We start from the raw sequence: 60,948 nt of genomic DNA on the forward strand, positions 1-60,948 counted from the left end.
TTTTGGCCTTCCTTGGTAAAGAGGTTTATGTGTACATGGGTAAAGAGGGTGCTTGAAGAACAGGGCAGTGGGTGTGCTTGAGTAACTGTTTATTTTTCTACAGTTTTTGGACGCAATCGGTTTCTTCTTTTACAAACCATTTCCCCAGCCTTGAATAAAGCCCGTTCTCACAGCACAGATGAGGCTGGGGTGCACACAAAATGCTTGGCTACGTGATACAGATTTGGGTGCACAGTTTTGTGGGTGGTCCAGTATGTGAGGGGATCCTCAGTTCTTTCCAGGGGAGGATCAGCAAGGTACCGGTTCACTTCCACCATTGCGTTAGCTGTGGCACTTTGCATTTGCCTGGCTCTGTTAGCATCCTGATCCAACAGTGTCCACAGGTCAACTCCTAAAAAATATTGAAGATCATCATCACCAGAAATGTCAGTCATTCCTTATTCATAATCAAAGAAGAAATACCTGTGGAAGCTGCTGCTGCTGCTGAGCATTGTGTATGTTGATAAGATTTGTGCATTCTGATATCAGACGCTCTTTGACACCAGCTGCCACTCTTGGACTGGTGAATCCAAATGTTTTGAAGCGTGGATCCAACAGTGTAGCGACTGCCAGTGAACTCTCTTTTTCCTTATCATGCAATCTCTCTCCCAAGCATCTGATAAGGTGCCAGGTGTTGTGCCACGGGGGTGGTGAGTTGTGGATGGAGTTGTTCGGTTGTATGTTGCAGCACACGGTAGAGGGGGGATGTCCTTGATGTGGACACTCTCTTCTCTTCAGTTGCCACCTGGAATGCAGCCAGCAGCTGAAACAACAGGGATATAGATATTGTCTAAATGCACAAACTGTGTGGGGACCTTGATTTCAATGTTCAGTTTCAGTTGCAACGACTGTGCAATAAACTACATAGTCTGCATTCAGTGATCAATTTAGATTTTCTAATACATACCTTGATGCATTCTCCTGTGTTTTCAAATTGCTGGCTGCTCAGAGAAGTCACGTCTGTGTTGAGTGATGCTAAAGCTGCTGCCACTGCATCTCTTTCCTCATAGAGGTGTTGAAACATGTCCAGGGTGCTGTTCCAGCGTGTGTCCACCTCCAATTTAAGTTCCTTTGCATTGTGGCCCAGTTGCTGCTGCATTTGGCTGTCTCTCTTTTGCACTTGTGCTTGTCCTAAAAAGAGTCACGATCCTCCTGCTCAGGGCTCTAATTTCATCAAGGCCAGGAGTTGCTTCAATGGAGTTCTTGATGACTAGATTTAGGCAGTGCACAATGCATTTACGTTGCCTCAAGTTCAAAGTGTCTGCTTCTGAGGAGTGCAGACGTGTTTCTGACTGCTCCTACTGTCTCTTGGCTTGCTTTTTTGTTTCTCTCGTCTCGTCTTTGTGATTTTCTTTCCTGAGCACCCTGCTCTGCTACTCTTGGGATATTTTTTTTTGAGATGGAGCTTATTAACTGGTCACTCAGTGTGTTAGAGCCATTTATAACAGAACTATTGTATTGGCTAAGAACAAGTGTCTCCACAGCGCTGGCCTCTGATTGGCTGTAAGAATAGCTTGCGTGTGCTTATTTGAGTTTTTAGTTGAAGCTGTGGAGCCAGGAGAGCACACTAGTTTTTGACCGTGCTTGTTTGGGTTTATGTTTTTGTGTATTTGTTCAACGGAGAAGATCTTCAGTAAAAGATAAAAACCAGAACAAATTGAGAACGGAGTTTTTATTGAAGCACGCGTCGACTACACTCATGGACTCTACGGCAGAAGTGGGCATTTTCGAAATAACAGACGGAGCCACACTACACAGTGCATTGGACAAAATTTTCCCACAAAGAAAAGAATCACCGGGAGAACCACTCTGCCCTGAGGGGACATTCGCTGCAGGGTATGTCCGAGATGCTTGGGACTCCTGGCGTCTGGTATGCCTGGAAGCGCTGTCCCTGGAAGACGTGGAGGATCTATTTATCTATTGGACATTGATAGCAGGGATACTATTGACTGGCCTGGGTATTGCCCTGATCTATCAGAGAATTGGAAAAACCGCTGCTGGCAGATCGGCACTACCGCTAAGCGTGGAGATAAAACAGCACCACAGGTTCATGGGTACTCGGCTGACGGAATTCCATCAGAAGATAGCTCGGATCGAAGGACTGATCAGTGACATCTCAGCCCGATCTGAGGAGGAACAGAGACGAAGTGATAACATCGGAAGACAGTCCGAACACCTGTTGAGATTGGTGAAGGGACTGTCTGTCAAGCTTGAGGAGATGTTGAAGCTACTCCATGCATCTGCAGGGGATGATGAGCACCAATACCAGTCCGATTGACTACTGATCCAGATAAATTCAACGCGGATCGATAAAATTGCTTCTTGCATATTGGCTGTATTGTTTCTGTCCCTCGCCCCCCCCCCCCCCTCTCCCGGCCTAGAAGAATAGCTCTGCAGCTGTGCTCCTATCAAATTCCTATGCAGCTCGTATCTCCCTTCAAGGACAACTGATGAACTGACCTGTAAACATCCTGGCAGTCTAGGTCATACAAATCGCAAACACTTCTCATAGACTGATGCACACACACTCCCCTCCCTACCCGCCCCCCATCTACCGTCTGCCTCTGCACCTTATCTTTGTAACCCCCCCTCCCCTCCCTATGTGTCCATGAAAAAATTCCAGCATGTTTCCACGTGTACTGTGTACAAAAGTCAAAATGTATGATGTGACTGTGTGTCAAATGTATGTATTGCAACTTGCAAATTAACTTTCAGGAAAGCGTGTGGCGGCGCAAACATTTTGCTGCGGCCCGGAGGCTATACTCCTTAACGAAATTTCGCCTGTACTTCTGTGCAAGTGACAATAAAGTTCCTATCCTATCCTATCCTATCCTATCCTAAAGTGTTGGCTGCAGCATTCAAATTGCTTGCAGAATCAGTCACAGTGCATCGTACCCTGTTTACTAGGCCCTGCTCTGCCATCAGTGATGTAGTTTCGGCAGCAATGTGGGCTGCTGTGTGGGTTTTTAGAAATGGCTTGGCCCCCAGAAGAAGAGTGGACAGCTGTCATTTTTATTGACAAAATGGCAGGTGACAGCTAGATATGTGTCCATGTTGATTGAGGTCCACATATCTGATGTGAGGCTCACAGTCTCAACACCCTGGATCTCAGCTTTGGCCTTCTCCCTTTCCTCCTCATACTTGGCGACTACCATGTCCTTCAGAGCCTTCCTTGTTGGTAGAGTGTAGGTGGGGTCCAGCTTTGCCACAAACTCTTTAAAACCTACATCCTCCAAAAGAGAGAATGGTAACACTTTAAAATAACTATCATTTATAAGACATTTATAAGCTATTAGTAGATATTGAACTAGTCATGAATAAACCATTTACATATGGTGCGCCCCTGTAAAAGGGGGAATAATAGGAACGACACAGAAGCGATTTCTATAATATTGTAATGAATTTTCCACAAACATCTTTTTAACATGTTTACAGAAGTGTGAAAAATAACACCATATTGTCTTTTTCCCCCTTAACAACCACACTTAATTTCACACAGAAAAACACCGACATATAATGCGGACAAAAGGTTGCTGCCGCGATTGTGCCACTGTCCGCGCTAACACTGCTAGCAGGCTAACACAACAACAATTTACATACAAAATATACATAAAACGTTACACAGTCGTACACATTACTGCCTACCTATTCCTCACAACGTATGTACATCCTTATACATGCTAAAACCTACACTCTTACCTGTAAAAGGGCAGAATCATAGGAATGACACAGATGCGATGTAGTTTTTATCGAGTTCCGTGATGTAATGAGCGCGAGCTGCGCGCCCCCCTCTACTGGCCGAGCAAGACTCTAACAATCGAACACAGAGCAATGGATTACAATAATCCCGATCTGCAAATCAAAGTATATTTTTAACTCTTTCCAAGCCTGTTTTTAATAAAACAATGAATTAACAAAATTTTAACAGGAAATTAAAATGAAATAGGTTTGTTATCATCATGAATTAACCTATTTTCTATCACAGATGGAGATGAATTAAAGCGTTTTTATCATCATTGCATTCATAATAGATTTCTAGCCATTGCTTTCATACCATTCTTATGACCATTACAGATGCAGCTCCTAAACCTTCAGCAGAAGAACCAGATCCCAGCTCAGGTCACTGCTGAAGACATGATCAATGTTGGCTGAGAGAGCGCTGAGTTACTGAGACTCAAACAGACAGTCCACCACTACACCTTTAACTCTGCACATGTCACACCAACCTGTCTGTAGGGAAATAAAGTGCAAGAGTAAAGATGAAGCTTCTGTTGTGTTTCTGTTTGACCACTTTAGGAGTTTGAACTGGAGGATTTTGATGAGGAGGTTTCCAAACCTCTTCTGATGCTGGTGAGACTAGAATCCCAACAACACTTCAAATAGTTTGGAGTGAATTGTTATATGAGGCTGATTTTAATGTCTAAACATGTAAAAACTGCTCTTTAATGTCTTGTTTCAGGTGTGGACAGTGAACGTCATCAATAAAATGAGGGATGCTTAGGTTGAAGCCTGAATGCTCCTCATGTCCCCAGAGGCCTTAGCTCCTAATTTTCAGTGAGTCACATTTGACACACGTTTTATTAACAGTTGATCTACAGTGGTTTTAATATCTCTGATATATTCTGAAATGTTGTTGTAAATTTCATTGACTGTAACCCACAGACAGGCAGCAGGAGGCACCCAGCACCAAAATGGTCTGTCCACAGGAGTTGGTGATGGAGGTGGATCCCAGAGTCCTGCAGGGATTCTGGGTGCTTCCACCTTGTCCCCTTTTAAAAAGACCTTCCCAGGCTCTCAGCAAACTTTCTTTATCCTTTAAATAAACTTAATTGACTAACCACCTACCTGTTTGTGTGGTCTTCCTTGTTTTGTTGTGAATTTGGAGCCAGTTCATGACAATCTCATGTTTTCTCTGAGGGGTTTGGTTTCCTCAGTTAAACCCAGCACAGAGGCTCTGATGGTGGACTATGGTTGAGAGAAACTGGTCTTACTCTGACTGAGGGACCAGATTGTTAAATTAAAAACCAACACAGAGTCACAGAGGACTGAGAGCCTGTGTTGAAACTTTCAAACAGCACAGTGTCAGGTGTTTTACCTGTCACAGGTGAAGCAGCTGCTGTGACATCAACAACAAATGCTTGACAAAGAGGATATTTGTGTTTCCCAACTTTAAGGCTTCAACAACACACTCACACAACCTAACATGTCTTGAAATGCAGTTCCCAACATTTCTGAATTTTCAGTAACAGTGTCATTATTCTGTGAAGTTCCACATTAATAACTGTTCTTGAAGAACTTGTATTTGGAGGTTTTAGTGAGGGAAATGTCTCATTGTGGACTGAGGGGAACAATCATTTCTACCAGCAGCGAGCAGACAAACACTCATCAAGTCCTTCATCCCTACAGCTCTGAAGAATCCATCAGTACCATGACTCACGACTGTTACTCACCTAAAAATGACATTTTCACTGTGCGTCTCTGAGCTCAGTATTCAGCGGCTGAATATTGTTGGGTCAGGTTTTGTGCAATGTAAGAATCCATCTATGCTTCACCCCTCCTCACCCTTCTGTGCTTCACCCATCTGTGTGTACTTCAGTGAGGTAAATTCCATTGGTGGTTTCCCTTGCAGCAGTTGTTGTTGCCTTGTGTGCCTCTGCCTGCTATTGCTGCATCACAAGGGATAATCACTCATGCTTTGCATGCATGTGTTGGGAGCTTTAGAGGCACTGGAAAGTTTTTTTAAAAACCCAATGGAAAGAAGCCCAGATTCCATTAAAAAACAAAGTGTGGTTAGAGTGTGGTTGTTAGGAGGGTGTTGTGGTACACGTGAGAAAAAACTCCATTAGACATTAGGCCTGCAAAATACCAGGAAAAAAAAAATAGATGCACACCAATCAAATGGAGGGAATTAGAAAGGGATACGTCCAGTTACGTACAGACCTTTCCTTGAACCTGGTCAACAGTCTGCCACTGGTCATGTGTAAAGGCCACGTGCTGTACTTTTTTGATACAAGATGGGAAGGACTACATTTTAGACATGAGTAGAATAATGCAAAAAATAACTAATGAAAGGAAAAAGGGATGTGGTCAGACATGTCCCTTGGTCTGTAACACACCTACAATTTACAATATAAAAAGTGATGCACAGATGGTAAAAGTCATCAGTCATTTTCTGCAGGGCGGCTCAAGCTTTTGAATTCTGTATTGAAGAATAAAGCTCTATGGATTCAACTTCTCTGGTCTCCAGTGCTTAAGATGTGCCTCTTTGAAAAGAAGAGTTGAACACTTGAATGAAGAGTAAAAGAGTAAGGTGTGGGGACTCGGCCAGACTTGGACTCAGCTTCAACTGGCCTATAGCTGGGTCTACAGCCTGGCCTGAAAAATCCACATCAAAAGGAAACAGCAAAGGACTGAGCTTTATCCACCTGCCCACATCAAACATTATCATTAACAGGAGTCTTAACACTGGAAGCAATAGCAGAAAATGTTTGGTTTGCACTGGCAGTAACATCACACACCTCTTATACAGATTGGAAATGATCAGTAAACCATGAGATCAAGCTGAGATCTCAAAGTACAAACTATAAACACAAACCATAATGTCTGGTAGACAAGTAGAGCAACCAAAAGAAGTGATCTGGACTTTCCTGTAGTTTCCTCTTGTCCTTGTAACAGCAGTAGCTCCTCCCTTCTTTGTCAATAATTGTGCAGAAATATCTGAGTGCTTCTTTCTTCCTAAATCATGAGCAAGTCCTGTCCAGTCCAACTGTTTCTGCTCCTGTTTGACTTCTGAACTTGTCTCTGACTGTGTGTCCACTTACTGCAGCCTGTGACATCAGACTGTAGAATGTTGATACATCAAAGGCATCAAAGGACAAACACACACACACAGCCATATGCAGATAGATAGATAGATAGATAGATAGATAGATAGATAGATAGATAGACGGACACCATCAACATGAGCAGAGATGGAAACATCAAAGGCATCAAAGGACAAACACACTCACACACACATGCTGGTACTTATGTTGACCATCTCTCAAACGCTAATGGTCCAAGATCTCAGGAGATTGCTGAAAAGCAATGAATTGCCGACATGCTACCATACATACGCCATCGTAAAGCCCCGCCCACAGGTGAGAGCACAAACTGCATCAGCCAATCATCATTCCACTCACTTTCCTCTGACCCTTCTCTGAAATTCACAGTGGGTGAACTTTGAATTTCCTGAATTATTTTACTGATTGTGAGAATGATTTCAGCACCCAACAATACAAAATCACATTAGTTCATCAGAGTTCTCACTCTTTGTACTAAATTCTGTCCCTTTTTTACATTACCAATTCATTAAACGTATGACATTGCCAAAATCTCATGTAACAACCCAGAATCATACACAAAAGAAAATAGTGGACCAAAACTGTCCAGTAACCTTGTGAGGAAATATAGCTCAACAGGTTGTAAGAGTGAGTGGAACATCAAAGACTGTGAATACAAAGCCAAGGTAATGCCATATGTTCTTTATGACCATGCACTCCATGTTATCATACATTATTACTATTTATTCTAGTTATCACTAGTTATTCCAAACATAGTAATTTTATGCTTTATGTACTACAGTCAAGCCCAAAATTATTCATAACCCTGGCAAATTTTGACTTGAAGTTACTTTTAAATGTAAATCAAAGCTGAGAAATATTTTTTTTCCACAATGATGCCTCTTGTACATCTTCTGGGAGACGCCTGTGTCATTTCCAATCAAGAAAACACTTGCTGGTTGAATAAAAGTAACTTTAAGTCAAAATTTGCCAGGGGTATGAATAATTTCGGGCTTGACTGTAAATGGACACTTGGTATATTTTCTCTGTCTACAACCAAGCATATGACTTTTATTGATACATACTCTGTAATACAGGTTGTCATACTCATCCACTTAACATTAATGGGAAACAACATGTTTCTTTCATAAACCACATATGGTGAAACTCACTCATACTCTCACATACCAAAGACTGCCTGACTTAACTTTAACCTACCTTAACAATGCAGCCCTGAGAAGAAAAATGTCACATTGTACATTGATGCTTTGTGCATAAAAATATGTGATTAAAAGAGTGTCTGCTCTGTCTACAAACATGTGGACACACTCCTAACACAACTCAGCCAACCTATTGTCTATGCAGTTTGAATACTTGCCAGACAAAATACACATCTCTACATGTAAATTCACTCACACAGACACTTCACCTTTACACAAGATAACCACCTACCTGTAACTTTCACTTATTCAAATACATTCTCAACAGACCCTGACCTGACCCATTTCCTCTCACATTCTCTACTCTGACCAAACTCTGCATTTTCACACACTAAAAACAAACACCATGAAGGGGAGGAGCCACTGCTGTTACAAGGACAAGAGGAAACTACAGGAAAGTCCAGATCACCTCCAAGGTTTTCAGTAAGTCAGTACATGTTAGTAGTTCATGTCAGTGTTTAGAAGTTAATTTTTTGAAATGTTTTGTCCAAATGATATGTTTGTGAAATTAGAACAAGTAATCATACCCATGACTGTGAGATATTCTCATGGTTGCTCAGCTTCTTAACTTTGTTTTGGTGTGATGCACTGTAGTTTGTGTTAAAGGAAAGGATTTCTAGGAAGTCTGTACTGTCTGCAACAAGATCCTTTCTAAAGAAATTCTAATGGAAATGATGGAGCATAAAATCCACAGTCCCTGTCCTGTGGAAAAGTTGACTTCCAGAGTTGAAAAGAAGCAAACATGAGGCTTCAACAGTCTGAGTAGATCAAGTTTCTATCTTCCAGGTATTTTTAGTCCAAAATTCCCCTCTTTGTGTTTCTACACCTAAAGCTGTGGTGGAGAGATGGAAACACAGAGAGGAAATTCTGCACTAAAAGACAAACATTTGAAGATACTCTGCCACTTTAGACTCTCAGCTCTGATTCTTGTTTTCTGCTCCATGCAGCTCATCTACAGGACTGTATTAAGTCCTAGTTGTTGAAGGATCTTAATGATTAAGCAGTGAAACTATTTCATATGAGGAAATGGTACATTCATTTTTTGAAATGTTTCCTTTCTTCTGTTTCCTTGTCTTTTGATGATGGTCACTAAGCTCCAAATCTTGTAGCTGTTCAGAATTCAGCCTCAGTCAGTGTGAGAGAGCTGATATGTTTAAAGCTTCATAGACTGAAAAGGTTCTGAGAAGTTCTCTTGAAAAATGGATCCTAAATTTAACTTTGAGGAATTTAATTGTGTGCCTGCTCCAAATGCTATGCTAGGTCTATGTGGAGCAGCTTGTGTGATACATTATGTTTCTGTTTGTTTTCTATGAGACTGTGAATATTATTAGCTGACTGGATGAATAGAACACAAGAGAGATTTGTTTGTTCAGATAGATGAGACCTTAATGTGTCGACTAACCCTTATTTAAAGATGCACACACTTTGTTCTGCAAGTAGTTATAGTTTGTTATGTCAGAGCAGCATCACACAGTGTGTGTGTGTGTGTGTGTGTCCGTGAGGTGTTTATGGAACTGACAAAATCATCTTCACATCTTGAAAAGAAGGATGAAGGAAAAGTTCTCACTGCAGCAGCTGTAGAATTTTATTATTATGAGCACAATTACACCACAAGAGCCAGTTTGACTCTGTCATTTCCAGGCTCTGTGTTTCCAGTTCACTATTAAACACAATGATGTACTTTATTTCTTCATGATGACTCTTGAAAGTCTTTGAAGAGAGAAGAGAAAATTTCTTCTGTCATTTTTCCCTTTTTTTCTCACAAAACTCGTTTTAAAGATTTTCAAGATTCGAAGAAAAACACATTTTCTTTGTGGTCGGAGAAAATGATGAACTGTTCCATCATTTATCCAGAAGTTTCTATAGTAATGTGATCATTATTCTGTGACTGTGACAGGAGGAGTTCAGTGAATTGATGTGACTCGTCTGTGCTCTTTCACTGCTCATTTTAATGAAGTATATATTCCCTCTCTGTATTATGATATTGGATTGTAACTCAGCTTTACCACAACACTGTCATTGTACACCTGTATGTTTTGTTCACCGTGTTGATCCATCTGTCTTCCTGTATTCATTCTCTCACTCCCTCGCTCACTACAACCACATAAACTAAATACACTAAACTGTAGTAAATCCATTATGTGTGAAACATAATATGGCTCCGGTGTTTCCTAGTGGAAAACGCCAGGACATGAAATGAAAAGAGTGAAACGATCCTTTGCCTTGAAATCCAAAGAGGAAAGCGACGGCGGGGATCCACACGGTGTGTATCCAGAGGTAAAGCATGGTGTCCTTTAATCAGCTGCAAAAGCTCCGCGCTCTTCCCGACGAAGCTCCGTGTCCAGCGGTTCATTTCCAGAAGAGAAAGCGCTGCAGATGAAGCCGAGCGGAGGAAGAAATCCCAGTGTGAACGCTGCTGATGAACACAAGAGCTGGAGACTCTGTCTCTGCTTCTTCTGCTGCTTTCACACGGACATTAGCGACCCCTACCGGAACTGTTATCCAGAGAGGAAGAGACTGTGTCTGTGTCTCTGAGTCCTCTGTCTCTTAGCCAGCAGTTTGTCTCTGTGTTATTCTGTCTCTGCACTGTTAAACATTCATACTCAGGTAGACAGTCACAGTGGACACTGTCTAATGTCCAGAGGAAGAAAAAAAAAAGTTCTTTTATAACATATTAAAGCTGTGTGATGTTCACTGACACTGACCATGTGTAGTTTAAATACATGCGTGCAAGTTTATTTTCCTTAAGACAGAAGATGACCTGATTAATGCAGGAAACAACATGAGTCAGACTCAAGTATCTGCCTTTATAATTCTAAATGAGCTGAGGACAAAAGGTGAAGACGACAGCTCATATGGAAAATTGGCACATTAAGAAAAAATATATTTTTTGTGTGAATAACATTAGTTCATATTTTCCACTTTTGATATATGATGGTATTATAAAAATATATCTGTCTTTTCAGTCTAAAATCCTTCTAGTGTATCTACAGGAGCTGATTAGTCCCATATATACAGTGGTGTTCCAGTATATGTCAGAGGTCAAAGTGAAGACAGTCTAGTTGGTCTCATTGGATAAAGCCAGTTATCTGTGTGCAAACAAGCGTGACAGCAGATTTATTCCACTTAGTTCTGTCAGAGCCACTGAAGCTGTTTCTTTACTTTTTATTCTTCCCTCCAGCTGCAGTGAGAACATCTACAGAAGAAACATTATTATTATTATTTACTGTCCAACACAGTAAAGTGTAAATGATGGACATTTACTCAACACAACTTTTTATTTCCACTGTCACAGGATAGAAAGAACAAAGAACTTCACTAAGAGCCTTGTTTCATAATTCATTTCCAGCCCACAGTGTTTCTGTCCTCCAGCAAACCTTTGGATGTCAGTGTGTCAAGCTGATGTTGGTGAATCTGAGGCTGTGTTGACTGAGAGAAGAAGCTGTGAGATCTTTTAGACCCTGAGGACTCACTCTGGACTGATTTGATAGATGCTCCACAAATAAAAGTGCTTCTCCACTCAACTAACTACTACTCCTCATAGGGACTGTCTGCAGGAACTGAAGCTGCTTTTGGTCAAAGAGATATTCATGTGTTCACTGTTCACTCAGGACCATTCAGCTGGGTTGGTGAATTCAGCACCAAGGACAGCAGCAGCTGAACTGTACACAACTACTAACAGATAGAAGGAGTGTGAACAACATTCATGTTAATGTATCTGCTGAAATCCTGTTGGAAGTAGCATAAAGTGTCCTCCAGGCTGATGGCAGTAACCTGCTGCAATTAGCCAATAATGAGCCCATTAGCCTCTATAATGAAGTTCACACATATTATTATTTGCAACACAGGATGAAGACAACAAAAGTTTAAAAAAAGAATCATAACCTCTCAGTCAGCACCATGGAAAGAGGCAGAGACGACTGCTGTTCTCTCCACAGTACAAAACAATTATCATTGTTTACACTTTTTTATTTTTCTCATATCTCTCATATCTCTATTTTACTTCAAATTGATGAAATCACAGTTGCACAGTCATCTCTCTATCATCTCTTATTTTCCATCCTACACTTTTTTTCCCAGATCCCAACTCCAGTTCTCCTGCTCTGCAGAGGCAGGAGTTCAGCTGCTTGCTGAAGATGCTTTGACTCCACTAGTGGTTTATAATGGGGTCAAAGGGCAGTGACCCTTCAATATCAGTTTGTTAAATCATCAGACAGATGAAAAAAGGCTCCAGCTTTGCTGCTGTCAGGTGGTGAAATGCTTCAAGGTAACTCAGCCTTCCCACAAAATTGGTTTCACGTTGCAGAGAGATTCTTATTAAACCAATGTTAAAAAAATCAACACATAATATTGACACCAGCAGCCCTTTGATAAACAGCTATTATGTCCAATGGAGCCTCCATATTCAATCTGTTCTTCACCAGAAAGAAGATAATTCTGATCATGGTATAATTCTTCATCATTCTTTCATCATCTTTTGTCCCAGCAACATAGGTGCAAAGTAGATGTCATTCATTTATCATTCTGCTCTCAGGTGTATAACCACAGATGGTTATTATACAAACAATCAGTTGGCCTCATTCATTGATCCTCTCTGAGGGAGCTACTGCTTTGTTTTTCCTCCACACACCCTCCACAGTGTATTCCTCTCAAATCAGGAAATGTAAACTGTGTAACTAAGAAGCAGCTGTGAGTGAGGTTACCAGTCCACTGTACATGATGACAATAAAAAAGAAATAACGCTACTGAATGAACTTATTTCTTCAATATGACAGATGATGCTTGAAAAATATACAGTTGTAAGAAGCAAAGGAAACAAGAAAAGCTTTTACAAAAACAAGGTTCATGCTGCATTTTCACTTTGCACTCATCAAACACACATTCACAGATGACTACATGAATACATGACTTTATGTGTGTACAGGTCTAGTGGTTTTTTTTTTTGTATTCTTTGACAGAGGCACAGGTACTGACATAGGTCTGAGATGCTAAGAGAGAGAGAGGTTAGGGCGAGGGAATGCATGATGCCAGAGAGTGTCCTCACAAAGATATAAGTACCAGTATGTGTGTGTGTGTGTGTTTGTCCTTTGATGCCTTCAATGTATCAACATTCTACAGCCTGATGTCACAGGCTGCAGTAAGTGGACACACAGCCAGAGACAAGTTGAGAAGTCAAACAGGAGCAGAAACAGTTGGACTGGACAGGACTTGCTCATGATTTAGGAAGAAAGAAGCACTCAGATATTTCTGCACAATTATTGACAAGGAAGGGAGGAGCTACTGCTGTTACAAGGACAAGAGGAAACTACAGGAAAGTCCAGATCACCTCCAAGGTTTTCACTAAGTCAGTACATGTTAGTAGTTCATGTCAGTGTTTAGTTCATTTAGTGAAATGTTTTGTTCAGATGATATGTTTGTTAACTTGATGAGATATTTAAGCACACAAGATCATGATGTTCAGACACACACACACACATCTCTCCTCTCTACTTTTACTACTCTGGGTTTCAGTTACATGGGAAGTGGAGTCCAGAATATGAGGCTGATGCTCTGATTTAACAGGAATCCACTATGGCTGCTGAATGAATTTGCTATGGTCACTTGTTATTTTAATGAAATGCTCGACTGATAACTGAGGAAATATATGATACATGAGTCTCTCTGATGAATGTTGACATCAGTAATTGGTAAGAAATATTTTCAGCAGTCAGTGTGTGTCTGTTTAAGTATTTGTGTCTAACACATGTTACGGCCCTGTGTTGGCCTTTCAGGGAGCTGTGTTGCTGCTGTTCTCTTTTGCTTTGTGTGTGCAGGTGATTGCTGGGCGGAGCTGAACTTGCACTCATGCAGCACACCTGAGTTGGCAAGATTGGAGAAGGCTTATAAGCTCCCAGCAGGCTTGCCTCGCTCCCTCTCCTCCTGGCCATTTTAGACAGCAGTTGTGCTCTTTTGTTTGCTGCAGCCATGACTGGGCATTTTGTCCTGGACATGGCTGGCCTGCTAACTGTTGGTATCAACTACCTATTCTTCCTAAATAAAAATGGTGAATTGTTGAGATTGTGTGTGGCCTCCCCACTTTGTCACTTTTGTGAGCCAGTTGTGACACACATGACGGTCAAAAAAAAAAGAGAGAGAGAGAGAGAGAGAGACTGCAGGTGAGGCAGAGGTGGAGGGTGAGACATAATGAGAAATTACAAAGGTTTGTTTTTGAAAATGTGTTAAAAAAAACTGGTCTACTTTCTGAAGTCACTGTATGTGAACAAACCATATTTGAGAATGATGAGCTGAGGTTATTATTCCACATGTAAAGACTTTAATGTCATGAACTTTCTTGTCTCAGAAAATTTGAAATGAACCAAACTAAATGCTTCATTTGGTTCTGAGCTGCTTTTACTCTTTTGGATTAATGTTCATTAGAAGGCAAATGAAGTGTGGCAGGGAGATTAGAAGAAGCCCCTCCTCCAGGCATCACCACCTCCTAATAATCTGACCAAATGCTAAAGTATCTCATTAATAAAGTGTTTACACTGATAATTAGAGCTGACACAATTAGTCCGTCCATGGATTAGTCCAAGTGAGAGCCAACAGAGGATTGGTTCTAGCTGAACTCAGGCACAGGGAAAGATCTCAGGAGAGCTCGTCAGACTGCACACTGCTGGCTCATAGTTGGACACAATTAATCAGTTAATTCAATTTACAGGTTATTTCTCAAGAGAACGTGTTTTCACAAAATACAAAAACTTGCTTCCAACTTGACATGAACTGCGTTGGATTGTCCAGGTGTACCTAATAAAGTGAGCACTGAGTGTAGTTCTCATGAATGTGCAGTGAAGTGTATGAAATCCACTGTTCCAGCAGTGAGCAGCAGCTGGTAGCTGTTCAAACGTGCTGAGTAGACCTGCGTCAGACATGTGTCTGATGTGTTTGAAGGAGTTTTTTTGAGTCTCCACAGACAAGTGAAACACATTTCTGTGAAGACGTGTTAGTGTGCTACACCTTAATCTTTGTTTCCATGACAAAATCATCAACAACCAACTAAATCCAAAAACAACCATTCATAACACAAACCATAGAAAATGTTCCAGCTTCCTCACACATGTACAATGATGACCTTGATGAATAGTTTCTCAGAAACAATATCCAGCACTACAGTTTGTTACGAAGCTTGTTCCATTAGGTAGAATCGGGTTCAAACACTTCATGAACCTACAGATGACTCTGTCTCATCAGGAGTATGAGACGTATTCACCCATCTGATCATATGATACTGGAGTGTGTCTGTGCTGGGACCTGCTGAAGATTCATGTTCAGAGGTCTGACTTGCAGCCACCAGCAGCATTTTGGGACACATTGGAACAGAACTCCTTAATCTGTCCTCTCCACTGGACAGACGGGGCAATGAGCACGAGATGATACAACATCATTTTACCAGTTAACAATAGTTACACAACCACCCTCTGACCCACAACATACATGTCAGGGTCAGTGGATATAGTTAATCCACTATGAGCACAGCTGTACCCACACATACCTGAGGAACAGTGAGCCACAGGATCAAAAGGGAAGTGGCTGCCACATGTATTCACTGTATATGAGCAGGGGCTGATTCATAGCACTGTCTCCTCTTAGCTGCAGAAATCAGACTGGTCCTACATCCAGTCCTCCATGGAAAACCACTTCTCTCTACTCCACAATGCTCACAGCATCTTTGTTACTCCAAAACATGGCTAGGATTACAGCAGAGTGTGTTCCAGCAGAGGATCCAAACACTACATTACCTTACCACCAACCTTAGATCCCTTCATACAGTGTATTTGTAATTTAGTCAATAAAATTATAGCATTCGAGTTATGCTTAAATAATAAAAATAATAACAATAAAAAAAAAAACAAAAACACAGAGACAGGAAGAAAAAGTGACTTTATAACCTTTTCACTGAACAGGAGTCTTCTGCCCTCCAGTGGTCACTGTCAGTAACTACAACTCTGCACACAGCACTGACAATGATACTGATGTTCACACTGACATTATTCCACATTTACGGACTTATTTTAGCTCTAATGTTCATCAGTCTGATAATGACTCTCTGTCTGTGAACACACATATTATTACACTGCTATAAATACTGATGTCTGACTGATGGACAAATAATCAGAGAGTTTACTGCCCTCCAGTGGTCACACTGACAAGTGTCCAACAGGACTCACGCTGATTATTAGGATCAATATGTACCAATCAGTATTGATGACATCAGCAGGAAGATGAGGACTGGTCATAGTTTGAATAATGTTCCATGTATTATTCCATCCATGTTTTCAGTACAAGCAGATACACTGTAAAAAATGTGACAACTAAAAGGATCACTGTAAAATGATAAATAGGAGATGAACTGTAAAAAATTCTAACATTGATTATCAGGAAATACGCTGTAAAAGAATTTAATGGAGGCTGTGCACTGTGTAAAATGGCAACAAAGGTGACAAAGGATATATCCAATAAAAAATGATGGTCATAGATGAGCTCTGGACTAACTTACAACCAGGGGATGCACTGTAAAATATTTACATCAATTCAATTCGATTTTATTTATAATAGTTCCTTCCACAATCAAAACTGTCTCAAAGCGCTTTACAGAGACCCAGAGTCTGACCCCAGAGCAAGCACTTAAGGCGACAGTGGCAAGAAAAAACTCCCTTTTAACAGGAAGAAACCTTGAGCAGAACCTGGCTCAGATGGGGGACCCTCCTGCTGATGGCCGGGCTGGGTGAAAGGAGGAAAAGGAGGAAGATAGGACAGCTAGGAATGGAGGAGAGGAGGAGAAGGACATGCAGCATATAAAACATGATACAAACAGGGTTGGCAGTGAACAATGTTAGAGGCCCAGCATTCAGATTACAGAACAGTTAGTGGATACTGTGTGCTCAGCAGATTACAGTTATGATAGAAAACAGAGCAGAAGCAAAAAGCTGTCATGTTTGGTAATTATTTACATTACGTCTGTATAAAATATTAATCCAAGATTTATGTGTTGCAGGGTGGAACTCTTATCTTCATATTTACTGCTTGTTAATTGTTTAGTTTGCTCAGCTTCTCATTTATTTATAACTAAGTAGTGTGGTCCAAAATAAAGAGTACAGGCATTGTAATGTTGTAGTTTCACCACAAGAGGGAGTTGGTGATTTGGAGTCGCTCCTGGTCAGCGGACGTCGACACGTGATTGTGTTGCTCCAATGACGCATAGACAGGAGCACAGATGACACGACGGTTGCTGAAAGTTTACTTTCACTTTCACCAGAGTTTGTGGCGCAGATGATTTTCTCTGTCTGAAGGTAAATGTCCGCACTTTTTATGTTTTACTCGTCAACACTTCCTGTTACCAGGATTATCTGATGTACGGATTTAGATGTTGTGTTTGGTTTTTTTTATGCTGCGTTGTGGTGTTTAGTTGTATAGACTCTGAGTTGTCACTGTAAAGTCGGGATGAGGCAGGAGGAGGGCCGTTATTATCCGCCCTGCTGTGTGGATATTCACAGTAGAAGCGGTGGAGTCAGAGTAGAAGCAGAGTGAGCTGATGGTCAGTAGCTGAACACGGAGCCTTTGTTAGTCTGTGGCTCCACTTACTGCTGACTGAAGGCAGCTTTTCCTGCCTGAATCAGCCTGTGGAGGAGGCGGACCTGAGCCGCTGCTCTCCCGCAGTCTGAGCCGCTAAATGCGGTCTGAGCTCGGCCGGACAGCGGCTGGAGAACAGCTCTGACTTTCTCTGTCATTAGATGAACTCTACGGGACTGAGCTCAGAGGGACTGACAGGGTTTTTCAGCCTCTATGTGATTTTCAGAGAGACAGTTAACACTCCATCCACAGAGTCAGAGGCCTCCTGGTCCTATCAGCACAAACTCTACCTGATGAATTAGATGATAAAGACCCAAATCCATAAATACTCACAATAAAGCATCTCAGTGGCTCTGATAGGTGATTATATCTCTGTGGCTGGTCACAGTACAAACAGAAAAACTGTCTGTCAGGACATATTTGCTGTTTTTATTGATGTCTATCTGTGTCTGTGCTCAACTGATTTCAGTCCAGGGTGTCCGCGGGGTCTTAAAAAGTCTTAAAAAGTCTAAAATTAGACATTTTAAATTTTAGGCCTAAAAAAGTCTAAAATACAGGCTATTTTGCACTCAAAGTCTAAAATTGAGTTTGAGTAATTTAAGACCAAACGTTTCAATGCGAAATATCGATACAGGATTAATGTTTTAAAAAAGTATTATTTTACGTACATTACCACGCCGTTCTTTTTTTTCTCTAATGGTGGCGGTTATGGTCTGTGTAGTCCTGAGTACATGTTGATGTTGGCGGAACGCACGATAAAAACTACAAATTACAGACTACGTGAAACGGAAATGTACTGTCGTCACAGGATGATCAAGCATTGTTCTTCGCGGGCTGTGTAGAGTGCGAGAAAGGCGGGATTGGAGAAATCACACAAATATGGGAAAGTGTAAATTTAAATCAAATGCTCTTAGGAGGGCTGCTAAAGACAAACTTGCCCAGATTAAGGCTCTTGAGGACCAAATTGCAATCAAAAGTGCAGCGCTCCGAAATATGTAATTAATCTTCTTTGTAATCTTTTTGGAATCTTTTCTTTCTGCTTTTGCCTCGTTAGTGGCCCTCAGTTCAATATGGGATTTTGAAATTGGCCCTCATCCTCCATAATCTGATGTAAATGATGAAAATTATGGCTGTATATATATTCGTTTCATTTACAATAAATGTCAATTGACTGCAATCTGGGCTTGTTCTTTTTTTTTTTTTTTTTTAATACTCCGTGAAGGTCTTAAATTTCACCCACGATGGTCTAAAAAAGGTCTAAAAAAGTCTAAAATTTCACTTGTTCAAACCTGCAGACACCCTGTCAGTCCATCTGTGTGTCAGTGAATGGAAATGGTCGTCTCTGAATTGTGTGTGAAAGATATGAAAGAGGAAAGAAGAGCCAATCAGTGGAGAAGCGGCTGATATTTCTACAGGACAAATGATGGAGACATTTCTGAGACATTTAAAAACTTTTACCACTATGTCTCCTGTCCAATCAGGGGGGAAAAGACACTGCAACTGTGCCATGGGTTGATACAGGGGGCCTATCAATCTCTTCCTCTCCCTCCTTTGGGCTCCTCTGATCACAGCTGTGTGCATTTGCTGCCCACATATAAAACTTTTTTAAAGAGGGAGAAGAAAAAGATCAGGACAAAAGTCTGGACAGATGAGATGAGTGCTCTGCCTCCAGGGATGTTTTAACTGCACGGACTGGGATGTTTTCACACAGTCCTGTGGGGATGATTTGGACTCATTGGTGGACATAACATGCTCGTACATGGTCTTTTGCAGGGACATGATCATTCCCTGTAAGCGTGTTCAAATATTTCCCAACAACAAACCATGATTTACCAAATCAGTCAAAGCAGGATTACAAACCAGAACTGGAAAACAAGATGGCAGCAAACAAACTTGGTTCAGCATGAAAACTACTGCAGGCCTTCAGAGCACAGAGCTCAGTACTCGTGTCTTTTTACAATCTAAAAAGCGTCTGGAGTCTAGACACTCAGCAGACTGTAGCAATGGGGAGAATGTGTGTTATGGTAGAGAATAATGTGTGGAAGCTACATGAGAAACTCTACAACTCACGACAACTAATGTTACTGTGAGACCCAATACGTTAGCTGCAGCTGTCTGTTCCTATGAAAAACACTGATTATTAAAGTGAAGATGCTGTAGGCTGTTTAGTGTTTTTAACGGTTTAATCACTTGAAACAAGGTTGCTGATAATATTGATAGAGAAAAAGTCAGTGATAATAGTAAAAACTGTGTGTGTGAGAGAGAGAGTAAAATTCAGTTAGTTTTATTGAAGGGAAGCACGTTTAGGGAATGGCTAGAGAATAGTATGTGTGTGTGTGTGTGTGTTGTGTGTGTGTGCATTGGTATATATGGTATAGACCAGGGGTGTCCAAACTGTTCCACAAAGGGCCGTGTGGCTGCAGGTTTTTGTTCCAACCAATGAAGAGCACACAGTGTGACCAATCAACTGTCTGAAGACTGAGATCAGTTGATTAAATGAGTCAAGTCTGGTGTGCTGCTGCTTGGTTGGAACAAAAACCTGCAGCCACACCGGCCCTTTGTGGAACAGTTTGGACACCGCTGGTATAGACAGACAATTCACCTGAATACGCTCCGGCACTACGCAGACATTAGCGAAGCTACAGAAAATGACATATTGTTAGATGAAGTGTGTCCTGAAGCTGTCTGTGATAGTTTCTGTGATAGTTTCTTTGATAGTTTCTTGTAGAGAGGAGCAGGATGTTGCTGTTCAAGACTTAAGACATAATGTAGCTGCATCATAAAGCCTACATGAACTGCATGGTGTTCAGGGATCAATAGTCTCTCCTATTGCTATTGTACTATGTTTTCAGCTATAGTAACATTAATCATTAGTAATGTAGCCTAGTTTTGAATGACAGGGTCCCTGCTATCACATGTTGTTAAAATATAACATTTACATAATAAAATCAACTACAGGCTTCACACATGCTGTAATAAATGAAGCATGATGAGTTGAGCATATGTCAGCATGTGGCCCCACTTTCTCTCTCTTTTTATCAAACCCTTATTGCAGATGGACAGACTGAAGTCTTCAGTGAAGTCTCTGCAATTTATGAGAGCAAGAGAAGCCGTCTGACTGGAGAGCACACAGAACAACTCTGCTTTTAACACCACAGTCTGGTGCTGCTCAGTTGGGACTACTAATTGATCTGAGAGTCACATTTCTGTGCAAATTTTAATTAACTTTGTTTTATTACTTTATGAAACTTTAGGAAGCTATTTATTTATTTATTTAATTAAAATTTCAGTTAACTTTATAAGAGATGCTGCTGACCCTGGGAACTCCCTGCACTTTTTGTTAGAATTTTAAAACAAAGATGTCTGTTGTCTAAGATTAAAAAAAAAAAAACTTTAACGTGATGCAAATCTGAAAAGCTGTTTAATAAACATGTGTCTGAGCTCACAGTCTGTTTTACTGGTTTCCTTCTCAGACTGACTGAAGTCCAGAAGATGAGTGTTTGTGTGGAGGAAGAAGAGGACAGAGCAGAGTGTCCAGGATCCAGCTGTCTGTCGGTGAAGAGTGACAGATCCACAGAGGTTATTCCTCCAGACTTCAGTAATGAACCTGGACCCTCAGACACAAAGTAAGAGAACTGCTACAAACCTGTGAACCTCCAAACTTTGGGCTATAACAGTGTTTAGTGTGTTGAGGTCCTGCAGTTGTCGTCTCTGCCTGTAACAGCTGCTGTAGTGTCGACAGAAAATCAGTTCTTCCTTGTTCTTCTGGCTCATCAGTGTTTTAATACTGACTGCTGAGGCTGCTTGTTTCTTTGGAAATGATCTGACTAAAGAACATTTTTACTTTCACTGATTTTCCATATTTTTCTTATAACCAATAAATCCCAGAGTCAAACCCACACAGAATGTGTATCACAGCCTGATAGATCTGATTCCTCTGAGCCAGAAAATATTAAAACACATCAGTGAACCACACTGTTACACTGGGTGACATGATCCTTCATGTTCATGGATACACACACACACACACACACACGCACACACACACACACACACACACACACACACACACACACAGCACCAAATGTAAATAAATCCACAGATGAAAATAGTCCCACTACAGTTCTTTAGAGCTAATGTGAGTCAGGTCATCAACACGTGGAAACTGCACATATTTTATGATTAACTGACAGAACAGTGTTGTTTATGGATGCTGGTGTGTTGCCTCCATCCTTCAGTATAGTGTTAAGTGCTACAATGGTGACGTTGCTGCAGGACGTCAGCTGAGAGTTCCCAGAATGACTTTGTCCTCAGACAATTTATCAGTGATTGATGTGATATGAATAAAAATGTGTTTGTGTTTTCAGAGGTCAGGACCACAGACTGAGAGCAGAGTCTCCAGGATCCAGCTGTCTGTCTATGAAGAGTGACAGGTCCAAAGAGTATAATCCTCCAGACTTCAGTAATGAACCTGGACCCTCAGACACAAAGTAAGAGAACTGCTACAAACCTGTGAACCTCCAAACTTTGGGCTATAACAGTGTTTAGTGTGTTGAGGTCCTGCAGTTGTCGTCTCTGCCTGTAACAGCTGCTGTAGTGTTGACAGAAAATCAGTTCTTCCTTGTTCTTCTAGCTCATCAGTGTTTTAATACTGACTGCTGAGGCTGCTTGTTTCTTTGGAAATGATCTGACTAAAGAACATTTTTACTTTCACTGATTTTCCAAATTTTTCTTATTACCAATAAATCCCATGTGAAGAGTCAAACCCACACAGAATGTGTATCACAGCCTGATAGATCTGATTAATCTGAATCAGAACACTGTTACACTGGGCGACATGTTCCTTCATCTCCATCAATACACACATACACCTACACACACACACACCTATACACACACACACAACACCAAATGTAGATAAATCCACAGATCAAAATAGTCCCACTACAGTTCTTCAGAGCTAATGTGAGTCAGGTCATCAACATGTGGAAACTGCACATATTTTATGATTAACTGATACAACAGTGTTCTTTATGGATGCTGGTGTGTTGCCTCCATCCTTCAGTGTTTGAGAAAATGTGTTTGTGTTTTCAGAGGTCAGGACCACAGACTGAGAGCAGAGTCTCCAGGATCCAGCTGTCCGCCTATGAAGAGTGCAAGGTACAAAGAGTTTAATCCTCCAGACTTCAATCATGAACCTGGACCCTCAGACACAAACTAAGAGAGTGTTTCTAGAGTAAACTGACCTGAGGATGATTCAGTTCTCAGACATATTTGAAGGAAACAGGGAGACACCAGGGGCCAGATCCATAAAACTCTGTGTCCACACAAAGACAGAAATATGCACACACACTCTTTTCAGCAGATTTATAAAGCAGAGCTTTCTCATGTTACTGTTTTATCAGTCTCAGTCATTGTGAGAGTTGGTGTATGGACACCAGCCTGACTGACACTTCCAGAGTCTGTAGACCTGTCAATGAAAAGAAGGACAAAGAAGAAACACAGTGTCTCCATGTTGGAGGTTACACTTTAATGATTTACACGTCTGAGCCTTTAACAGCTTCTGACATTGTGAACCAAATCTGGATATTTGTTCACAACAATCAACAGAACATTTAGTCTCAGCTCAGGTTGTGCTGCTAAAATCATTTGTTGTCAGGTTTGTGGGATTTAATGACTGTTGGAAAGGAGCAGAATGTCCTCACACTGGATTGTAACTCCCAAAAAAGTTTGATCAGACTGAAAAAGGAAACGCTTTGACCCTACAGGGTCTTCATGAGTTAAACGGCCAACATGACAATGAGCTGATAGGACTCAATACATCATCAAGATAAAATACATTATCAGAGCCTGAAAGAATCCCAACAATCTCACAGTAATCCACCCAAAACATCCAAGAGTATCTCAGTAAGTTCAAAGATCCAGTCAGTCAGCAGCACTGTACATCTGTCTGCTCGTGTCATCATCTCTGAAAACAGGACCTGTGATTTAATACACAGTCATTTGTTCTATCATACAGCTTTGGCATTTAAGATGATTAGAAATACCACAAAATGAAAAAGCTTTTCTTTGCTTGTCTTTAGTTTTTATGCAGCTGATGAAAGAAATGAGCAGATTCTCAGATTCTCTTTCTTTAGTCTGACATTATTTCTTCTGTGTCAGCAGATTTTCAGCAGATAGTGGTCTGCAGGAGGTTTTAGATGAACATAAGATCAGTCTGAGGAGGAGATGTGAACGTGTGACTGAAGGAACTGATGGAACAGGAAGTGAAACCCTCCTCAGCAGGATCTACACTGAGCTCTACATCACAGAGGGACAGAGTGAAGAGGTTAATACCCAACATGAGGTGAGGCAGCTGGAGACAGCTTCCAAGATGGAGACCCTCCATGACACTCCAATCAAGTGCCACGACATCTTTAAATCCTTACCTGACCAACAGAGACGCATCAGAGTGGTTCTGACGAACGGCGTCGCTGGCGTTGGAAAAACCTTCTCAGTGCAGAAGTTCACTCTGGACTGGGCAGAGGGCTCTGAAAACCAAGACGTCAGTCTGCTGGTTCTGCTTTCGTTCAGGGAGCTGAACCTGATCAAAGATGAGCAGTACAGTCTTCTCAGGCTGCTCCACGTTTTCCATCCAACATTACAGAAGGTCACAGCAGAGAAGCTCGCTGTCTGTAAAGTATTATTCATCTTTGACGGCCTGGATGAAAGCAGACTTTCACTGGATTTCAGTAACAGGGAGGTCGTGTCTGATGTCTCACAGAAGTCATCTGTCAACGTGCTGCTGGCAAACCTCATCCAGGGGAATCTGCTTCCCTCTGCTCTGGTCTGGATAACTTCCCGACCTGCGGCAGCCAATCAGATCCCTCCTGCATGTGTTGACAGGGTAACAGAAGTACGAGGCTTCACTGACTCCCAGAAGGAGGAGTACTTCAGGAGGAGATCCAGTGATGAAGAGCTGTCCAGCAGAATCATCTCACACATCAAGACATCCAGGAGCCTCCACATCATGTGTCAGATCCCAGTCTTCTGTTGGATCTCTGCTACAGTTCTGGAGCACATGTTGACCACAGAGCAGAGAGGAGAGCTGCCCAAGACCCTGACTGACCTGTACTCAAACTTCCTGCTGGTTCAGACAAAGAGGAAGAAGCACAAGTATGATGAGGGACATGAGACGAGTCCACAGGAGCTGATGAAGGCTGACAGGGAAGTTCTTCTGAAGCTGGGGAGGCTGGCGTTTGAACATCTGGGGAAAGGAAACATCATGTTCTACCAAGAAGACCTGGAGCGGTGTGGTCTTGATGTCACAGAGGCCTTGGTTTACTCAGGAGTTTGTACAGAGATCTTTAAAAGAGAGAGTGTGATCTTCCAGAAAACAGTCTACTGCTTTGTTCATCTGAGCATTCAGGAGTTTCTGGCTGCAGTCTACATGTTCCACTGTTACACAGAGAGGAAGACGGAAGAGCTGGGGTCTTTCCTGGAACAAGACTACGAACACTGGGATTCACAACCTTTTAGCTGGGACACTGAGTATTTTGGAAATAACAATAGCAGCTACTCATCACTCGATGACCTCCTCAGGGATGCCATGGATAAATCCCTCCAAAGTAAAAATGGCCACCTGGACCTGTTTGTTCGCTTCCTTCATGGCCTGTCTCTGGAGTCCAACCAGAGACTCTTAGGAGGCCTTCTGGGTCAGACAGAGAACAGACCAGAAATCATCCAGAGAGCCATCAACAACCTGAAGGAGATGAACAGAGATAATATCTCTCCTGACAGAAACATCAACATCTTCCTCTGTCTGATGGAGATGAAGGACCGCTCAGTACATCAGGAGATCCAAGAGTTCCTGAAGTCAGAGAACAGATCAGAGAAGAGACTCTCTGAGATCCACTGTTCAGCTCTGGCCTACGTTCTGCAGATGTCAGAGGAGGTTCTGGATGAGTTGGACCTGAACAAGTACAACACATCAGCGGAGGGACGACGGAGACTGATCCCAGCTGTGGGGAACTGCAGAAAGGCTGTGTAAGTCCAGACATGATCTTTAACATTATCAGTCAGTGTAGATTAGTAGTTTAGTTTTTCAAATATACACTGTATTAAATTATTCTCATTATTCTCATAATAATAATTTATAATCTTTAGGTCAGCTGTGTGTTTTTCTGGAGATGTTTTAAATGTGTTTGTCAAATGTAGATTTTTCAGTTGGTTGTGATTATTGCTGTTAAGTTTTTCTGTTTATTAGTAACTGTTACATTTTACATTCATTTGTTCATTTATTCATGTTATATTGAGTCTTTTTGTTTTCACAAATTCACTTTTCAGATGATTAAACTCTACTTGAAACATAATTGTGAATATTATCTTCCATTTCTGCCAATAGATCCCCCTAAATCCTCCACACTGCTCCTTTAAAGTCTTTCCATATTTTGTGTTAAATAAGTCAGAAGCAGGTGTTTTCTCTCCTGGTGTAGAGGAGAGTAGAATCAGGAAACACACACCTTCAGCTTCATTCAGCTACAGCTGAACTCATGAAGTCATTTCTTACAGTGTAGTTGTGTTAGGAGGAGACCACTTCACAGTCAGTGTGGACCACAGGAAGGACGACTGCCACCAAAGACTCTTTAAATCAATGTGTGACATTTGACTGTTGGTTGAAGTCAAGAAATGTGAATTTGTCCATTAATGTTGTTTAATGACACAAAGTTCAGGAAGAAGAAGGTCATGTAAAAACTTCAATGATGAAGAGGAGTCGAGTCCAACATGTCTGATTTGATCTTTATCTTCTAATTCCAGACTTGACTGAGCTCAGCAGCATGTTATGAATCTGTGTTGACATGAATAGTTGTATGAATGTTGTGGTGACATTTGGATGATGTGTGTAGAAGGCTGACATTATGATGATCCACAATAAGAGAAGGACAAAGTCCCTCTACTCATGTTAGTGAAAGCTCATTGATTAGGACATATCTGATTGGATTAGAAATGATTTTTATCCACATGATTTATTCTTTATTCAGATTGAGTTCCTGCAGTTTGTCAGAGATCAGCTGTGCTTCTCTGGCCTCAGCTCTGAAGTCCAACCCCTCCCATCTGAGAGACCTGGACCTGAGTGACAACAACAAGCTGCAGGATTCAGGAGTGAAGCTGCTGTGTGGTTTTCTGGAGAGTCCACACTGTAGACTGGAGACTCTGAGGTCAGTTCACTGTCTGTTACTGATGTAGATCTTATATCTTTAATCCACAACTGAACCTGGTTTGTCTTCATCTAGAACTTGAATCCATATATCTTGAATGAATGAATGAATGAGATTTGAAATAATTTTTGTTCCATATTGTGACTTTTTCTTATCTCAGACTAAGAATTATTCCTTCAGTTTCACTTCATTTCACTTTATGTGACCCAACTCAGAGTGTAGAGAGGTGTGAGGAGTTAAAATTATAAACCTCAAAGTAATATAACTTACTGATACTGAGTGGTGACACACATAACTAAAACGTTCAAAAAGGAAGAGCAGCAGACATGCATTCAAACAAATTGATTTAAACCTAGATAATTAAGACAGGAAGTGTTGAGAACTAACAGGCCTGAAAGAACAAAAGCACTCAGGTAAGTACAAATGATAGACTTTATTCTACAGTATTGAAATAACCTGGATAGCACCAACTGAATACAACAATAAAGGTTTAAAACAAGGGTAGAGTCCTCACTGTGGGGAGATTCTATCACAACCTGCTTATACTCACACCGTGTGCTCACCTGGTGCTGGTTCCACTAGAAGACACTTCAAACACTGCAAGTGTACAAACACTGAACTACACATGAGAAAATTCAAGACAACTATGTGACCGCCACCATTTATATTAGCACACAGCATGCAGAGTGTGTACCCTGCAAACTACTCCCCACAGGCTGGACCTTTACCTAAAAATAAAAACAATTATAAATATTATAAGAAGTAATTATAAGAAGTGCTGCACCCTCACCTGGGCTTTTAAAGACAGGCATATCTATTCCTACCCATTAGTGGGTGGAGTTACAAACCTAAACCAGCCAGGCCTCTAAGCCTAACTCAACCCTCACATTTAATTACAAAAACCTATTCAGCTACAAAGTTCATAAAGCAGAAGGTCATGTAAAAACTTCAACAATGAAGAGGACTTTATTCGTCCTCATCTGAGTTGATATTTATCATCTAAGTACAAACTTTATTAAATCAGCGTCTTTGGGATTAAAATACTTTCTCTTCACTTTAACATGGGTTTAGTTCTAGATTTCCTGAGCTGATCAGAGACCTGTACTGTGAATCAGGATTTGGGATTAGCCCGGTAACTTCAGGTTTAACTCTGGGTTTTCAGAATTACCAAGGTGGTTCACTTGTGAACAGGTTACATCACCATGGTAACTTATGCTGCACAGCTAACCTGCTCTGGAGCAGGTAAACTTCAGAGGATCAGATCAAAACCTGTCAACAGCCTGAATATTGACCAATCAGATCACTGGAAAAGATGGAATCATCATTCCTACAGGATCCCAAATGGGACAAAAGTGTTTATAACAAAGTGGCAAAAAAATAAAGAGCAACAGATTTTTTTTTCTAGATGAGTTGAATCATTTTTCTGTTGGATGTTTTCCATGCGTTCACTCTGGTTTTAAAACAAACAGAAGGAGAGTTTATCACTAAATAACAACATAATAAATATTCTAGTTTCATTTGAAGTGAACAAAGATTCTTTAATCTGACAGAATTCCTGACACTGCTGATGCTTTTACTCTTATTGCATCAGTGCAGCTCAGAATAACATGAGGAGACTTTGTGATGAGAATTGTTGATTAAAACTAAACCCTCTGATGTCTGTTAGAAAAACTGTCCACACACTTAAAGATTTCATATGATTAGAAATGAACATCTCAGTCAGACTGAGCCTATAAGAAGTTAACTGCTTTTCTCCTTCCTGCTTTGGAAGCAGAAAGAGTTAATTCACTCTTACTTTTTTAACATGCATCACACTCTCATAATAATTTGTTACTAATTAAGAAACTTCAAAATAATTATTGTACTTATCTACATTATATCCTTGGTCTTATATTATCAATTGTAAATTATTTCTAGCTTTTCTTTTCTATTTGGGTCATGTGATCACCAAGCAAGACATTTTTCCTGGATCAGGACTGAACATTTGAAGTTTGATCCATTTCAGTGGTGAATCAAAGTCAGTTTTTAGTCCAACATGTCTGATTTGATCTTTATCTTCTAATTCCAGACTTGACTGAGCTCAGCAGCATGTTATGAATCTGTGTTGACATGAATAGTTGTATGAATGTTGTGGTGACATTTGGATGATGTGTGTAGAAGGCTGACATTATGATGATCCACAACAAGAGAAGGACAAAGTCCCTCTACTCATGTTAGTGAAAGCTCATTGATTAGGACATATCTGATTGGATTAGAAATGATTTTTATCCACATGATTTATTCTTTATTCAGATTGAGTTCCTGCAGTTTGTCAGAGATCAGCTGTGCTTCTCTGGCCTCAGCTCTGAAGTCCAACCCCTCCCATCTGAGACACCTGGACCTGAGTGACAACAACGAGCTGCAGGATTCAGGAGTGAAGCTGCTGTGTGGTTTTCTGGAGAGTCCACACTGTAGACTGGAGACTCTGAGGTCAGTTCACTATCTGTTACTGTTGTAGATCTTATATCTTTAATCCACAACTGAACCTGGTTTATCTTCATCCAGAATTATTCCTTCAGTTTCACTTCATTTCACTTTATGTGACCCAACTCAGAGTGTAGAGAGGTCTGAGGAGTTCAAATTATAAACCTCAAAGTAATATAACTTACTGATACTGAGTGGTGACACAAATAACTAAAAAGTTCAAAAAGGAGGAGCAGCAGACATGCATTCAAACAGATATTAACTTTATTTAAACCTGGATAATTAAGACAGGAAGTGTTGAGAACTAACAGGCCTGAAAGAACAAAAGCACTCAGGTTAATACAAATGATAGACTTTATTCTACAATATTGAAATAACCTAGATAGCACCAACTGAATACAACAATAAAAGTTTAAAACAAGGGTAGAGTCCTCACTGTGGGGAGATTCTATCACAACCTGCTTATACTCACACCATGTGCTCACCTGGTGCTGGTCCCACTAGAAGACACTTCAAACCCTGCAAGACTTTAAACACCACAAGTCTACAAACACTGCACTGGACATGAGCAAGTTCAAGAACCACTCAGGCAAAGCAGCAGTCTGGATCTGGGCCTGAAAGAGGTGGTGACAACTATTAAAAATGTGTATTAATACTTTAGGGGATACAGCCCCACTACACTGCCTTTAAATAAGTTTCATACTTAGTTTAATTCAACCACGGCCTACCTCTTGTCAGTTTTTAGTCCAACATGTCTGATTTGATCTTTATCTTCTAATTCCAGACTTGACTGAGCTCAGCAGCATGTTATGAATCTGTGTTGACATGAATAGTTGTATGAATGTTGTGCTGACATTTGGATGATGTGTGTAGAAGGCTGACATTATGATGATCCACAATAAGAGAAGGACAAAATCCCTCTACTCATGTTAGTGAAAGCTCATTGATTAGGACATATCTGATTGGATTAGAAATGATTTTTATCCACATGATTTATTCTTTATTCAGATTGAGTTGCTGCAGGTTGTCAGAGATCAGCTGTGCTTCTCTGGCCTCAGCTCTGAAGTCCAACCCCTCCCATCTGAGACACCTGGACCTGAGCATCAACAAGCTGCAGGATTCAGGAGTGAAGCTGCTGTGTGGTTTTCTGGAGAGTCCACACTGTAGACTGGAGACTCTGAGGTCAGTTCACTGTCTGTTACTGTTGTAGATCTTATATCTTTAATCCACAACTGAACCTGGTTTATCTTCATCCAGAACTTGAATCCATTCATCTTGAATTAATGAGATTTGTTGTTCCATATTGTGACTTTTTCTTATCTCAGACTAAGAATTATTCCTTCAGTTTCACTTCATTTCAGTCAGTTGTCAGATTTTCCTCAGCGACACACCTGCTGAGGAAAAAACTCAGGTTATTGGCAGCTCCATTTTGCCAAATGTGAAGTTGGCATCGAAGCGGGCGACGTTGAATCATATTTAAAACTGCTGGCTAAGGATAAACATAGATTTGTTAAGATTGTTATTCATGTCGGTGGTAATGACACCCAATTACGTCAATCAGAGGACACTAAAATGAATGTGGAATTGGTGTGTAACTGCCAAAACAATGTCGGAACCCGATTTGACCAGTGATGACATGTTTAGCTGCATGCCATCATTCCGTCGCTGGCTGTCTCGGTGGAGTCCAGCAAACGACGTGGCCTTCATTGATAACTGGAAAACTTTTTGGGGAAAACCATTCTAACGATTCCCTTTATCCCATAGAGACTGTGTGTGCTCCCCGTCAACAAAAAGCGTATAAACCAGAAAATGCAAGAGGTGTTATTCATAAAAACCTCAAAAAATTAATACTACAAAAGCATCTGAACCTAAAAACACCACAATCAGATGTGGGCTATTAAACATTAGATCTCTCTTGTCTAAATCTCTGTTAGTGAATGATTTGATAATGGATCAGCAGATTGATTTATTCTGTCTGACTGAGACCTGGCTGCAGGAGGAAGAGTATGTCAGTCTAAATGAGTCAACCCCTGCTAGTCATATTAATTATCACATTCCTCGAGGCACTGGCCGAGGAGGAGGAGTGGCAGCAATCTACCACTCAAGTTTATTAATTAATCCTAGACCTAAGCCGAGTTATAGCACATTTGAAAGCCTTATCCTCAGCCTCTCACATCCAAATTGGAAGACAGAAAAACCAGTACTATTTGCTGTGGTGTATCGTCCACCTGCTGCTTACTCAGAGTTTTTATCTGAATTCACTGAATTTTTATCTGATTTAGTGCTTAGTACGGATAGAGTAATTATAGTGGGCGACTTTAATATTCATGTCGATACCCACAATGACAGCCTTAAGACTGCTTTCTATTCAGTATTAGACTCAATTGGCTTTTTACAAAATGTTAACAAACCAACTCACTGTTTTAATCACACCCTTGATCTTGTACTGACTTATGGCATAGAAGCTGAATATTTGACACTTTTCCCTCAGAACCCTGTTTTATCCCATCATTGCTTTCCAACATTTGAATTTACAAAAATGAACTGCACAGCATCTGGGAAAAAAAATCAACCACTGTAGACATTTGTCTGATAGTGCTTGTTAGGTAGGAAGCTGGTACGCTGATTACTCGAATGTTGAACAGCAGACAAGATGGGGTGTCGGTCAGGACACAGGCAAAAAAAGGGGCAGGATTCGGAATGGGCCTCCAGCTGTATTTATTACTCTCTGATGTTTACAGCATCACAGCAGTCTAAAATAAGCAATAAGACAGCATTCAGCTCATTCATCAACACACACACTTATTCTATCGCCTCATTAAATGCAACTAAAGAGCACATAAAAAAAATATGAACAACTTAACATGGGCTTAAATAAAGCTCTACATCAAACACACACCCTCCTCTCATTTCCCTCTTTCAATATAACACCACATAACTTTACTATTCACACAGAAATTAACCAACATGTAACACACCAGCAAACTTCATGCAAACTTACGACGCCGCGACGTGCGGCTGAAAATACACCGTGCTAACTAGCATAGCGACTTGGCAATAAGTGAACAAACTTAACGACAGGACACAGCAACACTCACGTTTCATCAGCGACTTGAAACTGAAAACATCAGCGGCTGGAACTGCAAGTACTATCCGGGTTATGTGCGTTATAACTGAGTATTAAATAACAAAGCACACCGTTACTCGTCCTCGGATTATGCGCGTTCTCGTCGCGGCAGAACAGGAACGTAGCGCGATGACGTCAACGTCGCATCACGTGCTCGCACACGGGGGGTGCTGAACCTTTATAACAGCCGCCCCCAAATGTGCAAGTCACATTTGCTCCGATGGCAGGAACACTAGGAAACAGAGTCTATTCCTCTCCAGAAGGGAGAGCTGGTAGCATCACCAAGCGAGCCACAGGTCTGGTGTACACATGACCATTTATCTCTACATCAGCTGACCTAGTACACCCATCATCACTACGATGAATCTTGGTCACACGTCCAATGGGCCAGCAGGCCCGGGGTAACTGAGGATCCACCAACATGACAACTGCCTGCTCTAAAAGCTCAGGGGAAGCTAACTGCCATTTCTGCCTAGTCTGGAGAGTAGGGAGATACTCTCGAATGAATCTGGCCCAAAACTGGTCAGCTAGCACCTGGGAATGCCGCCAGCGCCTGCGGCTCAGGATCTCAGTCTCTGGATAGACAACTTGGGGCAGTGACCCATCTGGCCGCCCCATCAACAGACTATTGGGCGTGACAGGATCAATGTCTGCTACATCTGCTGAGACGTAGCCCAGGGGTTTGGAGTTCAGCATGGACTCCACCTCCACGAGTACAGTGAGAAGGACTTCCTCCTGGACTGGTTGGGCTCCTACACAGGTTTGCAGGGCAGTTTTGACAGAACGGATTTCACGTTCCCACACCCCACCAAAATGAGGAGCTGCAGGGGGGTTATAGTTGAACTTAATCTTCAGGGGTGCAAGCTGTTGTTGCAGGGCGGGAGCCATGTTTATAAAGGCCTCTTGAAGTTCACGCTCCCCCCCCCTTGAAGTTTGTTCCCCGATCAGACCACATCTCAGCTGGGGTGCCCCGTCGGGCGATGAATCTTCGCAGTGCCATCAGGTAAGCGTCAGCGTCCATACTCCTCAGGAGGTCCAGATGTACTGCTCTTGTTGTTAAGCACTTGAAGATGATTCCCCAGCGTTTCTCCTGGCGTCTGGCGACCTTCACCAACATCGGACCAAAGCAATCAACACCAGTGGAGTAAAAAGCAGGTTTAAATAACCGAAGTCGGGCAGCAGGCAGGTCGGCCATCTTGGGGATAGCTGGCTTTGCTCTCCAGCGCCTGCACTCCATGCAGGCATGTTGGTGTTTGCGGATTGCTTCCCTGCCTCGAATGATCCAGAATGCTCTGCGTAGCTCTGCATAAACCCGCTCAGGACCAGGATGCAGGAGGTCTTGGTCATATTTCTGGATCAACAGGCGAGTAACAGGATGGGAAGGGTCTAGGACGATAGGGTGTAAGGTGGAATCACTAAGGCCCTCTGATCTACGCAGCCGACCACCTACTCTAATCAGGCCGGTGGACTGATCCTGCTCAGGAGATAAGGTAAGTAGACGGCTACTGGATGTAACAGGCTTACCAGCTGCCAACAGTTTGTACTCCTCTGGGAATGAGTCCTGCTGAGCCCGTTGCAACACAGCTAGTTCTGCTTGTCGATATTCCTCGGCACTGAGAGGGGAGTCTGGATGGTCTTGTCCACGGAGCTCATTAGCTTTAGCCCCTACAAGCTCTTGCCAGGTGCTGTACTCTTTGTCACATTGACTCATTGGAGAAGTGACAGTCAGTGCACAAAGGGCGGTCTTCCGAAGCTCCACAGAGTCCTCTGGTGGCTCCGCACCGAGTTTCTCTGGCCAAGTGTCTGGGTTTTGTAGGAGGAAAGGGGGGCCTTGAGACCATCGGTTTGGTTCGATGAGGGCTCTCAAGGTTTTCCCTCGTGTCAGGTCGTCTGCTGGGTTGTTAGCCGAGTCTACATAGCGCCAGGTACAAGTCTTTGTGAGCTCTTGGATCTCGGCTACCCTCACACCTACAAAAACCTTGTAGCGACATGACTGTGATTGGAGCCAGGTTAGCACAGTTGTTGAGTCGGACCACAGCACGGTTTGAGCCACGGCCAGTGTGAGTTCACCCTCTAGGATGTGGGCTATCCGGGCTGCCACTAGGGCTGCACAGAGCTCAAGGCGGGGAATGGACTGGACACGCTTGGGAGCCACTCGTGAACGTGCAAAGACAAACGACACATGTACCTCCCCATTGGCCTCTTCGGTTCTCAGATATGCCACAGCCCCATAAGCCTGTTCCGAGGCATCTGCGAAGATGTGGAGTTGGCGGGTGGCGCCCTCTAGAGTAGGGCCTGCAGGAACATAAGGACGGGGAAGGGACAGGAGAGGGAGAGACTGGAGCTCAGCTTCCCAGCTGGTCCAGGCCTGCATGAGCTCCGGAGGGAAGTTGGTGTCATCCCAGCCCCGCTGCTTATCCCATAACTGGCGAACGATGAGCTTAGCCCTGGTGCTGTAAGGCAGCAAGTAGCCTAAGGGGTCATACTGGGATGCCAAGACCTTATACACATTCCTCAGGGTTGGAGCTTCATAGGTGATGGGCCTGTGTTTGTAGCCTAGGGTGTCTGTCTCCCAGTTCCAACTGAGACCTAGAGTGGACTCTTGTGGGTTTGACTTATCCTGAGCTAACCACATATCTAGGCTCTTGGACCTGGCTGCTTGAGGTAAGTGGCTTAGGACATTTGCATCATTACAGGCCCATTGACGCAACTCGAAACCTGCTGAGTCTAAGAGGGCGATGAGGCGGTCGACAAGGGACTTGGCTTCCTCTGGGGTGGGAAGACTCTGAAGGCAGTTATCAACGTAAAAGCAGTTCTCAACTGAAAACCTAAGGTCATCGCCAGGAGAGCTATGCTCTAGGACATGGCTTTGAAGGGCGTAAGTAGCACAGCAAGGACTGCAGGTTGTGCCAAAGGGGAGGACCTGCCACTCGAAGATCCTCGGAGGTTGGTCAGTACGCAGGTCACGCCACAAGAACCTGAGGAGGGGACGGTCCTCGGGGAGGAGGCGGACCTGGTGGAACATCCCCTTTATATCGCCTGAGACAGCGATGGACTGCTCCCGAAACCTTAACAGAACACCTAGCAGAGATGCTCCCAGGGTGGGGCCGGGCAGGAGAAACTGGTTCAGGGACTGGCCAAGATATCCATGGGAGCAGTTGAACACCAGGCGGGATTTACCGTTGTGGTTAACGAGGTGGTGAGGGATGTACCACTCTTCCTGTGTTGGGGTATCTGAACTAACCTCGCTTACTGCACCGCTTTCGATAAGTTTCTCTATCTCTTTCTTATAGATCTCAGCTTGCTCAGGGTTCTTGAGGAGGCGTCTCTCTGTGCTGCGCAGCAATGGTAATACAGAGTCTTTGGGAGCAACCAACAGAGGCATATCTGGGTGGCGAAGCAATGGGGTGGCGTATCTGTGAGTGCCCTTTACTACAGTGCGGACAGTTTTGGTTTTGAGCATAGCTACAGCTTGTTGGTCCTGTTTGGAGCGTATGACTTCCCTTTCAGGTCTGCAGGGCACAGAGTCCATCTGCCAGAGCTTCTCAACATGTTGGTACAGCTCCTCTAACTTGGGTGGAGTCGAAGTGAATAGGCACTGCATGGCGTTAGTGGGCCGCCCCATGGACTGGACTGGGCCCTGGAGAGTCCACCCCAGTCTTGTGTGGACTGCTGCTGGGCTGCCAGGAGGACCGAGCCTGACAGGCTCAACTGGCGTAACGAGGTGGGCTTGGTCTGAGCCGATAAGGAGGGATGGCTCTGCGTTTCGGAGGGCAGGTATGGGGAGGCCACGTAGGTGCTTGAACTTCCTCTGTAATCTCTCAACAGGATAAGTATGCTGAGCAAGGCTGAGGCGGTTAGTTGTGAAGGCACCCTCAATCTTATAAGTAGTCGAAGGATTGGACGCTGGGGAGATGTGGAAAGACACAGAATACCCTTGGAGAACCTGAATGTCTTGCCTGACAGTTCGTAAGGGGAGATCCTCGGGGCTGCCCTTTATGCCGAGAGCTCTGGCGGCAGTGGGTAACAACATGGACCTCTCGGATCCGTCATCCAGGATGGCGAAGGCTCTTAGGGATCTGCCTCCGTAGTGGATAAGGATGGGAACAACCTTTAACAGAACTCTGTTACCAGCGCATGGCCTGTCAAGGTAGAGGGAGTTAGAGGCAGAATTGGTTAGGCAGCTCTCTTGTTTGACTACGTCTTGGCTAGCTCTCTCTGTTCTGGCGTTGATCTCATGGAGGGCCAGGAGGTGTTTCCCATTACAGCGACTGCATGGTTTCTTTAGAGTACACTGGGCAGCAAGGTGAGCTCGTGCACACCGCCAGCAGCGTTTGTTAACTTGGATCCACTCCTTCAATTGTTCTGTGGAGAGTTTGCTTACATCACTGCATTGGCTAAGATAATGTTCTTTACTCTCACAGTAAGCACAATACACCATGCTCTTGGTCTTTCCCTGGCTGGGATGAGCTTTGGAGGGTGAGACTGACTCACCAGCGCCGTGAAGAACTGTGACGCTTTGCCTGGCGGCACGATCGTTATTCTTTGGATTTGGTCTGTCCCTACTAGGCCTTGGGGTGGCTTGGCCGTCAAACCCTTGACACCATGCCTCATAACGGAGCCACTCAGACAAGTCCAGGAGAGTGTGGCAGGCTCCGGGCCGTTTAAACTGGTGTCGCCGAAAGTCAGCACGCTGTTCAGCAGGAAGTTTGGTCAGCAGACGTGCTACATGGGAGCCACAGTTCAGTTCGACCTCCCCCTCAGGACCTAAAGTCTGCAGCAGGCCCACGAGGGATTGTATCTGCAAGGCAAACTTCTGGAAAGCTGCTGTATCTCCACGCCGTACCTCAGGGGCGTCGAGCACACAAGCAATCCTCCTGAGAGCAAGTTGGTGGGGTTGGCCAAATTTATCATGGAGGGCTGCCATGGTGTCAGTGTATGGGGTGGGGGAGTTCAGGTAGGCGTCAGCTATCAGCTTAGCCTCTTCTAACTTAAGATGATCAACAAGGATCTGATATCTAAACAGTTCAGTGGTGTTAGCTGGGAGAAGGTTCTCTAATGCAATGCGAAGCCGGGCAAACTCACTTGGGTCTGGATTGGTAAACTTAGGGATTGTGGGCTGGGGGCCTCTGTATACATGCTCGGCTACTGGGGGTGGTGCACTAGAGTAAGGGGCTGGGCTAAAAGATGATGCTCTGAAAGCGGGTGGGCAGCACTGAGTTGCTGCAGATGGTAAGTACTGTCGGCTTCCACAGGGTGCAGCTGAGGCCCTGTGTGGTGGAGGGGGAGGGGGCCACACTGTGTCATAGACTGGCTCTCTAGGGGTGTAATAAGGCTGATAACTGGCTCCTTCAATGTCTAAGAGCTGCATATTATTTTGCAGGTCCTCCTCAGGTTCAGGCCAAGGTGGGGGATCGGGCCAGCCCTCATCTAGTTCTGCTTTAAGTTGGCTGGTAATAGTGGCTGTGGTCGTAGGAGGGGCTTTAATTAGGCTATACGAGCCTGAGCTGTTAGGACTTATTTCTGTTTTGAGGGAGCGAGCGACCTGTATCAGCTCCTTCATCTCCCTGCGGGCTTCATTCAGCTCCTTTAGACCTGACTGGATCCACTGTTGGGACTGTTGCAGCCTAGCATTTTCTTCCTGTATAGCTCTGATCTCCGTGGAACGGCTGACATCTTGGTAAGGGACTGCCTGGGACAAATGTGTGGAGGGAGGGGAAAATGGGGTGCTCTGGAAGCGACCCGGGGCTAGCTGAGGTGTCTCAGGCTGAGCAGCATCCCCAGGGAAGCTCCTGGAGTGGAGGGGACTTGGTGATGGTGATCTCCACCGTGATGGACCTCTTGGCTGATATCCTACATAGTCCACATGATAGTCCTGCAACCTAGGAGGAGGGTGTATTTGTCTCTTAGGCCTCACCACGGGATGTAGCTGTTCTTCTGTGTCCATCTTGAAGGCTGTTATCCGGCTCGAAAGGACCAAAATGTTAGGTAGGAAGCTGGTACGCTGATTACTCGAATGTTGAACAGCAGACAAGATGGGGTGTCGGTCAGGACACAGGCAAAAAAAGGGGCAGGATTCGGAATGGGCCTCCAGCTGTATTTATTACTCTCTGATGTTTACAGCATCACAGCAGTCTAAAATAAGCAATAAGACAGCATTCAGCTCATTCATCAACACACACACTTATGTCTGTACGTGAGTTTTTTACTATGTGTTTTTACTATCTGTAAATGTGCTACTGAGCCCTGTCAAAGGCAAATTTCTGTTACACTTGTATCAGACAATAAAATTCTATTCTATTCTATTCTATTCTATTCTATTCTATCGCCTCATTAAATGCAACTAAAGAGCACATAAAAAAAATATGAACAACTTAACATGGGCTTAAATAAAGCTCTACATCAAACACACACCCTCCTCTCATTTCCCTCTTTCAATATAACACCACATAACTTTACTATTCACACAGAAATTAACCAACATGTAACACACCAGCAAACTTCATGCAAACTTACGACGCCGCGACGTGCGGCTGAAAATACACCGTGCTAACTAGCATAGCGACTTGGCAATAAGTGAACAAACTTAACGACAGGACACAGCAACACTCACGTTTCATCAGCGACTTGAAACTGAAAACATCAGCGGCTGGAACTGCAAGTACTATCCGGGTTATGTGCGTTATAACTGAGTATTAAATAACAAAGCACACCGTTACTCGTCCTCGGATTATGCGCGTTCTCGTCGCGGCAGAACAGGAACGTAGCGCGATGACGTCAACGTCGCATCACGTGCTCGCACACGGGGGGTGCTGAACCTTTATAACAGTGCTGTTACCAAATATAAGGAAGTTATTGCAAATAGATCTCATCAGTAAGACCTAAACCAGCTGCGGCTCCTTTGATGCTAATTAAATGTTCCATTTCCTGTAATAGGATGTAATGGTCAATTGTATCAAATGCAGCACTAAGATCTAACAAGACCAGTACAGAGACGAGTCATTTGTCTGATGCATTTAGTAGGTCATTTGTAACTTTCACTAATGCTGTGTCTGTGCTATGATTCACTCTGAATCCTGACTGAAAATCCTCAAATAAATTACTGTTCAGTAGAAAGTCACACAGCTGATTGGCAACTGCTTTCGCAAGGATCTTAGAGAGAAAGGGAAGGTTAAATATAGGCTTTTCAAGAAGTGGTTTAGTTACAGCTACTTTACAAGACTGTGGTACATAGCCTGTTATTTAATTTTAATCACTTTATTGATCCCTCCTGGGGAAATTACTCTCTGCATTCACCACCACCGTATCTTTTTTTTGCACATGGTTGAGGGATCAAACCCACGACCCTCCGTTCTCAGGCCAGTCCAAAGCCGCACTCTTAACTTGCTGCGCCACGGCTGCACAGGCTGAGGAACTTATTATATCCAGAGAGTTGCTAATTTGGCATAAAATTTCATAAAATTTCCATAAAAATCATAGTTAAGTAAGTTGGTGAAAATCAATGGAAGAGAAACTTTCTAAATACATATCAGGTTTTACTATTTCTGAGGTGCCTGTGCTTAAAGAAAACTCAGTGCTAATTGAGGACAGGAGGTGATCAATTTTATCTCTGATAGTCAGAATTTTATTATTAAAGAAGCCCATGAAGTTGTTACTGCTGAGAGCTATAGGAATACATGGATCAATAGAACTGTGACTCTCTGTCAGTCTGGCTACAGCGCTGAATAGAAACCGGGGGTTGTTTTTATTATATTCTATTAATGAAGAGTAGTAGGCTGCTGTATCATTACAGAGGGACTTCCTGTATGCCTTAAGATTATCTTGCCAGGCCAAACAGGATTCTTCCAATTTGGTGGAACGCCAGCTCCTTTCATGTTTTCATGTAGTTCGCTTTAATTTGTGAGCTTGTGAGCTAAACCACAGAGCAAACCTTTTGTTTCTCTGTCGTCTTTCTTAGAGGAACAATGGAGTCAAGTGTCATTCTCAATGACTCAGCAACTTTGTTGACATGATGGTCAGTTTGAGAGGGACTGAAGTCAGCACAGGAGTCCTCTGTTATATTGAGCCATGACACTGAGTACTGATGGAATCACTTCCTTAAATTGAGCTACAGCATCATCAGACAGACGTCTAGTAAAGATATTTTGTCTAATCGTGTGTAGTCCAATAATACAGATTCAAATGCAACTAAGCAGAGATCTGATAGAAGAGGATTCTGTGGGGAGATTGTTACATGTTCAATCTCAATGTCATATGACAGAACAAGGTCGAGGGTGAGGTTAAGACAATGAGTTGGTCTAGCATTGTTAACATCCACATGAATATTGATAAAAACTCAGAGAATTCAGACGGAAACTCAGAGTTCGGCCCAGGAGGGAGGTACACTATAACAAACTGAACTGTCTGTAATGTTTTCCAGGTTGGATGAGAAAATCTAAGAACAAGGCTTGCAAATGAGATATGATTGATCAACTTTAACTATGGCAAATGCGCTCAAAGATGATGGAGACAGCCTGAGTATAACAATGCTCTGACTCAAAAATCATGATTCAAATTGTCATATCAAAAATTCGTAGTCCTGTGCTTGGTTCTCTCTGGTCTCTCTTTCTCTGTACCTTTCTGCAGGTATCTCTGGCTCCGGAGCTGCATGTTCTATGGTCCTGGCTCCACCCACCTGCTGCTGTTTAAAACTTGTTTAATGGTCCACTCTGCTACAGATAAATTTTGGATTAACATTCTTTGCAGACTGTAATGTAAATAATTACCAGTCATGACAGCTTTTTGCCTCTGTGCTCTGTTTCCTATCATAACTGTAATCTGCTGAGCACACATTATCCACTAACTGTTCACTAACTGTAATCTAAATGCTGACCCTCTAACATTGTCCATTGCCAACCCTTTTTGTATTATGCTGCATGTCCTTCTCCTCCTCTTCTCCATTCCCAGCTGTCCTATCTTCCTCCTTTTCCTCCTTTCACCCAGCCCGGCCATCAGCAGGAGGGTAAGTGCTTGCTCTGGGGTCAGGCTCTGGGTCTCTGTAAAGCCCTTTGAGACAATTTTGATTGTGGAAGGCGCTATATAAATAAAATTGAATTGAAATGAATTGAATTGAAATTTTGCCAAACCTAAAAACTGGTAAATGGCTGCTTTTATATAAAACTTCTACCCACAGCTTTTTTCACGATGCCTTTCATTCACCCATTCACACACACCGATGGCAGCCAGCTACCATACAAGGTGCTGGTCTGGCCATCAGGGCTGGTTTGAGGTTCAGGTTTTTAGCCTGAGGACACTTGATGTTGACAGGAGGAGAGCTGTGATTAATGGACAAACCTCTCTACCTGCTGAGACACAGCTGCTCTGTACTTACAACTAATAAACAATTTTATCAGAGGATTCAAACTAAATCAAATCAGGTACCAACATTAACAGAGTTACAGTCAAGACCTGAAGTATTTGGACAGTTATTGTTCTTCAGACTCTGGGTTTCATCACATTGAGTTTTATTCCTTTGATTGTTCTTTCAACACAAATGTTATTTGACTTTTTCTTCATTGTTTCCTCTTCAGACTGAGCAGCTGTAACCTGTCAGAGAGAAGCTGTGAAGCTCTGTCCTCAGTTCTCAGCTCCCAGTCCTATAGTCTGAGACACCTGGACCTGAGTAACAATGACCTGCAGGATTCAGGAGTGAAGCTTCTGTCTGCTGGACTGAAGAGTTCACACTGTACCCTGGAGACGCTCAGGTCAGGATCCATCAACCTGTTTAGCTGATGATTTGCTAATATCTGATTTACATCAGTGGATAAACAGCCAACTTGTGTAGGATTGTTCAAAGTAAATTTTTCTAATGTTCAGCAGAACATCCTACAGATGATGTTTAAGGAATTTGCCTTAAATACATTCAACCTGGACCAAAAGTGACCACAACCAAAAACAAAAATAAAATATGAACAATAAAGAACAACAAAACAGACCAGCAGGTGTTGACAGAGGGTTCCTGTGTGATGTTGTGTGTGTCTGCAGGCTGTCAGGATGTCTGATCACAGAGGAAGGCTGTGCTTCTCTGGCCTCAGCTCTGAGCTCCAACCCCTCCCATCTGAGAGAGCTGGACCTGAGCTACAATCATCCAGGAGACTCAGGAGTGAAGCTGCTGTCTGCTGGACTGAAGTATCCACACTGGAGCCTGGAGATCCTCAGGTATGGAGAGGCCTGCTGCAGCCACAGACAGTGTGTGGATAGAGGAGGAAGAGCTGGAAACATTTAGTGTGTCACAGCTGATGACAGATCTCTACACAAGTGCTTTGAATTCAACAACAACACAAAGAGGGGTTTTCTCTAATCCTGACTTCAGTATCTCATCATGACTCACTGTGTCATATTTAAGAGAAAATATGTGACAATCATTAAATCAGGTGTGGTCAGCTGTTTTCTGTGACCTGAGCAGGACTTTCTCAGACTGGATTTCAGGCTGCATCAGCACAAAGCCAGCGTGGAAACATTTGAGCTGCAGCTGGTTGAACTGCTCCTGAACCAACAGAGCCACTTTGAGCACTCAGAGTGCTTTCACCACAACAACCCCAAAGACTTTAGATACCTGTTCAGTGCTGACACACTAATAATAACATCCCAACAATAATAAGACCATCTACACTGCTCAGAGACATTCATCTGCCAGTGTCTCAGACCAAGGAGGAAAGGAAATCAGGTCTCTGATCATGTCTCTGTCTTCTAAAATATCCATGATCAATAATCAGCTGAACCTCTCTGAGATCCTGATCTTGTCGTTCTGAGATCTTTTGTTGTGTCTGACACCAAAGGTGATATCAAATGGAGAAAAAGACAAATGATGAAATCTTTCCTCCATGTCACCTCCCTGCTCCGTATAATTCCAAGATAAGGACTCCAGGTCCTTTGAGTCTTTGCTGAATGAACAGAATAATCAAAGCATCTGTGTATGAGAGCCATGTAATGTCCATGTTTGCATGCTGAAAGAGAACGTGCTGGTCTGACCCCCCTCTTCCTTTCAGGGTGGAGCCTGGTGGAGTCCGATGGTTGAGACCAGGTCTGAGGAAGTGTAAGTGAGGTTTTCATTTGATTCCTGAAAACAAAGCAGCTCACATTCAACCATCTTCAAAGTATCAATCAATGATCAGGTGATAGATCAATAACTGCAGCTGTGTTGTGTCTTCTCTCCATCAGATTTCTGTGAACTCACCATCGACACAAACACAGTAAACAGAAAGATCAAACTGTCTGACAACAACAGGAAGGTGACACGTGTGAAGGAGGATCAGTCATATCCTGATCATCCAGACAGATTTGACCAGTGTCCTCAGCTGCTGTGTAGTAATGGTCTGACCGGTCGCTGTTACTGGGAGGTCGAATGGAGAGGAAGGGTTCATATATCAGTGAGTTACAGAGGAATCAGAAGGAAAGGAGGCAGAGAAAACTGTTTGTTTGGAAGGAATGATCAGTCCTGGAGTCTGGACTGTGATAATGGTTACTCTGTTTGGCACAATAACACAATAACACCTGTCTCCTCCTCCTCTTCATCATCTTCCTCTGTCTCTCACAGAGTAGCAGTGTATGTGGACTGTCCTGCTGGCTCTCTGTCCTTCTACAGAGTCTCCTCTGACTCACTGATCCACCTCTACACCTTCAACACCACATTAACTGAACCTCTGTATCCTGGGTTCAGGTTCAGGTGGTCTGGTTCCTCAGTGTCTCTGTGTAGAGTGTAGCAGAGAGAGTCTCCTCCTGTTAGAGAAACTCTCTCACTGTTGAACAGATAGTTCAGTCTGTACATGTCTGTCTCTTTCACTCACACACACCTTTTCAGATTCATGTATTAAAGCAGTTTATTTGTTAAACTCTTCTAAATGATTCCTTGTAAACTTCTTCCTCTTCCAGTCCTTTAAAGATGGAAGCTACGGTTATTACAGGAGAAAAATGTTGCTGACTTTTTTTAAGATTCTAATCATGATCTTGTCCTTTCACATTAAAAGCATCATTGTGAACATCAGTGTTTTGTCTTTCTCTGAATCTTGGGACAACTGAGCTGATTCAGTTCAAACTAAAATGCTGCCACAGTTTATCTGAAAGATCAGAGAAAAAACAAAGATAGAAACTTGTCAAACTGTCTTTCAGAGGTTCACACAGTTAGAAAGCTCCTGACTACTCTGAAGAGTTTGAGCCTCGATTCTATGAATTTTAAAAGTCAACAGTTAAGACGAGAGTGAAAACCAGCAGCTGAAATTTGACTAAAACAAGAAGCTGTGAAGTTTATTTGAAAAAATGTTTAAAGAGTTTTTCAACGTCATTGTTAATTTTTACAGCGTATACCTGGTGTTCACCATGTTTTCATCTATGACCATCATTTTTTATAGGATATATCCTGTGTCACCTTTGTTGCCATTTTACACAGTGCACAGCCTCCATTAAATTCTTTTACAGCGTATCTCCTGATAATCAATGTTAGAATTTTTTACAGTGCATCTCCTATGTATCATTTTACAGTGATCCTTTTAGTTGTCACATTTTTTACAGTGTATCTGCTTGTACAGAAAACATGGATGGAATAATACATGGAACATTATTCAAACTATGACCAGTCCTCATCTTCCTGCTGATGTCATCAATACTGATTGGTACATATTGATCCTAATAATCACTGAGTCCTGTTGGACACTTGTCAGTGTGACCACTGGAGGGCAGTAAACTCTCTGATTATTTGTCCATCAGTCAGACATCAGTATTTATAGCAGTGTAATAATATGTGTGTTCCCATACAGAGAGTCATTATCAGACTAATGAACATTAGAGCTAAAATAAGTCAGTAAATGTGGAATAATGTCAGTGTGAACATCAGTATCATTGTCAGTGCTGTGTGCAGAGTTGTAGTTACTGACAGTGACCACTGGAGGGCAGAAGACTCCTGTTCAGTCAACACTAAAGACTGTGAAGCAACAATAAATAAACAAAACTAATCAGATCAGACGATCAGTCAATAAACATGTTTACATGTGTTGATGGAAAAATGTGGAGGGTTGAAGAACTGCATGAGGAGAAGGAGCCTCAGGGGAACTGATGTGACTCTGGAGGATTCTCACTCTATTTCATTTGTGTTGAGGTGAATTGGATGAATAATGTAAAGAGATCAGTGGGGTGTGTTGCATTGTAGACTCTGAGCTGGACCACAGAGGAGCATCTGAATTTCATCTGTGAATCCAAACATTGTGGTCGAAGAGGTTATAAAGTCACTTTGAGAGAGCCTGTCACCAAGTGGGGGCATTGGAGCACTGTGTGCCCCCATTACACCCCTACACCTCCCAAAATGACTTTTCAAGTAAAAGAAGAAAATGAGATACATTAACAGCCTGTGTGTTCACTGCAGAATGTGAAAAACCTTCAGGAGCCCTGAGGAAAGTTTTCACTGTTTGTTGATGCAGGTCAGACACAGCTGCTCCTCAGCCTGAGCAGAGGCCAAAAGTAGAGGTGGTGAGGCTGCAGCTACCCCCCCCTCCAGGTGGCTGAGGTGTATTATAATTATTAGATTGTTGCATTACATCCCACTCTCCTGGTCCCTGTCACCCACAACAGGCCTATCCTTTTGCTAAATACTCATACTAAAGTTTTCCAGGTGGTTTGGTTTGTCCTGTACAGCGTCCTGTCGTGATCTATCTGTAGTCTGATCTGTTGTGTCAGAAGGTTTGGATTCAGACTGACTCTCCAGCATCAACAAAAGAAATTTCATCTCCAGCCTTCAACCATCAGTTAATTAAAAAGTGTGTTACTGTCTCAGCAATGACTCAGTGCAGTTATCTTGATTTCGTCCTGTCTTTGTTTTTTTATTCTATTTTTTATGAAATATTTCTGCATAAAAATGTGACTAAGTGTAACTCTAATTTTGTCATTTTATTGGCTAAATTACAAATACAGTGTATGAAACAATCCAGTGAATCTTCTAAGGTTGGTGGTAAGGTAATGTAGTGTTTGGATCCTCTGGTGGAACACACACTGCTGTAATCCTAGCCATGTTTTGGAGTAACAAAGATTGTGGAGCAGAGAGAGGTGGTTTTCCATGGAGGACTGGATGTAGGACCAGTCTGATTTCTGCAGCTAAGAGGAGACAGTGCTATGAATCAGCCCCTGCTCCTATACAGTGAATACATGTGGCAGCCACTTCCCTTTGGTCCTCACTGTGGCTCACTGTTCCTCAGGTGTGTGTGGGTGCAGCTGTGCTCATAGTGGTGTAGGCGTGATATCTCTTCTTCTGTGGTTGGTATTGACACTGGCAGTGAGACTGGAGGGTTGGCAGTGTTTCTTGCTCTGTCAGTCAGAATGAAATAGATAAACTGATGAATTTCCATCAAAGTTTGTTCTTTCATAATCTCTAGAGGATCAATCCTGATGACTCTGCTATTTTCTCTGCCATTAGTAGGTCAAATGTTTGTTTGTCCAGTCAAATATCTTCACATCTACTCAATGTCTTGTCACAGAATTTGGTAAAACATTTTCCTTCCCAGCAGGATGAATCCTAATGACTTTGTTAATCCAGCACCACTGTAGTAAACACAGGAGTGGAGGTTAGAGTGTGACACAACATCCAGTTCAGTTATCCCTGACTGATTTTACCACGTTGTCACATACATCACAGTAATGTTTGAGTCTGCTGAAGTGCTAATGAATGAGGAAAATCCTCTCAGAATCAATTTCAGAGTCACTTCTCTGAATGACACCTCAATTACACTGAGGAACAATGTTTCTAGAAAGTAAATCAACTGACCTGTAGATGTTTCTTTAATTGAAGGAACTATGACAATGTGTGTCCTCTGTACTACACTTACACTGATGCAGTCCTCATCTGCTTTGACATCAGCAGACAAGAGACATGAGAGCCGGAGCAGCTTTTTTTCTGTTCAAACTGCACATGACTGGTCAACTACAATTTGTGCAGTGGCATCTGTGTGTCCACACAGAGCAGGAGGGGGAGGGGGGAGTTACAGACACAGCATACACAGGATCAACCCCTCAAATCTGAGGCATTTGGTTTTTCTTAATGCCAATCTACACTAAAGACAGGCTAAAACTGTTACCTGGATGCTGATTTTTTTTTTTTTTTATTTTACACATTTTCATATCTATTTTCTTGTGTGATTCTCTTGGCTTCTCTTTGTTGTTTCACTGTAAATAGTTAAAAATTTACAAATATTATACATCCAATCAGAGATTGGATCTTTCTGTCAAATTGAGATGGGGATTTGTTTTTGTACTTAAAATGTATTTTTTTCTAGCGCTCTGTTCCCTGTTGAGTATAATAAGCCATATAAATAATAAACGTTTGATATAATGTTTGTTTTGTACATTAGCAATTCATTTTACACACAATTTTACATTATTTTAGTATTAAATTCATTTAGGCAGCAAAAAAAAAAAAAAATCTGAGGAGCCACTTGGAGCAGAAAGAGCTCCTTGTAAATGACTCTTAAGAAGGCCTGTTTTTAATTCCATGCTTTTATTCTTTTAAATTCTATTTTGTTTCAATACTTTTATTTTGAAGGTACTTCCTGTTTTAATCGGGGGGTTTTTTGTTTGTTTGTTTTTTTTTACCGACCTATGTATGGAGACCCTCTGGTGACATGGTCAAAAAAAAATAAATTGTGGCCACAAAGTAGCTATAACGTGCGCGCGAAATATTAATTCGTGGCCACGAATTAGGTATAACGTGCGCACGAAATACTAAGTGATACGATTAACATCATTCCTGGAAAACTGGGTAAGCAAATCGAGCGCACCCTCTCTAGGGTCAAAGGTAGAGGCATTAGAGGGGCTAAAGTGACACGATGGACAGGGACGGTCTGATAGAATTTTATTTTAGGCTGGGAATGGGCTACAAAATTTGTGGCCACAAAATAGGTATAATATACATGCGAAATTCTAACTAATACTATTAATATAATTCCTGGACAACTGGGTAAGCAAATCAAGCGCACTGTCACTACAACCTGCCCCGTGCGCAGACTGTTGCAGGTTGTAGAAACGGTGCGCTCGATTTGCTTACCCAGTTGTCCAGGAATGATACTAATAGTATTGCTTAGTATTTCGCATGCATATTATACTTATTTAGTGGCCACAAATTAGTATTTCGTGTGCACGTTACACCTAATTCGTGGCCACGAATTAGTATATCAGAATCAGAATCAGAATCAGAAAAAAACTTTATTAATCCCCGTAGGGAAATTCTTTTGTTACTTACACACTCAAGTGAAAAATGAAGAAGAAATTGAACAGAGAAGATATATATATATATATATAATCCAATAATCAAACAGAAAATATAAAAAAATTGAAAAAATTGAAAAAACAAAGACATCTTCTTAATTGCATTATATACATGAGGTAAATATCGTGTGCACGTTATAGCTACTTTGTGGCCACAATTAAATTTTTTTTTTGACCATGTCACTAGAGGGGCTCCGTACCTACGGACACTTAACTGTGTATTCCCCTTCGGTAATTTTAGCTCCTGGCTGGAATGGGAACAAGGTATTTTTCTTTTGTAACGTATTTATTTGTATGTATTTGTAGACGGAACAGTGAGAGAACATTTAAGTGTAATTTTGTTTTAAAGGTTACGCTGAAAGTTAGCTTCATCTCTCTTGCTAGCTTTAGCATTTTCGGCGCGTCTCTGCTAAGTAGTTTATATTAGAGGTTCTGAAATTAATGTTGATTTATATAATTAATGCAGCGTATGGATTATTTTTGTGCTTGTTTGTGTATTTGTAAGAGCTTATTTTTTGCTATTTGTCTGTCCTTTAGCTCTTACGGTGTTCACAGTGGAAAGGAGTGAAAAAGAAGGAAAATTTATTTTTGTTCTATAAAAAAGGACTAAAGTATGAACATAAATAAAAACCTCTGAAACATCAGTACGCTTTACCATTGTCAGGCCGGGGTTTGCTACACGGCTTTTTTTAGTGAGCCGAGCCAAAAGAACCAGCTACCCTAAAAGAGTCGGAATTCCCATCACTGTACTCCACGGTTGCTGAAAGTTTACTTTCACTTTCACTGACGTTTGTGGCGCAGATGATTTTCTCTGTCTGAAGGTAAATGTCACTTTCAATGTTTTACTTGTCAACACTTCCTGTAGTTACCTGAATTATCTGATGTTTGAGTTTTTAGTGTTTGTTTGTTTGTTTTTTATTGCGTTGTGGTGTTTAGTTGTGTAGACTCTGAGGTAGGAGGAGGGCCGTTATTATCCGCCATGTTGTGTGGATATGTGCAGTAGAAGCGGTGGAGTCAGAGTAGAAGCAGAGTGAGCTGATGGTCAGTAGCTGAACACGGAGACTTTGTTAGTCTGTGGCTCCACTTACTGCTGACTGAAGGCAGCTTTTCCTGCCTGAATCAGCCTGTGGAGGAGGCGGACCTGAGCCGCTGCTCTCCCGCAGTCTGAGCCGCTAAATGCGGTCTGAGCTCGGCCGGACAGCGGCTGGAGAACAGCTCTGACTTTCTCTGTCATTAGATGAACTCTACGGGACTGAGCTCAGAGGGACTGACAGGGTTTTTCAGCCTCTATGTGATTTTCAGAGAGACAGTTAACACTCCATCCACAGAGTCAGAGGCCTCCTGGTCCTATTAGGACAAACTCTACCTGACGAATTAGATGATAAAGACCCAAATAAATAAATACTCTCACAATAAAGCATCTCAGCGGCTCTGATAGGTGATTATATCTCTGTGGCTGGTCACAGTACAAACAGAAAAACTGTCTGTCAGGACATATTTGCTGTTTTTATTGATGTCTATCTGTGTCTCTGCTGTTTGGTTTTGGTTTGTTGTTGTTGCTTCATATAGTTCAGACTGTACTATTAGAAAGTGCCAGGGGCGCCAACTAAAAGGGCCCCTGGGATAATATTGAGGAGAAATGAACTGAGTCTCAGTTGTTTTGTGTGGAATAATCACCTGCAGCTTGTTTCATCAAGTCATTTTCTACAGAAACACTGCAGACAAACAGATTGTCAGATAAAATCAGTGGATCTCAGTCCATCTGTGTGTCAGTGAATGGAAATGGTCGTCTCTGAATCGTGTGTGAAAGATATGAAAGAGGAAAGAAGTGCCAGTCAGTGGAGGAGCAGCTGATATTCTATTCTATATTCTACAGGACAAATGATGGAGACATTTATGAGACATTAAAAAACTTATCAGTATGTCTCCTGTCCAACCAGGTGGGAAAAGACACTGGACCTGTGCTATGGGTCCATACAGGGGGCCCATAAATCTCTCAGTGAAGTCCTGTGCACATGAACTGAGTCCTGTGTTTCAGTATATTTTTAATAAGTCCTTACAGACACAACATGCCCTTAAGCTCTGGAAAGATGCTGCGATTGTCCCGGCTCCAAAATCCAGCTGTTCCAAAACACTGAATGACGTTAGAGCAGTCGTCCTGACTTCAATTTGAATGAAAACTTTAGAGAAACTGGTCAGATCTGAGGTCCTGAAGCAAACTGAACATGCACTGGATCCTCTGCAGTTTGCATACAGGCCTCACAGAGGAGTGGAGGACGCTACAGTGACTCTGCTCAACATGCTTTTTAAACATCTGGATTTTAATGGAACACACACCAGGCTTTCATTTGTGAACTTCTCTTCTGCTTTTAATACAATCCAACCTCACATTTAAATTGAAAGGCTCCTACAACAGTTTGATTTAAATAATAATCTGGTGGGTTGGATTCTGGATGTTTTAACCAACAGGACACAGAGAGTGAGGGTCAACAGTACATTGTCTGACCAAAGGTGTTCTTCCACTGTTTCTCCTCAAGGGTGTGTGTTGTCACCACTATTGTTCATTTTATACACAAACGTGTGTCAGAGCAGACATGACAGCAGAAGCATCATAAAGTGCTGATGACTCAGTTATTGTTAGTCTCCTCCAGGACGGTGAGAGCAGCCATGGACCAGTCATTGATGATTTAGTTCAGTGGTGTGAGGAATCCTACCTGCAGCTAAATGCTACAACAACCAAAGATATGCTCATTGATTTTAGGAGGAAACCCCACAGGCACCAAGTCACTTTAATTAAAGGTCAGACCATTGAATATGTGCAGTCTTACAAATATCTTGGGACGATCATTGACAGCAAATTGACTTTTGCAGAAAATTGTGAAGTGGTTTGTAAAAAGGCTCAGAAAATTTTACACTGTTTAAGGAAACTTGTACATTTTCACATTGACTGAACCATAATGAGCATGTTCTCTCTCTTTTATAGAATCCATTTTATCATTTTCTTTAGTGTCATGGTTCAGTCAGACAACTTGAAAACAGAGGAAGTCCTCAGACCAAATAGTTTGTGGTCCAGTCGTCTGCTTGGTGAGTCCCAGCCAAGCCCAGCGTCCCAGTACAGCAGACAGGTACAGAGGACAGCTACCTCCATTTTAAATGATGACTCCACCCTTTGCACTGCCACTTTCAGCTTCTTCCCTCCAGGCGGAGGTTTATCGTCCCAAGATGTAAAACCCAGTGATATAAAAACAACTTTGTTCCTGCTGCTGTCACAGAGTTGAACAAGCTGCAGTGATACATTGCACATACTTACTTATTTATGGGTTTATTTCATATTTATTTATTATGTGGGTTTTAAATTTATTTTTATTAGGTTTTTAATTTCTTTCTATTTTTCAACTTCTTTTCAAATAAAGGTTTTTATTATTTTACCTTTTACCAGAGTCATTCTTTATTGACCCTTCTCTCTCTTTGATCCTGATTGTTTGAGCATTGAACACTTTTACTTTTATCATCATGTTTAAACACATGCTTGTGTTTTGTGTATATGTGTCTGACTGCAAAACAAATCTGCATATGAGTACAAATAAAGTAACATGAACCTGAGGATGATTTCAGTTGATGTGCAGATGAATGATTTGTGTTTTCTCTCCACATGAAGGTAGAAAGTGTGTGTGAGCTGATGTGGATGTGAATTCAGCATCATGAATCAGTGTGAGGACAGAGAGGAGGGAGCCCCTCCCCCTAAAAGCAGTCTGTGTGGGGACCATGAGATCCAGACCAAAGCTCAGAGGTGAGATAAGGATCTCTAACTGTCCATGACTCTTCTCCATGTCAGAGCTCAGCACTCACATCACTGCACCATCATTATTCACACTCAAAGCTCTGTGTGTGTTGTGTTGAAGGCCAGAGCAGCAGCACACACCAGACTCTGCTGGACCTGGACCTGAACATGGACCTGAGCCCAGCTGTGTGTCCATGAAGAGTGACAGGTCAAAGGATGAGCCCATTGATTTCAAAGGACAGCCTCCCTCTGCTGCAAAGAAGTGAGGTGCAACTGACTACATGTTTTCTTCTTTACCATGAGAACACTGTATGAATAATAGATATTTTATCCCTGTCCCCATGTCCCTGATGGTCCTAATCTCTGTGTCCACAAGGATCCATAAGAGACCAGACCTCCCTGGACCTGAGCCCAGCTGTGTGTCCATGAAGAGTGACAGGTCAAAGCGTCACCTCATTGATTTCAAAGGACAGCCTCCCTCTGCTGCAAAGAAGTGAGCTGCAGCTGAGTTTAAAATGTATCAGACAGCTGTCCTGTATAACTGGTCTTCTATGAAAGATGAAGTGATTGTGTTTTGTCTCCAGGCTTCATGAATGACACAGTATATGAACATGATCAGGCTGAAACACAGGCTTTAGTGGCAAAGTTGATGTTTCTCTTTTCAAGAAAAGCACTTCTTATGTTCTTATATGTGTCATTCAGATCAGAACTAAAACTCCCTGTAACTCAGCACCTATCCAGTTCCAGTGTTTGTGTTAGTGTCCTGTAGCAGAGGTGAGACTTCTGTCAAACCCAGTGTGAGTCCTTAAAACTCATCATTTAAAAGGTGGACTTGTTGTGATGACTCTAGTTCATGAGGTACAGAACTGATTGCTTGTTTCCTCTCACTGAGAATGTCACAGCACAGTAGTGTTTGCTTTAATCAGGACAGTCACCACAGAACATAAAAGCAGCTGTTGTTTGTGTACAAAGCATAAAACGCTCACAGATGCTGCAAACATAATGTGAGCTAATTCTTCATGATTCCTCCACAGAGTGGACCAGGAGAGCTCAGAGGTTCCCAGTGCTCAGTCTGCCCAGCAGCATCAAACACAGCTGGACTCCATATTTATGGTCTGTACATGGACAACAACTACTTTGACATCTGTTGTGTTGACAATAATCTCCATGCTGCACTTTTTAGAGCAGTGGATTGTCAGTGTGTCCAACATGGATCTGATGTTTGGCTCCATGGTTTTACTTTGATTGTGTCATTCATATAGTTTTCTGTTCCAGCTGCTGGAGGAGAACATTGTCACTTTTGTGAAGAAGGAGCTGAAGAAGATCCAGAAGGTTGTGAGTCCGGATTACCCACAATGCTCAGAGAGTCAGAGGGAGGATGAGGAAGTGTTGGACGCTGAGGATGAAGAGCAGAGGAGGAGCAGCGGAGAGGCTTTTGTGAAGATCACAGTGAACTTCCTGAGGAGAATGAAGCAGAAGGAGCTGGCTGACTGTCTGCACAGCAGTAAGAGGATTTCTCTAAAGATTCAACATGAAGGACAAATGGGACATTTACTAACGTCTCAGGACATGGAGGGAAATATGTTCATGTGTGTTCTTTAGGGGGATGAACATGTCATGTTTTCTTTATGAATCAGTCATTGATGTTGTTTCTTGTTTGTTCATTCAGGACATGATGCTGCAGTTTGTCAACATGAACTTAAATCTACTCTGAAGAAGAAGTTCCAGTGTGTGTTTGAGGGGATCTCTAAAGCAGGAAACCCAACCCTTCTGAATCAGATCTACACAGAGCTCTACATCACAGAGGGAGGGACTGGAGAGGTCAATGATGAACATGAGGTCAGACAGATTGAAACAGCATCCAGGAAACCAGCCAGACCAGAAACAAGCATCAGACAAGAAGACATCTTTAAAGCCTCACCTGGAAGAGATGGACCAATCAGAACAGTGATGACAAAGGGAGTGGCTGGCATTGGGAAAACTGTCTTAACACAGAAGTTGACTCTGGACTGGGCTGAAGACAAAGCCAACCAGGACATACACTTCACATTTCCATTCACATTCAGAGAACTGAATGTGCTGAAAGAGAAAAAGTTCAGCTTGGTGGAACTTGTTCATCACTTCTTTACTGAAACCAAAGAAGCAGGACTCTGCAGGTTTGAAGAGGTCCAGGTTCTGTTCATCTTTGACGGTCTGGATGAGTGTCGACTTCCTCTGGACTTCCACAACACTGAGATCCTGACTGATGTTACAGAGTCCACCTCAGTGGATGTGCTGCTGACAAACCTCATCAGGGGGAAACTGCTTCCCTCTGCTCGCCTCTGGATAACCACACGACCTGCAGCAGCCATTCAGATCCCTCCTGAGTGTGTTGACATGGTGACAGAGGTCAGAGGGTTCACTGACCCACAGAAGGAGGAGTACTTCAGGAAGAGGTTCAGAGAAGAGGAGCAGGTCAGAAGGATCATCTCCCACATCAAGACTTCACGAAGCCTCCACATCATGTGTCACATCCCGGTCTTCTGCTGGATCACTGCTACAGTTCTGGAGGATGTGTTGGAAACCAGAGAGGGAGGAGGGCTGCCCAAGACCCTGACTGAGATGTACATCCACTTCCTGGTGGTTCAGTCCAAACTGAAGAATGTTAAGTATGATGGAGGAGCTGAGACAGATCCACACTGGAGTCCAGAGACCAGGAAGATGATTGAGTCTCTGGGAAAACTGGCTTTTGAGCAGCTGCAGAAAGGAAACCTGATCTTCTATGAATCAGACCTGACAGAGTGTGGCATCGATATCAGAGCAGCCTCAGTGTACTCAGGAGTGTTCACACAGGTCTTTAAAGAGGAGAGAGGACTGTACCAGGACAAGGTGTTCTGCTTCATCCATCTGAGTCTTCAGGAGTTTCTGGCTGCTCTTCATGTCCATCTGACCTTCATCAAGTCTGAAGTCAATCTGCTGTCAGAAGAACAATCAACCTCCAACTGGTCTAAACTGTCCACAGACAAACCCGATCCAACACAGCTCTACCAGAGGGCTGTGGACAAGGCCTTACACAGTCCAAATGGACACCTGGACTTGTTCCTCCGCTTCCTCCTGGGTCTTTCACTGCAGACCAATCAGACTCTCCTACGAGGTCTGCTGACACAGACAGGAAGTGGCTCACAGACCAATCAGCAAACAGTCCAGTACATTAAGAAGATGATTGAAGAGACTCCCTCTGCAGAGCAAAGCATCAACCTGTTCCACTGTCTGAATGAACTGAATGATCGTTCTCTAGTGGAGCAGATCCAACAGTCCCTGAGTTCAGGACGTCTCTCCACAGGTGAACTTTCTCCTGCTCAATGGTCAGCTCTGGTCTTCATCTTACTGTCATCAGAAAAAGATCTGGACGTGTTTGACCTGAAGAAATACTCTGCTTCAGAGGAGGCTCTTCTGAAGCTGCTGCCAGTTGTCAAAGCCTCTAACAAAGCTCTGTAAGTGTATAGATAGTTGGATTTATTCATCATTATATAAAGACTCTGCTATTTTATTCAGCAGGAGGGAAAATAAATTCCTCTCTTCTTTAATTTCTTATCATCATCTCTGAGCTCTGAGCTTCATCACATTGAATCTGAATTAAAATAATGGATCCTACATTAAAGAGCCAAGTCTCAGCTTTAATTTGAGCAGGTTGACATCAGTATAGAAAGAACTGTGTGGGAGATTCAGCCCTTTTAGTGGTTCAAAAGTAACTGGACAAATACACATGAAACAAACTCATCAGATTTAATATTTAGAGTAAAATCCTTTGCAGTCATTGACTGTAGTATCCATTATTATATTTTAAAGTGAATGTGCTGAGAGCCCAAAGAACATATCATGTCTAACTGTCCAAATACTTACGGCATTGACTGTGCTATTACTGATTGTGTCATATTTAACTGTCATGTCTCCAACTTGTTGAGAATAAAATAGAAAGGATTTGAATCAGAGCCCATGAAAGATGATCATCAATATAGAAACTCCTCATTGGTTAGCACAGTGGTTCCCAAACTGGGGGGCGCGCAGTGCCATAGCAGGGGGGGGGAGGGAGGACTGCGTGGGGATCTGCACAGACGGGGTGCAGGCTATGGCTGGGAAACGGGGAGGGCTGCAAGCGCTCGTCAAGCGCGTCTCCCCCAATGTGCAGTGGACGCGCTGCATGATACACCGCGAAGCGCTGGCGTCTAAACACCTGAGTCCCGAGCTGAATGAGGTTATGACCGACGTCACTGCCACCGTCAACTACATAAAACACGACCTGTCAAAGCCCGTATTTTTGCGACACTGTTTTCCCTTTTTTTTTTAATTTTTGATGGCGGGGGGGGGGGGGGTATAGGGGGAAGGAGAGGCCAGCAGAGAAAGTTTGGGAACCACTGGGTTAGCAGGTGGATAAAGAGCTGATATTTCTGCTTCACTCAACAAATCTGTGTTTGATGTTTGGCCCAGTTTTCAAATGCAGGTCTGTTAGTTTGCTGTGAGCTGCAGAGCAAACTGAGAGTTTTGTTCCTTTGATTGTCCTTTCAACACAAATGTTATTTGACTTTCTCTCCATTGTTTCCTCTTCAGACTGAGCAGATGTAACCTCTCAGAGAGAAGCTGTGAAGCTCTGTCCTCAGTTCTCAGCTCCCAGTCCTCTAGTCTGAGACACCTGGACCTGAGTAACAACAACAAGCTGCAGGATTCAGGAGTGAAGCTGCTGTGTGGTTTTCTGGAGAGTCCACACTGTAGACTGGAGACTCTGAGGTCAGTTCACTGTCTGTTACTGTTGTAGATCTTATATCTTTAATCCACAACTGAACCTGGTTTATCTTCATCCAGAACTTGAATCCATTCATCTTGAATGAATGAGATTTGAAATAGTTGTTGTTCCATATTGTGACTTTTTCTTCTCTCAGACTAAGAATTATTCCTTCAGTTTCACTTCATTTCAGTCAGTTGTCATGAATAATGTCTGTTGACTTCAATGAAACCTTCAGAACTCACACACTGGTATTTGTCACAGTCAGCAGACTAATGTTTTCTAAATGAAGTGTAGAAAATGTCCAGTGTGAGTTGTTCAAAGTCCATTTTTATCACAACAATATACAGAAGATCCTCACAACTAATATTTGTGCCAATCAATTGAAAAACACTTGAAGTTCATTTCAATGAAGTGTCAGGAGTAATGTCTTTTTGTGTGTATGTGTGTGTGTGTGTGTGTGTGTGTGCGTTTTGATATTTAACACAAGTGTGGTAAATTGTGGTCTTTTCTCATTGAGTTGAATTGACTTGTTAAATGTGTTAAGGAGCAAAGACTTAAAGGACCACACTGTTGGTTTATAGATAGATAGATAGATAGATAGATATACTTTTTTCATCCCTCAGGGGGAAATTGTTATGTTGCAGCAGCAAGTAAAACAGTCACAAAAAGAAAGGAAAGGACAAGTTGACAGCTAACTGGCAGCACTTAGCAACTCTACAAAATACAGTGTAACAAAGTATAAAGACATAAAGAGTGAATGTATATATATATATATATATATATATATGACAAGAAAAATAACAATAATATTAATAATAAGATCAAATAAAAAAATAAAAACAGGGAGGAGAATAATATGTACAATAATATATACAATGTTGTAAAAATATAACCTGTCAGGTGTGCAGTGTGTACATTTATAATAGAAAAATAGAGCCATGGTTCTCTAATGGTGGTATGTACAGTTGTGCAGCAGTGTATAGTTATGTACACATAATATACATATACTAGGGGTGTGCGATATGACGATATTAGATCGTGAAGGATTAGAAAGTGTTGACGATCTGCCAGAGGAGAGAGATCGTATTATCGTCTATAGGGCACATTCTATTAATTGCAGCTCTATTAGAGAAGGTTTTTTTTTCCATGGGCAACTAACAGCCTGCGTCACGTGAACATGACCAACCAATCATGGCGAAGTATGAGCAGTGCTGATTTTTTTTTTTACTAGCCTCGCTGTTTCAGTCAAGGTGTAGCGGGTAGCCTTGGCCGACAACGAAAGTGAAAGCTTGGAGTTGGTCCCCAAAAAGAACTCCACTTCAGTCGTATGGACAGTGTTGGGGAGTAACTGAATGTAACGCCGTTACGTATTCAGAACACATAATCCATTGATTTGAACAATGTAACTGTATTCTGAATACTAAATCTATTTAAACTGTAACTGTAATGGAATACAGTTACTCATAATTTGTATTCTGAATACGTAACGCCGTTACATGTATTCCGTTACACTGCGTATGGAACTGGTTTGGGTTTTCTCCAAACGACAAAGCGCAAACAACTGTCATTTGTAAAGTTTGCACAGAGAAGGTTCGCGCTTCAGATGGAAACACAACGGCTAAAGACATTACACAGAAACAACCAACTATAACACAAGCCTTTGATAAAAGCACGCTGTGTGAGAGAAGTAGCAAACGGTGGAAAGAGGTGACTCTTTTATCTTTAGGGCTAAGTTTTTACATAGAGAATAGTTTGGTTCTAAATTAACTTGACTGTAAAAATGAACTGATAAAATCGTGATCGTGATTTTACCATTAACAAACCGTGATGTGATATTTTTGCCATATCACCCACCTCTAATTTCTTCTAAAGACAGATCACATCTCTCTGATCACATCATGTTGAAAAGAATTCAACCTTATTGGTTTGTTAATTGTGTTTGTGCTCGATCAGTTTTGTGTTGACGACAAATCATTATTCAGTCGTCTGCCATGCTCGTCTAAATATTTCATCCTTTCATATTTAAATATGTGCAGCTCTGATATTGTCAGTCCATTAGTTTCATTTGTACCTTTTGGTAAAAGTCAGCCCATGTTGCAGCTAATGGACGTGAAGCTAACAGCAGCAGGTAGCTCACAGAGAGAGATCATCTTTAGCAGCTGTCACTGTTCACTGAGCTCAACTGGAGAAAAATATCCTGGAGTCAGAGAAAAATCCTGGACAGTAAAAATGTTTTTCTAATGGAGACGGCCTCATGATAACTTAGTGGAGTCAGATCAGAGTTCTCAGTTATTCCAAATGATTTTCCTTATGGCTCCAAATAAAAGTCAAAGACTTGAGCAGGGTTTATTTAAAGGGAGACAGGAGCAGAGTCATGATGGGGACATGTTGGACAGGACAGTTTTTCAGCTTCCAGAGGTTGATGTTGTGGTCCATCAGTCAGTGAAGGTGAGGCTGTAGAGTGTGTGAGGGACATGAATTCTTCTGGAGCTTCTGGAGAGGAGAAAGGACTCTCTGTTGTAATGACTACGAAAAGAAGGCAGCTGAGACCAGTCACAGTGTTTGGGAGTTAGAGCAGGTACACACTGGATATAGATGTGAAAAAGCTGCTGTTTCCTAACAAATCCCACTTTATTTAACAATCATCTGACTGTTGAATCTCTGAGAAATGAAACATGGAGTGAACGAAGAGATCTTTGGATGACAGAGTTTAGGAAAGTTTTCAAAGCTCTGTTATGAATGAAAACCACTTTGTGCTCAGTCTCTGTTGAGTTGAATGAATGTTTTCGTTGTGGATCCAGGAAATAGACTCTACACATGAGAGACTTGATAGAATGTGTTGAACTGCTCCTTCCTCCACCAGCCTATGATACCAAACTGCAGTGAGGACAAGCTCAGCGGGAGTCTGTTCTCTGAGCAACTAATTCCAATGAGCAGATCTCACACACTGACAAACTACAGTCTCCATGACTGGAGCGTCTGGGGTCAAAGGTCAGAACCACCCTCAGGACTTATTACAGAAGACAGTGCAACAGTGATTCATCAGTGTACAGATACATGTCAGTAAATGTTTACCACACTCCATGAAGATCAAAGTGCAGCAAAAGCTCAGATCTTCTGCTACAGCTGCTCATTTCTACCTGTCAACAGGTGCAGAGCTCTTCAACAAACAGGTTTTACACCTGGTTAAAGTCATAGAGGTGATGATGATGAACAACACCATCAGATCTGATGTTTGGAAAAAGTCTGGAAGCTGTTTCCAAACAGAGCTGTGAAGCTGAGAGTTGAAGGACGACACCAACAACTCCTTTAATCTGCATCTGACATCTGACTGTTGTTTTCAGATCCAGCTGTGAACATGTGGACTTCTCATTTTAACTGCACAAACCTACTGAGCTACTAAATATATTGATCCTCTAATGACAGACCTGACTGATAGGAATCTGTGTTGACATGAACAGGTGTGTGAATGTTGTGGTGACATGTGGATGATGTGTGTAGAAGGCTGACATGATGATAATCCACAGCAACAGAAGTACACAGTCACTCTGCTCATGTTAGAGAGAAGCTCATTGATTAGGACATATCTGATTGGATTATTAATGATTTTCATCTTCATCTGTTATCCTTTATTCAGGTTGAAGGGCT

At 42.3% G+C, this 60,948-nt stretch overlaps 2 long non-coding RNA genes across 2 annotated transcripts; both read left to right on the plus strand.

The window, feature by feature from the left end:
- Positions 1-30,749: 30,749 nt before the first annotated feature.
- On the plus strand, positions 30,750-44,840 carry LOC121190925. Its single transcript, XR_005895052.1, has 3 exons — positions 30,750-30,760; positions 31,998-32,007; positions 44,713-44,840. It is a non-coding gene; the product is annotated as an uncharacterized LOC121190925 (long non-coding RNA).
- A 7,676-nt stretch (positions 44,841-52,516) lies between these two features.
- On the plus strand, positions 52,517-53,605 carry LOC121190923. The gene is made up of 3 exons (XR_005895049.1): positions 52,517-52,547; positions 52,915-53,031; positions 53,573-53,605. It is a non-coding gene; the product is annotated as an uncharacterized LOC121190923 (long non-coding RNA).
- The last annotated feature ends 7,343 nt before the right edge of the window (positions 53,606-60,948 follow it).

The sequence above is a fragment of the Toxotes jaculatrix genome, chromosome 12, assembly GCF_017976425.1.
Source record: "Toxotes jaculatrix isolate fToxJac2 chromosome 12, fToxJac2.pri, whole genome shotgun sequence".
Taxonomy (NCBI): Eukaryota; Metazoa; Chordata; class Actinopteri; family Toxotidae; genus Toxotes; species Toxotes jaculatrix.